This window comes from Vigna unguiculata, chromosome 3 (assembly GCF_004118075.2).
Source record: "Vigna unguiculata cultivar IT97K-499-35 chromosome 3, ASM411807v1, whole genome shotgun sequence".
Taxonomy (NCBI): Eukaryota; Viridiplantae; Streptophyta; class Magnoliopsida; order Fabales; family Fabaceae; genus Vigna; species Vigna unguiculata.
In genome coordinates, this window is record NC_040281.1 from 35,840,252 (window position 1) to 35,912,340 (window position 72,089).

Below are 72,089 nucleotides of genomic sequence, written 5' to 3' on the forward strand. Positions count from 1 at the left end.
ATAGTAAAATTAAATTGTACTATATTTTAGTTAAGTTTTGAAAACCTAAACTGAATTGGCATTTAACATTCCCTTTTTCTTCTATCAATTCCATCACACACTCACTGATCCTACAATTACATATTTTTAATTTAATTTCTAAATTGTTTTCTATAAATTTAACTTAAGTAAAAATTTGTTTATAATAATAGTTTATTATGTGGATATTAATATTCATAAGAATGTAAACAAAAAAACAATATTATGTGGGTTACATTCAACAAACATTTATAAAGTAAATTATCGATTAATTTTCTAAAATTACAATTATCAGTCAAACTGTACTTCAAAATTAAGAAAATAATAAAAATAGTTCATAATGTATATATTATTGATTTTTTTTTAAATCGTAACCTAAGATGAAAATATTTTCTCTAATAAGCAACCACGCATGTATTTATTGAGTGAATTATATATTTATTTCTTAAAATTTCCAATTACAATCGAGTGATAAATAATTTATAAAATTAAATACTATTAATTATTTCGGTACCTAAAGTTAAAATTAACTATTATCTCTAAATAAAATGATGAATATTTTTTAAAATTATTTTTTTAGTACCTAAAGTTGAAATCAACTATTAAATTGATCTCTAAATATAAATAAAATGATGAATAATTCTTAAAATTATAAATTAACAAATAATATAGTTCCTAAAATTAAATAGAAAGTAACCACATTTTCACTTATTGACTTTTAAAAATTTATAATATAAACCTTCTTTATCAATAAATTTTACGTCATTTTAATCTTAATCTTAATTCTTAGTACTCTAAAGCTAATAATTTATGCAATTTAATGTGCAGATAATTTAGCAAACTAATGTATTCTTATATATTCTCAACCGAAATATATGGTTTTCTACTATTTTTCAGAAAGAAATATGTGATTAATAATCTTTCAAGATGAAATAGGAACTTCAACTGCTATTAATTTATATAATGGAAGATAAATTAATATTTTGATGTTGTTTATGGAAGAACTATGAGAGAATCTATGTATTAATATTTTAATTTTGGTGTATTGAAGTATTATGTTGATTTTGTTGAGAAATATATTACTTTCAAATGTATTATGTCTTCTGGTGTATTGAAGTATTATGCATTTTGTTTGTCTCCAATAAATACAAAACTTGATCATATTGTTTAGGATCTTCCTGAAATTCAAAATCAGTGTAACTTGGTTCAAAAATAGTATAGTTCGATTCAAAATTAGTGTAATTTGATTCAAAAGTAGTATCTTTCAATTCAAAAATAGTACAGTTCGGTTCGAAATTAATGCAATTTGGTTCAAAAATAGTATAGTTCAATTCAAAAATAATACAATTCGGTTCAAAATTAGTGCAGTTCAGTTCAAAATTAGTATAGTTCATTTCAAAATTAGTGTAGTTCAGTTCATAACAGTCCAATTCAGTTTATACTGCAATGCAGTTCAGTAAAATACTGTTCAGTTTTTTAGAACAGAAAATAATTCAGTTCAGTTTGTCTGAACTGTTTTTTCAGTTAAGTTCAAATGAACTAGTTTTGTATCATTGGAGTTTTTAACGGTGCAGTGCAGTTCAATAAATTATGTCCAGTGTAAGACCCGTAGAATTTAATTAAATAAATAAATAATTAATTAATAAATACGGGAGGGGTAATAATTATGACATTAAATTATGGTTGGTATGACGTGGAAAAGTGCTAGCTCATATGGTTGAGAGCACTTTGATTGTGTGAGAGGACTTGGGTTCGAGTCCTATGCATGATACTTTTTGTGTTATTATTATTATTTCAATCTATGAAAGCATGTTCTGTTATGATATGATGCTTGAATTGTGATGGTTAGCATTTAACATGATTGGTTGAAATGGTTATGCACTTGAGTGGTAACAAAGGGGTCATGGGTTCAAACCTTGGAAATGCTAAATGGAAATTATGCTTGTTTTTATTTTGCTAATGGTGACTTTAGAGGGAAATGGGAAAGGTTAACAGAGGCCATGGGAAGTACGGCCAAGGGGGGGGGGGGCTGCATTCTCATTCATGATGAGAGATGGAGGGTTATTAAAAGGTAAATGAAATTAAATTCGTTTTAATATTTTAAGTAACCTAAAGTACTAGTTTAAAAGGAAAAAGTTGGAGTTTAGGCAAGGTTTTGGAAGGCTGAACTTAGACTTAGAAAAACAGAGGCAAGAGTGAGTGAGAGGGGCTGACGTGAGGGAGTTGAAGGCAGAATTGAGGGAAACCAAGGTTGGCCATTGGTGATCAAGGGAGAGCTTCATCAATTGTGCAAATTTAAGCTAAGGAACCAGGTTAGGGGAGCTGAACCCGCTTCTTTGCATGTTATAATTTATTCTGTGTGCAAGCATGAACTATTGGATGTGTATTTTGGTAAATTCAATGAGTTTTCACGTTTCTGGAAAATTTCCAGAAACCGCCTGGCGGGCTGCTCATAACCGTCAGGCGGCACATGTCCTTTTACTACCTTTTCTAGGTTCCATGAGGAACCGCCTGGCGGTGAATCTCTGTACCGCCAGGCGCTACAAACCTGTAATCCAGTTTCTGGGTTCTAAGATACACTGCCTGGCGGTCATGCACACCCGCCAGGCGACGCGAGTAGAATTGGCTCAATTTTGAGGTTTAGTGTGATCTGGAGTGATTTTGATCGGATGTAAATCAAGGGTTAGTGATTTAGAGATGAAATAAAGTCATAATCGATTGAAAACCAGTACGAGTGATAGGTGAAATTCAATGGAACAGTGATCAAGTATTTAGGGTTGAACTATTGGGGTTCTGATGTCGTGAGTGTGCTGGTGATTGAAATGCTTGGAAAAATTCCTAGGGAATGTGTGTGGACTGCGAGGAATATAATATATAGGTGAGATTGCGCGAGTAGGGATGGAGATTACTCTGGAATGAGAAACAGGGAAAAGTTGGGGCTGCGCAGGTGTGGAGATTCTGGAAAATTACCAAAAGTCTGATGCACCGCCTGGCGGCACGAGACTAGCCGCCCAGCGCCAGTACAGTGACGTGGACGCTTGTGATTATTCTGGTCTAGAAGGGTATTGATAGGATAATTGATGTTTGGTCTCTTAGTAAATTGGAGTGCAGAGATTTTATCACGGTAATGATAATTTCCCTCTTACTATACAAGCGAACTTGAGGAGTTTATAAATTGGTTGAGATAGTGGTAATAGGAAGCTTGGGGAGTATGTTAGGTCACGGGATATTCTAGTATTGTTAGAGTTTTAATAACCTGCGTGTCAGTATGGAATTGGGGAAAATAAGAATGACACCTAATTATGGGTGAGTTTCTTAGCTTGTAATTATGTTAAAGAGAGTTGTAGTAGAGCGGGAGAGTGGTACAGTTTCGTCTAAGTGAACAATACCATGCACTGAGTTAGGAGTATAATGGATTAAGGATGGGTATGAGGGCAAGATGCGAAGGGTAATTGACCAAAATCAGTACTGCATAAGTACTGATACGGCGCCTGGCGACAGAATTAGGTCCGCCAGGCGGTAGAGAGGCAACAGTGGGGTTCTGGAGCAGGAGACGCCTGGCGGCAAGGGGGTTCCGCCAGGCGATGGCGAAGAAATTCGTGGTCTCTGGAACAGCGTTTGCCTGGCGATGGAAACGGTTCCGCCAGGCGGTAGTTGCAGAATTTGTGATTTATGGGGCGCTTGGCGCCTGGCGGTACGTGTCCCCCGCCAGGCGGTCTGGAAGCTGTGGCGCCTAGCGGTACGTGTCCCCCGCTAGGCGATTTAGCTGCTGTAAGCCCTAGTTGTTGGACTTCGCAGGGTGTTCTACAAGGCTTTTGGTAGTGCTTTAGAGGTGAGGTTGCTGGAGTTCCTTGAGTTGTGGCTCGGAACGTATCCCTTGAGTTGTGGCTCGGGATAGGGGTTAAGCACGTGGTATTCCTTGAGTTGTGGCTCGGAATAACATCTCTTGAGTTGTGGCTCGGGATGGCGGATGAACACGAGAAACCCTTGAGTTGTGGCTCGGGTTGGCGAGTGTTGCCGGTATGAGTGTGCTGGTTGTGGCCAGTACGGATGGGTCCAGATAGATTGCCCTTCTCAGTTGTTGGCTGACGAGTTTGGTAGTCTTGGGACGATACGGGCTTTGTTCGTATATGGGAACTCTACCTGGCGTTGCGGTGTATGATCCGTAGCATGTTTTCCCGCACGTGCTCTATCGGTTGTGGCCGATAGGTATGGCAGCAAGTCACCTTGAAGTAATCAGCAGACGAAGTAGAACACGAATAAACGTATTGGAGATCGAATTGAGGGAATAAAAATATAGGGCAATGTGGAAAGTTAATTTAAGTGATGTTATGTGTATGTATACTGCTTTATATATATATGTTTATAGCTTTGTATATATATGTGTTTTATCTGCTAAGCTCACCCTATCTGCGTGTGTGTGGCGATGATCGTGTACGCGGTACACGGGAGCAGATGTTGGTGATGCAGGTGGCTTTGGTGCAGCTTAGTCGCGGAGAGGGGATTGATTTGGGGGAACTTTTACTTGTATTACCTTGTTTTGGAAACATTTGTAAACCCGGATGGGTGACTTAATAACATTGTGGTTTTAATTATGTAATGGACGTTCTAAATTTTATCCGCTCAATTAATAAAGCTTTAAATTTTCCCGCGTTTTGGGAAAATGAGGTATTATTAAATGTGCTGTCTTATTTATTCCATTTATTTATTTATAAATTAGTAATATCCTGACGGGATGTTACATCTAGCCCTAGTCCTAACTGACACGACAAGATATAGGTCACAACCAACTCAACTTGACCTTGGTTCTAAGATGTCTCGACTCGACCATCGACTTGGAATGACTCAACTTTACCCTTCAAATTGAGTCAAGTTGCCTCAACTTTCGACTTTGGCCCAACTCGATCTTTAGCTCGGGTCAACTCAGTTCGATCTTCAGCCCGAACGTAGTTGAACCAATTCTTCGGCCCGAGCAAATTCGTCTTGACCTTCATCCAAGGCTAACTTCAATCGATTGACTTGGGTCGATTCAACACAACCTTCGATTTAGGCCAACTTGACTTGACCTTCAACCTGAGATGACTTAGTTTACCATTCAACTTAGGTTGAAACGACTCAACCTTTCGTCGATCTGACTCGTCTCGATTCTTCAGCCATGACCAACTCATCTTGACTTACAACTCAGGTTAGAATGTCAAAGTGAGTCAACTTGGCTCATATTGGTTGGCTTACCACGGATTGAGCTAAAAAAGGGTTAGCTCATCCCGACATAATTTTTTGTGATCTAGAAATTTTTTAACCTAGCTCGACCCACCACAGGTCAGTGGGTTGGCTCGTTTATGATGTTTTGTTTTTCAAATGTATTTATATAATTATTGTAGTACAATAAAAGTGAATTAACTCAATTCATTTTTTTAGTAGTGGTAGAATCAAATTGTATATCTGATTCTTCAAATATTATTATAAAGAGAGTAGTTGAAAATTAAAGAATCAACATATATAACTTGACAAACAAATAAATTAAACATCTAAACTATTTAAATATTATTGAGTAATATTCTAGTGCTTGAAAAGATCAAATTTTTAACCTACATAATTAGTAGTAAATAATTTTAATAAAAAATGATAAAAATACTAATAAAGTGTTGTTGGTGGTGGTTACAGGTCATCCCACCTTCAACTCAGTTTAAACTCGTTTAACCTGTGGTTTAAGTGAGTAGGGCTCATTTCACTCCACATTAAAAAAAAACTAAAATTTTCCCAACCTAACCCTGTTTGAACCTGTGGTAAGTTGAGTTGGCTCACGGGTTAGAATCAATTTTGACATCTTTAACTCGAGTCAACTAATCTTCACCTTTGATTTGAGCCGACTCAGCTCAATCTTTGATCCAAACTGACTTAGCTCGACCTCTGCCCTAGCAGAAACATCTCAACCTTCAGTCCAAACCAACTTGTCTCGACCTAAGATGTGCCCAACAATTTGACTTGATTCTATGTAGGTCTGACTCGACCTTTTGTGAGCTTGATTCGACGTGGTCAAAAATATAGGCTCGATTCAACTATATCCAATGTGAACTCAATTCAACTTGGCACTATGTGAACTATATCAACTTTGGCTTAATATGGACGTAGTCTAACCTGGATCCAATCCATATGACCTACTTGACATGGGTCCAACCCAATCTTATCTATATTAACTTGGGACTGAGTCACACGGACTAAACCATGGATTGTTAACCCTAACCCATATGAAGCAAAGCCAAGTCTTGTTGATTAGGCCAAATTGACGCATCTATTTATACATTCTTGCATTGTAAAAGGGAAGATGTCTTCTAATGTATAAAAAAAAATATAAGGATTAAATATGTTTTTTGTCCTTCAACTTTGAGTGAAATTTGGAATTAGTCCCCGCTACAAACTTTGAACCAATTTAGTTTCTCAACTTTGTAAATGTGTGGATTTAGACATGTCAAAGTGAGCCAACCCGGCTCACACGGGTTGGCTCACCACGAGCCGGGTTCAAAATGAATGAACCCAACCCGGCTCACTTTTTGGTGAGCCAGAAATTTTGTAACCCGGCTCAACCCACCACGGGTTGGTGGGTTAAGTGGGTTGGCTCACCAACCCACCTAAAAAATTTTTTTTTTTAGTATTCAAATATTTAAATAATTTTTTAAGTAACCCATGAGATGACAATCATAGTAAAATTAAGAACCAATGTTTTGATCATGCTCACCACTAATATATGAAGAATTATTTTCAAGAAAGTATCCATTAGTCTAAAAAAGCATGGCTAATATTACAAATTTTCTGTCATGCTATTCAACAAAATATAAATAAAAAACTATACATTTTCTTCATGCTAATTTAAAAAAAAATCTTTATAAGATGTTTACTTGAGTAATTTACTATAAAGATTATAATTAAACATTAAAGTATCAACATATATATAACTTGACAATCAAATTAATTAAACATTCAAACTATTCAAATATAATTAAGCAACATTCTAGCATTTAAAAATATGAAATTGTGAACAAATATAATAGGAGTAGTAAATAATTATTAAAAAAATTAAAAATTAAAAGAAAATTTAAAAAAAATAAAAAAAATTATAAAAAAATGTTTGTGGGTTAAGTGGGTCAACCCACCTTCAACCCGGCTCGAACCCGTTTAACCCGCGGGTTAAGTGAGCCGGGTTGAATTCAACCCACTTTTGAAAAGGTTGAATTTTTCTCAATCCAACCCGGCTCGAACCCGTGGTGAGCCGGGTTGGCTCACGGGTTGAAACCCATTTTGACATCTTTACGTGGATTTAATCATTTTAATGAAATTTTACTAAGTTTATTTGACGTTTCAAACACATTGCATTATAATATTTTAGTTTGTTTACATCGTTAGATACATGTTCGCTTCATTATTAACTAAGAAACGCGTTTGAAACGTCAAATAAACTTTAAAAAAAAATGTTTCAAAGGACTAAATCCGCACATTTCTAAAGATGAGAGACTAAATTAGTTTGAGGTTTTAAAGAGGGACTAATTCCAATTTTTCACCAGAAGTTGAAGGACAAAAAACGTATTTAACCCAAACTATAATAGCCTTTCAATAGAGAGTAGTAAACAATAAAATTCAAATGGAAAGACAAGAACTCACAAGTAAACATCACGCATTGAATAAAATAAAAGAAATGAAAAAGAAATATACGTTTATTTTAAGGGTTAAATATGTTTTTAGTCTCTAAATTTGAACGTGAAATTTGAAATAATCCCTATTGCAAATTTTGATATATTTTTGTTCTCGAACTTTAAAAGTGAATGAATAAAATTCTTTTAACATGATGATGTTAACTTTTTTATTTATTTTTTAAAAAGTATTACAAGTTGACATTTGAATGGTAACATCTCAAAATGGTATAAACAACTCAAATGTCATCTTAAAATATATTTGACATGTCAACAAAATTTAACACAATTTAACCATTATTTTAAAAATTTCCTTTAAAATTGATTAAAGATTAATTTTATTTTTTTAGATATTTTTATTAAATAAACATGACAATTATTATAAAACTAAAATATACATTTATCTCAATTATCAAAAGAATTCAAACAAAATTACTTATCATTTTAAAGTAGTTTTTCTTTTATTATCCTAAAAATGAAATGTATTAACATTTATTATGCTAAATCAACTTCATCTCAAATATTTTATTGAAAAATCAACTCTCAACTGATTAGATAACATATTTCTAAATTTGAAGTGAAAAATATTTATACTCTAGTTGGCGTGTAAAACCCATTATGATTTTTCGTCATTCTCTTTTTATATGTTATTATACCAATTTTACCCTCTGGAACCTATTTTTCACATAGAATAGAATCTAACAATTTTTTAATCTCAAACTAATCTCAGTCTTTAATCGATAAAGCTTAACTTCCTGAATCCACTGTTATACAGGAAAGTTAAACTTATACACAAAAAACTTTTATCAATTATTTGAATAAATATTTATGATCTTAGACTAATTAAGATTCATCTTTACTCAAAAAACAACACATACAAGCCCTATCCCTAGCCCTAGGCATGTAACCATTTCCTTAAAACCAATTCAATAGAAAAATGCAACATAAACTTACTCAAAAACGATTTCTGATCTCCAATAGTATCTATAAGGTGGACTTTGATTTAAGAAAAGATAATTTAGAATTTTAAAGAGAAAACAGAGGAAAAGTGTTTTTAGTGAGATGGGAATTTTTATGAAATAAAATATAATTAATTAACTATTTGTATGTATAATTTTTTTAATTTAAATAACAAAATATTCATACTTTATCTTCTTTAATCCACTTCCACTCTTAAAGACATAAATTGAGTCATTACAGTTACATCCATCAAATGCCTCTATGATGTGTTTGGATGAGAAGGTTTTGAACAATAAATACTTTGTATAAAGAATTTAAAATACTTTATATATATATATATATATATAATATTTCATTTTGACATTTAAGAGGAGTAATGCTCGAAAATAATTGAAATTTTAAAAGGGCAATTTCTATTTTATCAAACACTGACATACCCATGAAGAGAGATTACATGCCTGGCTTGATTGATGTTCAAGCAAATGTACAAACAAAAACAATTCTTCCACTAAAAGACGGTCATAATCACATCCGAACTATGTATCAATCTTTTCTTACCAACCCCAACTCATATCACAAAGAAAAGAATAGACCAATCAGAAGAATGAAGTTGAGTTTACGTGTAGTAAGAAAATAACCTTGTTCATGTTCCAGCATGTCCAATTCCAATTCCATTGACACTCACCTCATCTTCAGAAGTGCTGAAAAAATTGGCCAATTTTTCTGAAACAGATTGTAGGCCTTTGTCCAATGATTCTTCCCCTCCATCATAATCATCATCTCCTTCAAAGATTAAATAAACCCCACATTTTCTTAACTCCAACCCCTTATCAAAAGGTGGATTTCTCTTGCTCACACAAAATGTGTCAGCATCTTTTAAAAAGGCTACCAACTGATGATAATCATGGAACTTACACAAGTGCATGTGTTCTTCATCTGTCCTAGGCACCCCACAGATGTTTAACACAGTACTAAACAGAGTTCTGTCCCCTTTGAGAATATTTGCTTGAACATCAATCAAGCCTGGCATATCATCTCTCTTCATGTTGGGTATGTCAATGCTATGGTTGATTGAAACAATAACACCAACAAGTACACTCTTTAGCTCAAGATTTTTACGCTTGGAAAAGCTCACTGTTTGTCCAGAAAACCATTCAGGTAATTTGCTTCCTGGCATGCTTAAGTTCTGTAAATTCCTCAGTGCAACCTGTCACATAAATACTCGTTGTTTAGAAGCTATAAGAAGCAACAGGAAATTAATTAGTCCTGATTTTCTCAATTTAATCATATTTTTATCCATTGGTCCAAGGTTGATGAATAGGAAAGGGATGAACAACCTTCGAAAGTCTCTTGCGTATTTGTGAGGAGCATGCAATGCAACCACTTAGGTACAACCTTCTCAAGGACTTCAAGCTTTCAAGACCAGGAATATCCCCCACTTTTACACAGTTTGTGAGATTCAACTCCTGCAGGCTCTCTAAATTTGACATGTCATGGATAGTTTCTATTGAAGAACAGTTTTGAACATTCAGATTAATCAGGCTTGAAGGAAGTGAGGGGAGAGAGTTCAGCTGAGTGCAGTTTGACAGTGAAAGGACCTTGAGGATAGAAAGGCCCTTCAAACTGGAAGGCAGGGTGTGAAAATCATTCCTGTCTAATTTCAAAGTCTCCAATAGTGACAACTTCTCAAATTCATCAGGAATTTTCCCAGATATTTTCCATGCACGGGCATCAAGCTCAGTTAGCAAGGTCAGATTGCAGAAGGAAGATGATAGTATAAAAGGGCCATGGTTCTCTTCAGGTTCTGCAAGAAAGCTACTTTCATCCGTATGTAAATCAGGCCTCTTTGCCATTTTCAATGTTCTCAAGCTTGACAGCATCCCAAAGCTTTCAGGTAAGCTTGACACAGCTGTTTCCTCCATGAAAAAATGATATAGAGATTTCAAATCTCCTATAGAAGCTGGAAGCTTTCTGAGCATTTTGCATTTGTTCAATCTTAAGTTGACAAGATTTTCTAGCCGTCCAGTGGATTCTGGCAATTCCTTGATATTTCCATTGACCGTGTTCAATGTAGTAAGAGATGCTAGGTGGCCAATAGATTCTGGTAAGTATTCAAGATTTTTACAATTCATCAACTTGAGTATCCTCAGTAGCTTCATCTCTCCAATCTCATCTGGCAAATTTGTGATGGCTGTTCCATCTAACTGAAGTTCAACAACTGAGGCCAACCTTTTAACTGAATTTGGCAATTGAGTAAGAAGTTTACAGTTTCCAACTGATAATTCCCTCAGGTAAGATAAAGAACCAACAGTTGTAGGGAGTTCTTTAATTGCAGTTCTATCAACCAGAAGTTCTGTCAATGACATGAGATTCCCTATAGAATCAGGAATTACAGTGAGAGATTCACATCCCATCAAATTGAATGTCTCAAGGTTATCTAACGATCCAACAGACTCAGGTAATTCTTCTAACCCAGAGTGATATAGAGATAATTCTTGCAAAGAACATAGGTGTCCTAGAGAATTAGGTAGCCTTCTCAAATATCGGCAACCTTCTAAAACAAGCTGCTCAAGCTTCGTGAGGCGAAAAATGGACTGGGGCAACTCTGCTATAGCAGTGTCATTAGCTTGAAGTGCTTTCAAGGAATTCAGGATTCCAATGTTTTCTGGCAATGCTTTTAACTTGGAGCAGCCAGAAAGATAAAGACTCTCTAGTTGTTTTAGCCCCGAGACATCAATTGGAAGGTTGACAAGGCTTGAACAACGTGTTAAATTTAAACTACGCAAGGTGCTCAAACTGCCAATTGATTCATGAATCTTAGTTAGATTAATGCAGTTCTCCAAATCAATCTTCTCTAGACATTGACACCCAGATAAATCAGGTATAGCAGTGAGTTGGTTGCAGTAGGAGAGGTTCAAGACCATTAACTTCTGTGGCACCTGCTAAGCATTGTCATGTTAGACCATGTTTATATATATGTATAGTGAAGCAAAAGAAAGGGAAACACATCCTAGAAGAGTTTTGAAAGAATTTTTTTATGTATGTATAATAATAACCAAATTAGATAAATACTACATGAACACTTCAATTTTAGGCAAGTGCTTTTGTAATAAGAATCTTTAAAATAGATTTTTGAAAGAAATGCTTCATTAAGTGGTTTGACATGTCTCAACTCTCTTCTTATCATAAAGGTTTATAAGAATTGCGTAAAGAAAATAAGTGTCAAGAACCTAATCATTATATCAAATTATACCATGTTTATGGTATTCATACTACACAAGATAGCTAAAGCACACCTTGTTGTAACCATTCCATCCCCACAAGGTTTCCATTTTCTTGCTGTTTTTGAGATCAAGGACAGCCAGTTCTCGTGGCCAAGATTTCAAAGGCATGCGTTCTAAAGGACACCCTTGCCATTGTAGCCACTTTAATTCAGATGGAAGAAACTTGCCCTGTAATTTCAGATTGTTGATCTGAAGCTGTCTCAAATTAACCATTGGTTCAAAGGATTTCGCGTGTAGTACAAACTCTTTGTTTTCCTCTGCTTGAGGTTCAAGATGATTCTTAAGGCATTGTTTGATGTAGCAGGATATATTTCTTAAACACGATCTCCATTGAAGCTTCTTCGGAAAAACTGATCCAACCTTTCCCTTATAAAACCTTTCTTCCTCAAAATCAAGCACAATACCTTGAACGCATCTAGTTCCCTGCAATAAAATATAGCAGATTGAAAGATCAGACCTTTAATCAAATTTACGTATTGAAATATTCCAATCTACAAATAACATGCACATCAAACATCATTCATATATTAGTCAAACAAGGACGCGGAGGTATTACACAAAATACACCAAAGGATGCAAATCCCAGTTCCGTAACCCCAAACATCAAATTGACACATTAATAGACAATGTTTTTCGTTTTGGTAGGCCATGAATAGACAATGTGTGTTATATGTATCTCTCACTTTATTATGCTACATGCATCTTTAAAAAATATTCTACAAATTCAAAAGAAACAAATCGTAAAAGTGTTGAACAAAAGATCATATTTTTGAATAATCAAGCAGCATCTCATTACTGAAAAGGCCACTTTGTCTATTTGTATTCATATTTATTTGTCTTGCCCCTTCTCCAGCCACCTTTTGAATAAAGAATGAAAATGATTTTGGACTCTTCTAGTTTAAAGCTTTCTATATTTATGCAAATATTTTAGTACTGTGCCACTTCACGTCATACAAATAGAATATAGTTTATACTCATTAATCAAACAAAGTGGTGTGAGACAAGGTGTAATGCAATACAATAATCATTACCTTGTGACCCTTCAACACAGTCATGATTTGAGCTCGATCCCACAGTCTACTTCGCGCACCAGGATCCACAAAGCTTTCATCCATAACAATTTGCCTTCCCATGTCTCTAATTTGATCATGCATCCACACAGTATTCTCCGGAGTGATTTTCATCAAGCATTTCTGCACCAGTACCGTGATAGCAATCTCACCCCTAAAACCACAACCTCTTAACACATCAATCACACCATCACGCTTCATTTCCATTTGTACAAACAAACAAGCAATATCAAGGAATATACACTTCTCTTCTTCATCTAAAGCATCGTAACTTATCTTCAACACATCCTGAAGATGGTGAGGGCGAATTAGCCTTAGCTTCTTCACAGCATCCTCCCATTCCTCCTCCCTTCTCTTGCCAAACAAAAACGAACCAAACACTTCCAGAGCCAAAGGCATTCTTCCCGTCAGGGATATTATCTCCTCTGACAGACTCAGAAGATTTTCTGGTGGTTCACTTCTTCTCAGTGCATGGTAACTGAATAACTCTCGAGCTTCAGAAGCATACAACTCTCTAACTTCATACGACACATTCACATGATCCTGTGTCAGAACTTTAGTATCCCGTGTTGTGATTATCACACAGCTTCCATCATAAAACCACTCCCTCTTACCAATCAAAGCATCAAGCTGCTTCACTTCATCAACATCATCCAAGACTAGCAAAACTCGATTCTCACCAACTCTCCCTTTGATAGCAGAAACACCAACATTGACATCAGCGATGGAGGGAGACCCTGCTCCAGGAAAAAGGTCTTTAATGATTTTGCTTTGAAGGGAAACCAAACCATCGTGTTTTGATGAAACTTGTCTCACGTTGGAAATGAAGCAACGATGCTCAAAACGGTTAACAAGGGCATTGAAAAGTGCCTTGGCCAGGGTTGTCTTACCAACCCCACCCATCCCATACAACCCCAAAACCTTGACACCGTTGGATTGAACTTGCAAAACCTCCATCACCTTCTCAACACGTTCATCAAGCCCCACTGCAAACTCAGGCACACCCATAGGAGTGTTACTCAACTCTTTCAACACCCTTCGCACCAAACGCCGAATCAGATCATCTTCCTCACTGTCACAAAGAAGTAAATACAGAGCATTCACATGACAAGAAGGAATAAAAAATTAAAAAATAAAAAACACGTTTAAGAATTACATTTTCCTCAAAACTTTTGCGTAATAGCATTTAAAAAGAAAGGGCAAGGCAAGTAAATTGAAAAAGAGAGGAATGCAGACACCTGTGATTAAAAACCCAACCAGCAATTCCACCGACTTTCTTCAAAGCTTCCTTCCACTTTGAAACCGTATTTTTCTCAAACCTTTTTTCATGCGATTCGAAACCCGCTCGGAAGGGACCCGACACGTGCCGGACCTGCGACGGGTCGACCCGGTAGAAAACGGGCAAGAGGAGCCTACCGGTGCCGCAAATCTTGGTGAGTTCCTCAAGACACCAGTGTGAAGAAGCGTAGTTTTGAGATATGATGACAATGAACGCTGCAGAGTCATCAATTCCCTCCATCAGCCCCTTCGCTACCGCTTCCCCACGCTCCAACCCCTCGTCGTCCAGGAACACGCGAACCCCACGCGCCTGCAGACTCTCGTACAGACCTTTCGTGATAGTGCCGCGCGTGTCGGTGCCTCTGAAGCTCAGGAACACGTCCCACCGCAGCCGGAACGCTCCCGGCGTCGCCGATATCATGTCTCTTTCCGGCGACATGTGTGGTATGTTGGTTCCAATCTTACACTTCCTTACTCTGCCCAAAATTATCCATGTTTTGGCGTTGGAACTGCATGTCTCTGGTTTCTTCACTCATAAGGAGATAATGCATACTTTTTCGCTGGCTGTAAGAAAATTATTTATATTTAACAAAACTTATGAAAATATAATTTTTCTTCTACGTACAATAATTGATTTTGTTGGATATACGTAGTTTTAGTGGGGTTGTGAAGTTGAAAAGAAGTTTGTGAAAAGACAGCACTGAGAATTAACTTGTAAGCGGCGTTTGTTTGCTTGTTTTGCTGTTGTAAGCGGTGCAACTTTTTTTCTTCTACTTTAACGCGCGTTCACTGTCAGATGACCCAAATTCAAACGGAAGTTAAGTTCGAGTCTTTTAAGGTGTTATTATAAATTAATTACGGATTGACTTTGTAGTTGCATAATCGTTTTTACATGTTTCTAAGCATTAAATGTGAGTGTTGTGAAGTTTAAGAATGTGGTCCTTCATTGTTGATTGTTATCCAAATAAAGAATGAAATGCGGTGAGAGAGTGAGAGAGATAATGAAGATAAGCATCAAAAACCAAAACCCGTTTAGAAGGAAATGGTCTTTATTGTGGTTCATGATCACCCAAGCTCACTCAAGGAATGTTTCCGACAAGAAAAATGATGGTGAGTGGTGTAGAGTAATCTTAAAAATCATGAGTTTGGTTTAGACTGAATTTAAAGAAGAGTAAATGATAATTTTTTTTCTTCAAAATTGGAATTTCAATTTTTTATTTTTTCATCCGTGAAATCAACATATAATTATAAATTAATGGATTGCTTATGAATTTATTTTAAAATGTCAAGAATTAGACTTCAAAATGTTCAATCTTATAAAATCCATTTATAATATGAATTTTATGTAACAAGATTTCATAAATCCTATAAATCATAATTTTTATTGGGATAAAATTTAATTCATATTCAATCTTATAAAATTAATTTGTAAATTGAAATTTATAATAAATATATATATATATATATATATATTAATAGAAATAAGATATTTTATTTAATATTATTGTAAAAATAGTTTAAATAAATTTATCACACGACAAAGAATAACTAACTAAATAGTTAATAAAGGAAAATCAAGGAAAAGATATAGTTCAATTAAAATTTAACGAACTTTAATTGACAACAAAATGACCATAAAATAGAGCTTGTTATTCAAAGTTTATTCTAGTGAACTCTTTTCTCAATTACTAGTTTTATGCTATACAATTAAACTCATAACTCTTAGTTGAATAAAACTATTAATATAATGTCTTTTATATAAAATTAATTATTATAACTAACTTCAACAAATCTCACATAAACTAGCAGAGAAGCCACATAAATAATACTTTCACAATTGAGCTTAAATGATCAAATACATAGACTCTCTAAATGATGGGCAAAAGAAGTTATAATTTTATGTAGAGTAAACTGTTTGATACCATTAGATGCTTTGAAAATATATGTATCGATAAAGACAAACAAACTAGTCAAGATAGATTTTGTATCATTAGACAATCTTAAACTATCAAACGGTTTAAGAACCTTAGCACAAGATTTTTACTAAGTGAATCTGTACATATATCTTATACATTAAAAACAATTAGAATATTTGGAAAAGTGGCAACAGAAAAATATAAACATGTACAAGAGATGCAAAAGAGTCTTGATGAACACATGTAAAGAGATGTATGTTATTTCTTTTTAGAAGTGTATCAAATTAATCTAAATAAATAAGGAAAGTAAGAGTTGTTTGAACATAGATATTTGGCAAATCCCAATTTTAATCCCAAGTTCAAAACTTATGAAATATATTACCACACTTAGTATTGACGAAAAATAATGTTGTGTCTCCAACAATTGGGCTGATGACGAGGTTCAAGTTTCACCCAAAGCCCACGAAAATGAGAAAAGGGTAACTGATTCTAGGCCTAAGAGAGTGACTAAAAGATCCGAGGATTGGGGATTCTATGTCCATTAGAATGAAAGTCTAACATTTGTTTTGTTAGAAATAGTCTTTTGTCCTTTAGTTAAAGGGGTTTGGGTGCTAATTTTCTCTCGAGGGTTTGTTATATATACGTTTTGGTTGAATGAATGAAGGATATCATAATATCCATTTCAATTTCTTTCTCTTAATATTTCTTAGGAGGTTGGTTCTGCCTTTAACAGAGTCTTTATCTTGCTTTCCCAACAAATAATATATCCATATTGCAAAATCCCATGCAAATATCTCCCTTGGGTTGTAGATCTCTACACCAACAATATAGTGTAATTCTAGGTAGGCTTTTCTCCACTGCTCCTAAAGAAAAAATATATGCAATGCTATTATATCTTTTTTACAAACTCAACTGAACCTTTATGAATAAGTGCAGATTCTCTGTTAGATTTTTTGACATTGTACTATGTTGAGCATTAAAAATATATTATTTTAGTACTTTAAAATTTTTTTTAATATATTTTAAAATTTTATAATTAATGACTATCAATATATTTTGAAAATAGATGAAAATAAAAAAGAGAATCGAAATTCCTTATTATAAGGAGCTTGAACCCATTTAATGATTTATATTTTTTAAGTATAGTCTCACACTAAAATCAGTAATAAATACGATACAATGATGATAATCGTAACACATCTTTTGATAAAGTATGATTATTAATTTAGTTATAATTTAAGAGGTAACTATTTTATACCAAATTTAAAAGAAAATTAAAATACAATATAAAGGTCTCTATATGTGTAACTTACAATTTTTACATAATATATTGTTTTATTTTTCTACTTCATATGCTTAATATTTAATAGAAATGAAGAGTTTTATTTAGAATTTTTTTTTTTTGTACTAATACCTCCTTTACATAGGTGTTGGAAATTAATGGGTTGATATAAATGAGAGGCATATAAAAGTTAATCACTATTGATCCTTCTAGGATGACTGCTTTCATGTCAGAAACAAAGCAAAAGTTAAATATTTGTATTCCATCTAATTCCTAGAAAAAAAACACACACGTAAATTATCTTTACAATTTAATTTATAAGTTTTATTTTATATTTGATTGCAAAATAAACTACAATATATAAAATTAATTTGTTTGTTTTTTAGATAATATTCATTAAACGAAATTAACATTCACTCAGTGAGAAATGTATAAAATGAAAATTTTGTAGACTTTAAGATAAACATCTAAGAATCCCATTTTTCAATTATACTTACTTTAACAAATTTTACAACCTTATTACACTGTATAATTAGTGTATAATCGAAATAAAAATCATAGTCATGCAATCAAAATGTAGCATGTTAACACAATTGCGAGAATCACTTTTATATCATGAGTTGGATCCAATTCAAGAGAAGAGGCCCAAGTTAGTAATTAGCTTTTTGGCATTTTCAGAAAAACTCTTTAGCTTTTCTCATTGCAATTTTCACTAAGTTTTCCTTCATTCACCAAAAACAGCTCTCACTTTTGCTCTCCTTGAAATAGAAGTTGAACTAGGGCTTTTGCGAGATCTTACTTCGAACTAACCAAACGCTCCTCCTCCAAGTAAGTTGAACACTAAAACTCCATGTTTTCCATCTTTCCCATTTTAGTTGCTTTGGTTCTATCTCGAGTCGTCTCTAGGGCCTTTTTCTTGTTATTATGGGCATACTTTTCAGCTCTTTGATATGTTTCTATAGTTGTGGTATTGTTCTTGTTAGAGCTCTCTTCCCGCAAGTTTGTTTTCTAGTTTCGAGGTAAGGGAAGTTAGGGTTTTGCATGTTTTTCAAATATTTTGTTTGTTTTGGTTCTATTACGCGTTCTTAATGCTTGGATGACGCTTGTGATTGTGTGAAAATATATTGTTAGTGTGGATGGCTAGATTTCTATTGTTGCATGTAGGAGCAGGAGAGAAAATGCTATTCTCGCCCAGGCGAGAATCCCCTAGCCTAAGTGAGAGTAGCAGAGAACTCTCCTTTGCCTCTGCGCGAGTTTTCGCTCAAGCGTCACCCAAGCGAGAGCAGTCTCGCCTGAGCGAGAAGGTCTAGCTTAAGCGAGAACTCGCAGTGACGCACAATACCCTCTATTTGAGCTCTCGCCTAGGCAAGAAGAGTCTAGCTTAAGTAAGGGGACCTTGTTGCTTGAGCGAGACCTCTTAGTTGGAGCGAGAATGAGGTAAATTTGTTTTAAACTCTCTGATTTTCACTTGTGGTTGATTGAATTACTCTTAGAGGCATGAACCTGTGACAATGCATGTATAATGAGATATGTTGGATTGAAATTTGTTGTGATTGATATGAAATGATAATGGATGTGTGAGAATATGTATATGGTATGAGTTTGACGTTATTCCATGAGTCTCTTGGAGAGACTTTATGTGGTGTTTGTAGTGTAAGTAATGGAATAAAGATTCAAGCAAGACTACATCCTGACACTCTAATGGATAAGTCAAACTCACATAGAGTAGACTTATTCAAATGGTGAGAGTAGCAGGAGGTCCTAGTCTCTGGCAGGATAATGGCTTAGATGATCATGGACTAATCTTGTGCGTGGTAGGGTGAAATCTATTGGCAATGGCTTAGTAGAGCAGTAGAGGCCACCACAAGTGCAAGCAACCAATGAATCTGATCTCATTACATGTATCCAGATAATTGAGTTAGAGAGTCTTTTAATGTATGTTATTACTAGAGGTGTCAATTTGGCCCCTAGCCCATGGGCCAGCCTTGGCCCACTCTTCATAAAGCCCCCTTTTAGAGGGCCCCCAAATGAGGGGGCCAACAAAAAAAGCCCCAGCCCCAAAGCCCCCTCTCTAGTGGGTTAGGGCTAGGGCTAAGGTGGGTTAGCCCCCAAATAATACTACATTAAGCCAGAGTCAAAGATCAAGTCGAGCGACCCGGACGGACTCGACGATCCGGACGGGCTCGATGACCCGGACGAGCCCAATGACCAGGACGGGAGCAATGACAAGGACGGGCCCAACGACCAAGATGGGCCCGACGACCAGGACGGGCATGACAACCCGGACATGCCCGACAACACAAATGAGTCCGACGACCCAAACGGGCCTAACAACCTAGACAAGCTGGACGAGCCCGATGGGACCGACGACCCGGACGGGCCCAACCACCTGGACGAGCCCAATGATCCTAACGGGCCCGAAGACCCGAACGGCCCAACAACCCGAATGGGCCCGATGATCCAAATAGGCCCAACGAACCAAATGGGCCTGACGACCAGAATGGGCCCGATGACCCGGATGGGCTCGATGACTCGAACGGGCCTGACGACCCATATGGGCACTACGATCCAGATGAGCCCGACGACCCGGACGAACGACGACCTGGACTGGCGCAATGACCTGGACGAGCCCGATGACAAGGACAGGCCCGACGACCTAGACGGGCCCAACGACTCGAACGGGCCCGACGACCCAAACGGGCCCGATGACCCGAACGAGTCTGTCCACCCGAACGGGCCCAATGATCCAGACATGCCTAACGACTCGAACGAGCCCGATGACCCGAACGGGCCCGACGAAATGGACAGGCCTAACCGGGTCGTTGGGTTTGTCTAGATCATCGGGCCTAATAGCGTCATTGGGCCTGTCTAGATCATCGGGTCTGTCCGGGTCGTCAGTCTTGTCCAGGTCGTTGGGCCCGTTCGAGTCGTTTGACCTATTTGGATCATCTGGCACGTATGGTTCGTTGGGCCCATTCAGGTCATTCGGGTCGTCGGACCCGTTCGGATCGTTGGGCCCGTCTGGGTATTTGGGCCCGTCTGGGTTGTTGCGCCCGTTCAGGTCATTGGGCCCGTCAGGGTCATCGGGTCCGTGCATGTCGTCGGGCCTGTCTGTATTGTCGGGTTTGTCTTGGTTATCGGGCCTGTTTGGGTCGTCCGGGTCGTCGGGCCCGTAGGGATCGCTGGGCCCTGTTTGGATCATCGAGCCTGTTCGAGTCATCGTTCTTGTCGAGGTCATTGGGTAGGTTCGGGTCGTTCGACCTATTCGGGTCATCGTGCTTGTCAGATTCTTTAGGCCTGTCCCATAGATAGTAATATATTTTATAAAATAATATATTTTTCATGTGGAAGATGAAAGCCCATGGATTGGCCCTGACCCACAGGGCTTTTGTAGGGGTTTTGGCCCTATGGGCTTCTTTGTTGGGAGCTTTTTTGGCCCTAACCCACATGGGTTAGGGCCAAACCCTGTGGGTTGGGCCAAATTGATACCTCTAGTTATTTCATGTTTTGTGTGTGTACTCAAAGATATGCCTGCATAGAATCTGCTTGCATATATCTGTATACTAAAATTGATTTTTTCACTAGCTTACACTTTCTTTTTGTGACTGTGTTCTGTTTGGTTTTCCTTTTTGCAATGATCACCGATGTCGGTGTGAACAAATGTGGAGACCCCTGGTGACCGTCGTGATGATGGAGATGTTGCGGTGTAGTTTAGTTGTCTTGGATCTTGCTCATTGTGAGCCTTTTTTGAAGAAGAAACTTTACTCTTAATTCCTTGCTCTGAGCAATCCTTTGGTGCAAACTGTTTCTGGTTTCAATTCTGTTTATGGCCTTGTTTAGTGTCTTAGTATTCATTTCTAGTATAATTTGTAATAAGTGTAATGACTAATCCTTTACACTTCACATCTTGTGTTCTACTTTATATTATAATATGTGATGTTTTATTTACTATAATTTGTCTATTAAATGGATGTCTCAAAAACCATTTATCAAATACTTACATCTACATTTAAACACAAATACTTTCAAAATAAATCCATCCATTTCTAATACAAATAAGCTAAACTATAAATTGTCTAACTTCAAACCCAATTTTACTTAATTAATCAACTTACTTGAAAGTAATTGGTTTTGCAAGCCAAAGAAAAATTGTCTTATGTAAGGCTCACTTTTCTGCCCTTAATGTTTAAGGGCCTAGCCTTATTTTTTGGGCCTAAGGCCAACCCATAGGGTGCCCCAAGACCCCCTTACAGCCACTTGTTCCTTTCATTCTGTTTACTTTCGCAAAACAATTCCCTTCATTCACTCTCTTTTTTCCAACAACACTTTGCTAGGGTTTGAACCTCGTTCTTCGTCAAGCTAGTTAAACTCCATTTTTATTCCATGTAAGTTGGTCCTCAACCCATACCTTCTCTTCTCTGGCTTTATTTTCGTGGTTCCAACTAGGGTTCATCTTAGTAACCCCATTTTCGATCTGGTATCAGTATTTCTAGCACACGACTATGCTCTTAGAGTTGTTGTGCTCATCTGTTGGGTGCTCGTGTCTTTTGCTAGCCTCTGTTCAGGTAAGGGAAGCTTTGGGTTTTCATGCTTTTATAAATAATGTGCTTGTTTGGTTCTGTTTGGTGCTTTTGATGATTTGATGTGCTTTGGTGGTGTGAAAATAAGAGCAGGTGGGTCTTGCTGAACTCGCCCAGGCGAGCTAAGTGATCACTCAAAACGAAAAGCTCTCGCTTAAGCAAGGATCTCTCGCCTGAGCAAGAACAACAACAACTCATTCCCCCTCTCTGTTTCGAGGGCTCGCCTAAGTGAAGGCCTCTCGCCTGAGCGAGATGGGCTAACTTGAGCGAGACCTCGACGTGCCCTCTGTGTGCAATCTCGCCTAGGCGAGAACTGGTAGCTTAAGCGAGGGACTCCTCTCGCCTAAGTGAGAGCTTCTTAGCCGAGATTGACAGAGTTGGTTGATTATGTGTATGTTTCTACTGATTGGTTGGATTATTGCATTAAAAGTTTAAGTATGATGCCTTGTATGTTCTATATGATATAATGGGACTGGAATTGATAAGCTTGGTGTGAATAAATTCATGAATCATGGTTAGATATTGGCATGAGATTGTTATGTTTGATAAATTGTGGTTGGTTGGGAGACATGTCTGTGGTATGAGTTTGACGTAATTCCATGAAACTCTTGGTGAGATTTCATGGTGGTGTTGGATGTGATGGACGTAATTCCATGAATCTCGTGGTGAGATTTCATGGTGATGTCGTAGTGTATATAATTAGGTAAGGATTCAAGTAAGAATTGCATCCTAAAACTCTAAAGAGTTAGTTAGTCTCACGTAGAGCGAACTGACTTAAGTGGTGAGAGTAGTAGGAGGCCTTAGTCTTTGGTAGGATAATGACATTAGATGTTTGAAGGTTGAAGGCTAACCTTATGCGTGGTAGGGTGAAACCCATTGGCAATGACTCTGCAAAGTAGTAAAGGCCACCACAAGTGCAAGCATCCGGTGAATCTGACCGATTATATGTATCCGGATAAATTGAGTCTTAAGAGTCTTGTTTGTTTGTTATCACATGCTTGGATGATTGATGTGTACTTGATTTTAAATTGCATGCTTAATTGTATGATAATGATCTTTTTACTCTAGTTTACCCTCTTGCTTGTGTCTGTCTTCTTGTGTGGTTTTTCCTTTTTGCAATGATCACCAATTCCTTGGTGTAAGCAAATATGGGAACCCTTGGTGATCGCAGTGACGATGAGAATGTTGCAGCGTAGTGGTCATGCGTTGGTGTTGAGCTCACCATTGAGCTCACGTTTGAAGGACTTTTGTAGTTTTGAAATGCCTTACTTATGAGCAAGTTCTTTTGGATAACAATTGATCTTTCAATTCTGATTTGGCACTATGTAGTGCCTTTGTTCTCCTTTTGGTATATTTGGATGATTGTAAAATCATTTACACTATAAGTCTTGTGCTCTTTGGGTATTATAAAGTATGCGATGTTTTATTTAATTAGATTTATCTATTAAATGTGATGTTATATCTTAAGATACGAGAGGTTTTGAAATTACTAAAAAGACATCCAAAACATTGGAAAAAATAAATAAATCAAGTTATCCCAATGAAAATTCACTTTTTAAACTATATTTGAGAAACCAAGATATCTAGAGTTGTCAAAATGGGTTGGAACCCGCGAGCCAACCCGACCCACCACGAGTTCGGGCCGGGTTGGGTTGAAATTTTTTTATAAATTTCAATACGAGTTGATTTTTGACCCGAATCACTTAGAACCCGACTCATCTGGGTTAAACTCGTGATGAGCCGGGTTGGTGCAAATAAAGGGTCACGCAAGTATTTCTTGTTAAGTTGGACTTTGCATTTGGGTCAGGTTAGGTTATTTTTTTAACCAACAAATAGATAATTTGGTATTTTTTTATTATTTTAGTTTGCATTTGAATTGTATTGAAGTTTATTTAGATTTTAATTATAATTATAATTTTGTTTTGACTGAAAAAAAAATAAAAAAGTTTGTAGTTTTTTAATTAAATGAACCTGTGAGCCAACCTGTTTAACCCACCAACCCGTGGTGGGCCGGGTCGAGTTCAATTTTTTTTACTCGCTAATAAATAAGTCGGGTTAGGTTGGAATCAACCCATGCTACTAAGAGTAGCATAAAAGACATTTTATTATGATCAATTAGAATTAATTATTACTCTTCTATGGTATCACCATCATAGAAAAAAAAAAGGTAAAAATTAGTTCTAAAATGTTTGAGAAAATTTAAAAAGAACAAAAAGGTATTTGTGAATACCTAATTAAATAATTAAAATTCTTATAGATTATTTTTAAAATGTAATTTAGAAATTTAATCTTTATTTCTTCTAGAATCACCTTTACTAAAAATAAATAGCATCTTACATATTTAAAAAAAATATAACAACTAATTTTTTGAAAAACAAAACTCAAACAAACTCACCTATACTTTAGCCTTAGAAATTTTCATTATTTATTCTGTATTTGAATTTCATTTCATTTTTCTATTTAGTTATCTGGCTGGCAAAGCTCCGCCACCCTCTTCTTCTCTCTCAATCACACAAAATATGAATTAACAATTAAATTATTGTTTTCTATGATTTAAGAAAAAAAAATTGTTTTGTTTTTTTGTTTTTGTCTGTCTCACTGAGAAACACAAAGCCGAGGAAACAAAGAGAAAGAGAAAAGGCGCAACCGCGAAATTGAGAGACCAAATCCAACCACGCCAGCTTCGAAACGCTGCGTTCCACTCTCCAAACCCTAGCCCTATCCCCGGCATTCCTCCGTTTGCCATCGACACCGTCCGCCCTAACCGCCCGAGCCTAAAGAAAGCGATCGATTTTATCGTCTCGGAAGAGCGAATCGATCTGAGAGAAGAAAAAAAAACAAGAAGGGGTGATCTCAGACGAGGGAACGAAACGATGCCGTCTCACGCGGATCTGGAGCGTCAGATCGAACAGCTAATGGAGTGCAAGCCTCTGACGGAGTCGGAGGTGAAGACGCTGTGCGATCAAGCGAGGGCGATTCTGGTGGAGGAGTGGAACGTGCAACCGGTGAAGTGCCCCGTCACCGTCTGCGGCGATATTCACGGTCAGTTCTACGATCTCATCGAGTTGTTTCGGATTGGAGGGAGCGCACCCGATACCAATTATCTCTTCATGGGTGATTATGTAGGTCAGTCACTTTTTTTGAATTCAATTCCCTTTCCTTTTTTTTTTCTTTTTTGTATTATGGTTCTGAGATTATTATTTTTTGTTTAGCTGAGAAACTGGCTTTGTGGGTCTCAATTTGTAATTTGGTTTCATAAATATTCAATGAAATTATTATCAGGTTGATAGCACGGTCTTAGAATTATTTTTTTTCGAATGGATTATTTTTTTCCTAATCCTTAAACTTTTGAGGCCTCTGAAACGCTTTTGCTGGAGAGCTGTTTGTGAAATGTTCTCCCAATTTTCTCCCTCCCTCCTGGTGAGGTGATTTTGTTTTGGGCTGCCTTGAAATTGAAATAGTAGGTATTAGTTTTATGAAACTGTGGTTGTATTGGCACTGGAGGGGTGAAGTTCTGTGATGTCCAATACGTGTTTGTGAAGAATTCTGGAGAGCTTTTTAAAGTAATTGTATAATAACTATATGGTTTCCCATTACATGGCACATCATTTCCAGTTTTCTCTTGCATGATTGCTTTGATCTTCCGATCTAATGCTTATATCAACACAATGAACTAGCAAAGTGTGTATAGCAAAATCTCATCTTTCACAACTTTACAGATGATGGTTGATGGGGCGATGACTTTGGAGCTATTCCTCATTGTAGGAAATAGGCAATGATTTCTGCTAATAATGGTTTAGTTATATTTCATTTCAGTAATGTTTTAGAAGTATAATCTTTCTCTGGACTTTTGGAACTGCAATTGTGTGTGTGTGTATGTATGCATTTCTTATGTTAATGATTTTGTTTTCTTGCATACTACATTTTACAAGAATAGATATGTTGCCTTGTACCTGCATTGTATCCGTGCAACATAGATGGTCCTTATAATTTTTTTGTCATTTTTCCTTTTATGACTTTCAAGTTATACTCTTCATCTCTATGGATACTTCTACCTTTTCCTCATTATCATGGATTAATTCTTGCAGATCGTGGGTACTATTCAGTGGAAACTGTTTCTCTTTTGGTGGCTCTGAAAGTTCGTTATCGGGATAGAATTACAATTCTCAGGGGAAATCATGAAAGCCGTCAAATTACTCAAGTGTATGGACCATTTCTTCTCATCAATGTTTCTCACAACAAAATCTCTGGATCCATTGTTATTTTTGTATATGTTAAGTTCTATCATTTTAAACTGAAGGTTTGATGTATATTCAGCCACAATTATCAATAGCACGCTGTAATTGGATCACATTGCAACTTGCAAGACAGCTGGGTGCTATGGATTGCAATTTTTCATAGCTTCCATTGGAACTATTATAGGATTGAAATTGCTGTCTTTTGCAGCTGGAATGAGTGTGACTGTGATGTGAATAATGGATGCAGAAACCCTAATTTATCCCTGTAGTGGTGCCTTACTGTCTTCTAGGGATGTATTTCGGATAATTTTTCAATTTTCCCCAATTGTTGTTAAATAAACGTTATAGGGCTGCCATATTCTAACATCGATTGACCCCTCATAGGCAATTTGCAAGGGAGGCCCACTAGCACCATAGGCTGCAATGTCATTTTTATATGGTGGAATTTTGGTCTTTTGCTATCCGTCATTGATAAATTTGATTGCCCCTCTCTATCGTTGAATCAGAGGTTTCAAATGTAATCCCAAATTTCTCTTAACTTGCATTCAATGCATTCTCACTGTTGGCGACATTATCCACGTAGTGGTGGATCTGCTGCCATTTTTCCTGTTATCCTTTTTAGCACTCTCTATTTATTCTCTTTTTCTCTTTCCTTTAAAATTTTTGGTCTGTTCTCTGACCTTGTTACTTTTCATTTCTAGCAATCAATTTTAGATGATATTTTTTTAATATTTGAGCATGTATGTATATATCATTTAGCATTTATCTAAAATTTCGCAATAGTGGTCATTCCACTATCTGGTATCACAGTTTTGGTGTCAACCAGTCCACATCACTATCTAGGATTATTAACTATATATTCAGCTGGAAATTTTAAGAATAAGTTGTGGTAGTTGCATTAAATCTCACTAATCATTGACTTCTTTGCCCAATGGAGCTCACTTATTTGTGCTCCATCTATCCAGTGGGTGATTTCAAAGGGCTTAGGAAAACAATTTGGTTTTGTAATGTCTTTAGGCCATATATATTTTCTCTTTTTATATTTGTCTTTCTCATCATTATTATGCTGACTAAAAAGTTTAGTTCTAAGACATAAAAAGTTAGAATAATAAAGAATATACGCTTTGTTTATAGCTATTTATTAGATGCCTAGTGCTTATATAGACCTTTATGGTCACTGAATGAGTAGCAAGATTACTTTGTGCCTATGTGGTTAACTTTACTAATTATGGGTTCCAATGTGAATCTTGTGGTTGAGATATGTTTCTATACATCTCTTAATTACGTTCAGAAGTTCAAAATTAATTTTACCAAACTCAACGAAAATAATACTTTGTTGAGATGAACCTGGTACATGAATTCCTATCGGAACTAACTTTAAAAGATACCCTATATTTTATTCTGAAACATTATGATCATATACCAAGCTTGTAAGTTGTGTATGAATGACTCTTGTTAAAACTAATTTATCAATATTAGGCAGAAATGAAATGGGAAAAAGTAGAAAATATTTTTGAACTAAACAATAGATTTTTAAACTATAAATGTATTGTTTTGCTATTTCATTTATCCTTTACCTTCTGCTTTCAGGTATGGGTTCTATGATGAATGCTTGAGAAAATACGGAAATGCCAATGTCTGGAAATACTTTACAGACTTGTTTGATTATTTACCTCTGACTGCCCTCATTGAGAGTCAGGTTTGAGTTAAATATGTTGCAGAAAACTCATCTGGCTAATTTTGATGGCAGGCTCTAACTTCAACTTATATTACAGGTTTTCTGCTTGCATGGAGGTCTCTCACCTTCTTTGGATACGCTGGATAACATCAGGGCATTGGATCGTATACAAGAGGTTTGTGTGTAACGGCTAGCATGAGTGCACTGAATTTCCTTATGATCCATTTAATATGAAGAACATATATTTTGAAAATTATATCTTGAGCTTGATATAGGTCTGATGTTTAATATGGTTTGAAAAATATTTTACTTGATGTTGCAACTTGCAAATATAGTTATTCTCTGGAGATTTTTTTCATCTAGGATCAACAATCATGACCTTCCTCTTTAGTTTAATCTTAATATATTTTAACAAACGCAAAAGAAGGAAACTAAATGACTCAAGGATTCCATAGGATGGTCTTACAATGTTAAAATTAATATTTATAATATTATTTAGTTTATATTTTAATTCCCTAAATGAGATGATGCCACTTGTAGGATCATCATTTAGTTGTTGGTGTCTCTTAGCTTATATAAGTGTAGTCCTTCTTACCTATTGTCATCAATGAAGAATATCAATGTTTATCTTTTAGCTCTCAATACTTCTTTATTTGTAGTTTCTCTTAGTTTAACAGTAGCTTAGCTTTTGCTTCTTATTAAATGGTGCTTTCATAGTGTCTACTCTACCTCCCATGGATATTTACTACTCTACCATTATTTGTGGTCACTACAACCATCACCCCCAATGGATTCGCAAGCTCATCAACACCAATATTTGTGTTATCCTCCACAACAACCACAACCATCAATGCCACAGCTGCTTCCACAGCACACAGCGGAGCTCCACAGCCATCTTAACGAACATTTATACTAACTTCACCAAACAAAACCACTATCTATGCAAGGTCCTATTTTCCTCTTGATTCCTACACTCATTGACCTTTTTCACTTGCTTTTCCCCCCAAGCTAGCTGGTTTCCATCTATGTCAAAAGCAGCCAAGTCATTGGATTCCCAACCTTTAAACTTCCTCAAATCTCCATTCTCTATTCAAACTATTAATGGCCCTTCCAATTATTTATTAGTTTAAGTTGTCAACCCGTCCCATCGCAATCAACTTTTCAAACCCCAAATCACCCCTTTAGGCCCCCATGTCACACCGTATGGATTTCCTTTTCACACAAATACACCTTCCCACAAATTCTCACGTATACCTCCACTCACCTTATCACATGTTACAGCAAGCAAAATTGACCTTCCAATTATACCCCAACTCATCCACTTGGCTTTCTTCATAAAGCCACTATTAAACTAATCTTTCCACGGGCCTCTATTTTCAACAACTTGATGCAGTTTTCAAGGACCTTGCGGACAAGGTCCAATGTGAATGGGTGGGTAATGATATGATGGGTCTAAAGAGGCTGAAAAGAAGAAAAATTTAATGGTTAAAGATTTTATGGAGTGGTCAGAATATTATTTAGTTTATATTTTAGTTCCTTATAGTGAAATGATGACGCTTATAGGGTCATCATTTAGTTGATGGTATATTTTCGATTATATAAGTCTATTACTCTTTACCTATGAATGAATCATTGAAGCATATGAATGTATTAGCTGCCTTCAGTTCTTTAATGGTACTTTTTCTTAGTTTTACAGTAGCTTAACTTTAGTTTTGTATCGGGCAATAGTCAAGCACATAAAGCTTTTAGGGTATCTCATCTTAAACTCCACGATGAAATGGCATTTCTGAACTTTATGTTTGCCCAGTTACTTCTCGATTGTCTCACCTGGTTTGCCTAACAATCGTACTTGTATGTTACAGGTTCCACATGAAGGACCAATGTGTGATCTATTGTGGTCTGACCCTGATGATCGCTGTGGATGGGGAATATCTCCCCGTGGGGCAGGATACACATTTGGACAGGATATTGCTACTCAGTTTAATCATACCAATGGTCTCTCCCTGATATCTAGAGCTCATCAGCTTGTTATGGAAGGATACAATTGGTGCCAGGTGACTGACAAGTTCTTTCAATCAATATAACGATCTTTTTCCACGTTGGGAAACCTTCTTGATACTATCTGTTGTCTTTATGTTGACGATCTTTCAGGACAAGAATGTGGTTACCGTATTTAGTGCTCCAAATTACTGTTACCGATGTGGGAATATGGCTGCCATACTAGAAATAGGAGAGAATATGGATCAGAGTTTTCTTCAGTTTGATCCAGCTCCCAGGCAAATTGAGCCTGACACCACACGCAAGACTCCAGATTATTTTTTGTAACTTCATTTATCTACCTGTTTGTAGTTATTGCTTTCTGCTGTTACTGTAGATGTGTCTTTAAGGAAAGAGGAATTTTACTGTTTAAGTGGAGGGTGGTCATCAACATATTTCTTTCTTTCGGAGTTTACCTGCTGCCGCCGCTGCCGTATTTGTACAAGAAACCAATAGAACTGACGCAAGCCACCAATTGAGGTTGTATATTTTTGGGAGGAGGAAGCGGCAATAACATGGTATATCTTGTTCTGTAATCCTTTTTTTCTTATCGTTAAATTAAATCTCAAGTTAGAGAGCAGATTTTTGGATCCTGACATTGTTGTCCATTTGAGACTTTTGATGATGCCTAAAATGAAAGTGCAGGTGTTAATTTTTCGTGATTAAATTATGTCATGGTAACCTTAAGTTTTTTCATTTGAACCGATACCCATAGGTTTTGCTGTTTACTCATTTAGTCGTTGACTTACTTTCAATGTTGAACTGAGTCGACAGAGTTTTGATCAATTTTTTCACTCAAATCGTGGATTAAGTTGCCAAATTCTTCATTGGATTCTTGTAATGCATTTATTTTTGTACACATGGATTCTGGTTTCTCTAATATAAAAATTAATTGTATAACGGAAACTAATATCTAAAGTCGAATTTCTACATTACCAAATTTGGTTTTTGCTATGCCATTGTTTTTGTTCCGGAACTAGAGTTTAGGATTTAATTTTTCTACGCAATCCAACAGTTTAGTAATCAAGCAAACTTACAGAATGTGAAAACTAGGTTCTGTCAAATAAAAAAGAAGAGGATTACGTGTATAAATAATTGAAAAATATATTTTATTTCACTTCTAATTTATCGTTGATATTTTTGAATTGCTTTAGCCAAAAGTTCATATTTTAACGAAGCACATTTATATTAACTTTGGTATTTTGGAAATCGTCAATTTCAAAGTTGGAGTATTTTATTGATTGGTGATGGTAAGACATTGGAAGTATTCACTAGGTTACGGTATCCTTAGAATATCATCATTATAAAATTGAATCGCCTGTTTGTTTAAGTTTTAACATTTAATAAACCAAATGAATTTTGAAATGTACGAGTCCATGAAATATTAAAATAAAAAGACAATGATATTTTGACTCTCATAATTTGATTCTTATTTTGTACTTTTTGATGTGGTTTAGTATTAGATGTTATTTTTTCAAAGGAAAAGATAAGGTTTAAATACCTTTTTGGTCATCATTTTCGTAGTGTTTGTTGCGGATGGTTCTCATTTTTATCGAATGTTTAAAATGTCTTCATTTTCGCAATTCGTGTTTTATTTGGTCATTTTCTGTAACGCCGTTTAAATCATTAACGAAGCATTGTACAGTTGGCACGATTTGTATTAGGGTATGTTACGTGTACTGTACAAGTGTGGTAATTAGATATTTGGGGATAAATAAGTGAGCTAGGGTTTTGGTAAGGAATGTTTGGGCAGTTGGTGAGTTTTGGCAATCTTGTTCCTCCATTTTCAATTGGTGTCGCTGCAATCTTCTTTTTCTTGCAATCTCATTATATAGGTATGTTATACGGTCCCAATCTTCTTCCTTTACCTCTGGTTGTAATTGTTGGAGGCAACCGTGTTGTATCACTTCGTACACTGTTGGTGGTTCAACAAGAAATGGATTAACCCCGATTTGTAGTTGCGGAGAGATGGCAGCTTTGAGGATGGCAATGAATGTGGATGCTCAACATTGTAGTTTAGGATGAAATTACAGATTAGGAGGAGACCATGATAGCAACTACAAACGTTTTAGTTATTTTTTGGAATTTCTGATGTAGAATTCATTATTGATGTACTACATTTTGACTTTCCTTAAACTTCGTTGAATTTCACTTTTGTCAAACATTGATGTAAAGCATTTTGATGAGGATGAATTAATGTTATGAAATTAACTTCTTCCAGACTTAGATCAATTTAATTTTTCCCAAGCTTAAATCAATATCACTTACTTCAATGCTCAGATTAAGATGTCATTTTGAACATGTTGGGATCAAACTAATTCATTTCTTTATCTAACAATAGTACAAAACAAATTGGACTTTAAAAGATTACACACAATAACAGTACGAATAATACAATAGCAACACAAGTGAACCCTATTACTAATTGTAGCCTCTTCTCAGCAACCTTTCAATGACTCTTCCAAATCATTAATCTACTTCATTTGTGTCATGATGATGACATCCTTATCATCAACACCATCATTTGAAAAAGTTGCAGCCCACATTATTGGAACCACCACTCTGTAAATCAATAAACCAAAAATTAAAACCAATTTATTATTAACACAAAAATAAAAACAGATTATACCCAACATTTTCTACCAATATTCTTTGGAGTTCTTGCCATCCTCAAAGTTGGCATCTCTCCGCAGCTACAAATCAAGGTTAATTCATTTCTCGTTAAACCACCAACAGTGCACGAAGTGATACAACACGGTTGCCTCCAACGATTACAACCAGAGGTAAAGGAAGAAGATTGAGACCGTAACATACCTATATAATGGGATTGCAGTAATAAGAAGATTGCAGCAACACCAATTGGGAATGGAGGAACAAGATTGCCAAAACTCACCAACTGTCCAAACATTCCTTACCAAAACTTTAGCTCACTTATTTATCCTCAAATATCTAATTACCACACCTGTACAGTACACGTAACACACCCTAATACAAACCGTGCCACCTGTATAATGCTCCGTTAATGATTTAAACGACGTTATAGAAAATGACCAAATAAAACGCGAATTGCGAAAATGAGGACCATTTTAAACATTCGGTAAAAATGAGGACCATTTTAAGCATTCTGTCAAAATGAGGACCATTTTAAACATTCTGTCAAAATGAGGACCATCCGCAACAAACACTACGAAAATGAGGACCAAAAAGGTATTTAAGCCAAAAGATAATGATACATTAATCAATGTTTCGCACTAAATCACATAAGAAAGTACAAAATGGAAGTCAAATTGTAGGAGTCATATGATTTTCCAAATAAAAAAAAAATTGAGTAAGAAGATTGTCTCTTAAGTGGCAATTGAAGATTTCAATTTTGATTTTGAATTGAATGACGACACTATACTATAACGTAATCATTAACCATCAAAATGATCCTTAGTTAAATTTTCATTGCAAGATCCCATAAATCATGTTAGAATGACTTAGCAAGCTAAGTCAGGTTAAATTGTTCTTAGAACATCCACACACAAAAAATGAATGATTTGGTGAAAAAAATGTTCATCCCAAAATGAAGTTGTTTCGAATGTAGGGTTAAATGTTTACTTAAATAATTTTCAAGCTCTCTAAATCTTCACTCCTGTTGTATGTCCGGTAGTCTTGTTTGCCAACCGATATGTGGGTACCTTTCTGCTTCGAGGATCATGCAAAACAATAAATGTTGTAATTAATGCGAGACAAAAGTTCTAACAACTATACCTTTGATATGTATTTATAATTTTTCATATTGGTTGATAGGGTCATCCTAATTATGGTCTAACTACTTTTTAATCTTGATTACCGACATGTTTACATTAATTAAACAACTAGTTAATTCATTCTAATACTGCTCGACATGACTGAACGGATGGCGTGACACTTTCTTTGTATAAAGGTTTAGGATGGGATCCTGTGGGCAGTTGGCATTAGGGGACTGCTCGATTACCAAGCGGTTGCTGATCGCATGATGAAGATCTTCTTTGAAATAATCTCACACGAACGGTGACTGAGCATTGATCACATTTTTGGACACTTTCTTTAAAGTAATCTCACGCGACCGGTCAATAACTTCGACCGACCGGTCCATACAGTACATAAGTTAAACAAAGTAATTAAAAAAGGTGAAAAAATGTGATAATGAAAATTATACATGTTTTTTTTTGCCAAAATGACATTTCACTATACCAATCATTTTCTTCAATCACGTTCAACTATACTTAGTTTTATAGACTAAAAAAATAAAGGCGCACCGTATGAAAAAAATGGTTAAATATATTTATAGTCTCTAAATTTTTAAAATTTAAATTTGTTTTAGACTGACGGTTGAGATGAAACATGTCAAATAATGTAAACAACTCAAACGCCAATCTAAAACAATGTTTGACACAAAAAAAAAATTAAGGTAGTTGAGTAAAGAGAACTATATATATTTATTTTTAAAGTTTTCAAACTTAATTATATCAAAGTTTAATGAATTTTATTTTTTCGTTAACTTCAAAGAATATAAATATATTTAATTAAAAAATATAGAAAATAAAATTAAAAAAGAGTGAAAGATGAGATGGAAGAGAAAGTGAGTAAATGGAGAGTAATTTGAAATGACGACGCAAGATCCAAGTATTGATTCTAACAAAGACATTGGTGCTTGAAGGCAACTTTGATTGACACGATGAAGTTGAAAGAAAGTAGAAGTTGGGGAAAAAACGAAGAGAACTTATGGTGGTCCCAATAAGCATGACAAAAACGAAGGACGATTCCAGAAGTTAAGGCTAAAGGAATTCGTGCTTTTTACTTGCTTTATTTCCCTCTCTCCCAAACATCATACGTTCCTCACAAACACATCACTTTAATAATAAATGAGTCCAACTTATATAAGAAAGTTGCACCAGTTTCAATATAAAATTTTAAAATAATAAATTTGTACATTTTTTCTGTGGTACTATATTTATTTAATATGTGACTTAAACTTATACAATAATAATGTGATGAAAAAAAACAGAAATATCAAATAAATGTATATACTTTGGTGTTTCCGTGTGGATATTGATAAGTTACTCATTAGAAGCCAATTCAAGAACGATTTCTTTATTTCTTAGAATATACTTTTTGACAAAATATGCATTAAGGAATACTTAACATTTATGATGAACAACGTATAAATACGTGGTACATATAGTTATTGAGTTGTCACTTCCCAAATCATTGTTACGAAACTTTGTCTTAAAGTGAATGTGCTACGTGGTCACCATTTGGTTCACCATTATTATATCTATAATCTCTTCAATTCCACTTTTTGTTATGTTATTAAAACAATCATTTAAGCTTGCCTCAAGCATTTACACGCTCTTCGCAATGACCAACAAGGACTACAACAAGAGATCAATTTGTGAGACATCAATATTGGTGGTTGCAAACATCATAAGATTATCGTCTCTTAGATTTTGTGGGCAGAGTTTCAGAAAAGACCTTGCACCAACCAAAGGCAAAGAATGTTCAATGTCGAAAATTTACAAGAGTGAAATAACACAAGAGATGAAGAGAAGAATCATGAAACCACCAAAGGAGGACCCAACAATATTGGAAGATGTTGACATCAACGCTGAGAACTACATCAACCATGTTCGTGGGAAGATTAGGGATAGTGCTAATATTCAACATTGATACAAACCAAAACTCTTTTCTTCATACCTTCCTCCTCCTCTAGTATAGTCAACAAGGTTTTACCATTTTAGTGATTTATTGAGTAAATAAAGCTATATCAAATACCTTGCTTGACAAGCTTTTCATGCACAAAACATCAATGAAGAGTTAGGTTTAATTTCACTTATATCTTCCTTTGGAATGACTTGATATGTTCATTCTATATTTGAATAATCATGAAGGAATTACTTTATGTAATGCAAAAAAAAACGTTTAATAGTAATTTAATAAATTGAAATGAGATTGAATTTTATTTTTCATGCAAATAAAGCGTAAAAGGAGTATTTTAGTATTTGAAACTCGATTAGAAATGAAATTTAAAGATATGTGTAATGAAATAGTAATTTTTGAACGAAATTAATATAGAATCAATCAAATCTAATTACGCATGAAAGTAAATCGTGTTTATTACAATCATGAAATAAAAAAAATACGTACAAGTATAAAAAAACAATAACATACATAAGCACAATACTATCCCATATTATCCATTAGTTCTTGAATCATGTCTTTAATTGCATGAACATGTTACATGATGGAAGTTTTGGAATATCATATTTAAACATTGTTAAAGTCGTTACATACTCTGGTAGAGTTTCTGATATACAAGGACAATGATACTTTAACTCACTTTTTTTGACTCACTTTTAACCTATTACTTAAATCACCATTAGATCATCACATCACATCATTAAAAAGATCAAAATAAATTATCTAACGGTAATTACAATACTGGATTAAAAATAGGTAAAAAAAATAGATTAAAATATCATTTTTCGATATATTATTATAATTGTTATCCAAATACAAAAGTGTGAATATATTAATCTATAAAATAATATGTATTGAAGTTAATTAACAAATGTTATTTTTCATTCACATTGAAGTGTTGTCCCTTTTTGGGATTCATAAAGCATATATAATTATTTTATAAATAATTTCATTTGTTCCTTGCATGAAAATATTGTCTATTGTGTAAAATATGTTATCATTTTACTGAAATATCTCAATTTTCTTCTCAATTTCGTTTCACCATCACGAACATGCATGTTTATATATGGAACCACAAAATGAGTATCAAATCAAAACAAAAATCGAAGTTTTCATTAAAAAAATAATAATTTAATATTGCATTTTGAAGGCAGACATAATCCATTACGCCTGAGTTCTGGAAGTGTTAAAATGAATTTCATGTTCTTTCGATTTAATTTTCATTAGATTTTAAATTTTAATACCTTTTTATTCCCAAACTAAATCAATTTAATGCATTATTATTATTATTATTATTATTATTATTATATTACAACATTTAAACCGAGAATGATTCTCTTATAGATTATTCTTCAGGAATAATATAAAAAATTGATTTTTTTTTTCGTCCAGAATCAATTTTAACTTATTGGGATTATGTGTGTATCTTCATTGTGCCTCCATCCTTGATTATAGAGCTTTGAATCAATTATGCATACAGCCATAAAATCAAATCTTATTCTGGTTGTTATCCATTCAAACACCAAAATAAAGGAAAGGTGAAAATATATAAAAGGTTTATTACCATCTTTCGCTTTTCTCTTCAAAACAAAGGGGAGCCTTCAACCATTCTCCCGCATTTCCATCGTTGCAAATCAATGCAAATATATAAAAACAAACAATCATAATCATAGTATGCACTTTTCCATTTACATTTACAACATATGTCTCAGAATAAAAGTACATAGATGCGGTTCTTTTAAACTAATGTTATTAACTTTTTTTGAATTTTTTAAACAATGTTCTAAACTAACATTCAAACTGAAATTTGTTAAAATAATATAAACAACTCAAAAATCATTCTAAGTTCAACAGATAAAAAATATTTAATACATTTAGATCACGATAACTATATTTATTCCTTTTAAGAATTTGGAATCCAAACTATATCAAAGTTTAGACTAAAAACATATTTACTCTTATGATCAAACAATATAACATACAAACGATTCAAGCCGGCCGAATTGGATAACATGACAAGATATTGGACCGAAAATAGAAGCGGTTCGGGGGGCTACATTTGAACGGTCAATGTTGTTAAAACGTTGATGCAAACCATACTATGTTAAAACATGATAAGAACTTAACCACACACATATGGAGTTAATGGTGAAATACTCTCGGTTTTATTTAATAAATACCACATTCTATGTTTCTAGATATCATGGGCAGCTACATAAATGTTAATGTCAAATTTGTATTCTCCCAAAATCGCAGCCACCGGGTCAAATGCTCACCGGTCCTTGCTATAAGTTTCAACTTCTTAGCAGCAAGTGAATATCTGGTATGCTATTCAATTTATGTCAAGAACAGCAACCTAAATGGATGTTGAAAATGGCCATGCCTATCTCACTTTATCAGTCTGGAAGATAACCTTTTGAGACAATATGGCAAAGAAGATAGCAAGTATCACAGTGCTCTTCCACGAAAAGCTGAAGCTAACAGTACTGTTTGCAGACAAGAGTAAAATAATGTAAAGAATTACCTTGAATGTTTAGCATTGTAGCCCAGTATGGAACCTTTACCACTATCTGCAGTTGATCTATATACCAAAAATGTAGAATTCACTTGTTTAAGAGTCGATATTAGATCTTCTTAGTACTTGGCAACTCCGACACTTGGAGCCTTGCCCAGAACAGACTCAACATCTCCATGAAATAAGCTGAATCTTTTTGCTACAGCAAAACCAGCATGCATTCCATCTACTGCTGCACTAATGATCCCACCAGCATAGCCTGCTCCTTCACCAACTGGATACAGTCCTTTTACTGAAGTGCTCTCATAAGACTCAATATTTCGTGGAATTTGGATGGGTGAACTAGTCCTAGTCTGCGACCAAAACATTGTTTAACACAAATAAATAGCAGTTGCGAAGAAAAATCAAAAGAATCACATGGTTTATGAAGAAGTTTTATTAAGTAGACTTTAAGTCTATCTCAACCCTACAAAACCGGTTTGTAAGATAAGATTTGCACCCACTTAAATATTGTAAACTCATCTTATCACTAGTCAATTTAGGATCTTCAACAAGTTTTATCAACAACGCCATTCTGAACCAGTTGGCAGGATCAAGGGAATAATTTGCAGAATTTTGGAATATCATACATACATCGAGAAGTATTGATATATCAGACCGAACCAGAAAGGATAGCATGTTTTTTATACCTCTACACCATGAAGGAGAGCCTCATTGCAGATAAATCCAGGTAACTGAAAAAGTTTGAATTAATAAGTTATTCTTGTTAATTTTGTTTAAATTTATATAGAAAGTACATGAGCAACTGCAAACCTCCTTGTCAAATGTTACAAGTGAATGTTTCAAAGCTTCAGTTATATGCATGGGAAATAGCTGATGGAGATTTGCTGCCTTCACGCCCAACCGATAACTTGATGAGGGTACAGATGTTACTGGCACAGATTATGAAGCTGAGTTCATCTATAAGCTGAGAACCTGAGTGTAATAAATAAAGGATTGTGGTCAATAATTTTACCTGACAACTGGTTCTCAAGAAAGTCTGTAACTGTCTGGACAGGCACTACAAAATTTCCTCCTCCCATCATAGCAGCTCTTTGTTCGAACTCTCTCTATATAATATAAGCATTAGATAAAACCCAGATACAGTCAATTTATAACAAAAAGAGCACTGACCAACTAGTTGAAAACTTAGTATCTGATTCTGATGCAATATATTGGTCCATTCACTTACACTTAAAGGACAGAGAAACAGGAAATAGATTGATATATTCTATTATTTAATAATTCAGGATTGGAATAAGGATCTAGGGAATGAAAGAAAAATTTATTAGTAAAAAAACTGAACAATGAAGATATCAAGTTTATCTTCACACATTGCTTTTGATAATAAGAAAGATGAAAAAAAGAAATGAATGATGTTATTATAATTAATGCTGTTAAATGTTCAGTGTAATTGACTATCTTTTAATTCATAACCGATGCCAATAATATTTATATATTTCTTCCCTACTTAAAAATTTCCATAATTCAACAATGAACAGTAGGACATACTTTACATACAAAAAATCATAAGAACTGCAACAAACCTAGGAAAGAGAAAACAGAAATTGACAGAAACAAACAATGAAATTCACCAGCTTTTTTGAAAGATTGATTTGAGATTAGAAGGAACTCCTTCAAGGGTTTCTCCTTCACAAAAAGATTTCTACTATCACAAAAAACTGCAAAATTCATAGAGTGATCCTGTCTAATTTGATTTTCCCGTGTATAATTAGTCCTATTAACTAAACTAAGCAAACTAACTAACGGACTAACTGACTAATCCTTAGATCTCATTTTATACCTTGTACAGTCTAACAATAACACAACTACGAAAATAAGAATTCAGACCAACCTGAAATTTGATCCCCGCAAGAGGACCAAAATAATTCAAAGCTTCAAAATCCTTTGTTGTGACGGTCACCACAAGGGCAGCATTTGCCCACTTTGATGCTCTCCTAGAAAACGACATGCCATTGATGCAAATTTCTGATGGACTTGTACTGGTGAGAACAACCTAAAAGTTTCAACTTTCTGTAATTCAGTCGTGTTGATGACATCCAATGATGGCTGAGGAAAATTAAAACACTGAAATGACAGTTTAATGATACAATTATGCTAGACACACCTCCCCCTTCCCCCTTGCAAATCAATCAGTAAATATTTATACTATAACATTCATTTGCATGGGCTCAGCACCACAGAGCTCATATTCCAATTAATATGATAGAGACTTAGGTATGTGGAGTGTCTAAGTCTCATATCGAGCAACATAAGAAACTCATACATCCTAAACATCAGAAGGCACAAAGCTCAAGTACAACACTGCATACCACCCCAAACTGATGGTCAATCTGAAGGTTGGTTCAATAGTTGCTTGAAACATTTACGGTCCTTTTTTCCAAGGAGAATCCAAAGTAACGACTTAACTTTCTATCCTGCGGACATTATTTGTTTAATACCATATATACCATTGTTCAGCAAAAACGTCTCCCATTCAAATTCTACCAGGTTGCACAGACAACAAAAGTGAAGTAAATTTTAGTGTGGCTGACTGGTTGTATCTTAAAGTTCAAACTTACTACTTGAGATCTTAATAAGCAAAGAGAAATAAGAAGTTATCTATGTTACTAATGGTCCCTATCAGATACCCTAGAATTGGTTTGGTTGCATACAAGCTAGAGTCAGAGCATCTCACATCCATCTTGTATTACATGTATGCCTACTATAGACGGCACTGGCAACAACATCAGTTACAACCTCTACCACTAGTTCTAAGACAAGGAATTCGAGAGTTACAACCCTAACCAGAAGATGTGCTAGCTGTTAGGTTTGTGGATCACGGATCAACAGATGTTCTCACCAGAAGGGAGGATCTTCCTCCTTTTGGGAATTTGGGGGAACAATTTGACATCATTTTTGTTTTTTGTGGCGGGGGTAGGACCAGGAAGAGTGTAGGCCCGTAATTAAGCAAGTTATTTTAAAAGGGGACTAACTTCCTGCACTATGTAACATTGCTGGGTCACTTCCTTTCATTCTAGATTATATAAATTACATTTAGGAATGAAAGGAGGTAGCTCACGAACTTTATAGGGTGTAGAAAGAAATACTCCATAAAAGGTAGTTGGACCAGAGCTGGATGACCATTTATGTGTAGTTTTCTGTTATAAACAGTAAACCACTCTTTCATAATAAAAGGGGGAATATTGGGATATTGTTATGGAACTATTCAGAATTACAAAGTTTTGAGTCGACCAGACTCCAAAAGTTTGTGAAGTGTGTACAATTCTCATAGGGAGATATTCCCTATTATTCAATAAAGACCGACTATTTTTTGCTATTCCTGTCAAGTGTTCCATCATATGATGCAAGATATGCATGTAAAATGAGAACACCTACCTGCCCACCTGGACACATGCAGAAAGAGTAGCAACTACGATTTCCCACCCCTGAATTAGATACTTCGTGGAAATCCTCCTTGTCAAGATAATTGGCAACTTTGTAATCTGCCACTGGAATTTTACCACGTCCATGGCATACCTCCGAAGCCAATTCAGCATACTACACGTTTAAATGAATAAAATTTAATGTATCAGTATCATGAGAAATAGATAAATAGCTTTTATTACAGTCAACAAGCTTCTATCAGTACACAACAAGTTGAATACGGCATCACATATCTGTATGAAAGTAACTCTTTTTTCCCCCATTAAATAGTTATATATTATAGATCACTACCAAGACTGTGAACAATGTAAACTTATTGTTGTCTAATCAAGCAAGAGAACTATAGTAAAACATAAAACATTATACAATAAACAAATTTATACACAAACCCCATTTGTTTTGTTCTATTGCAGTCAATACCCTCCTCCGTATCTTCATATTACTTTGACCACTTTAATGAAACAGTTCTAATTTTATGTTGAATGACGAAGTTGTCCTCTATCTGTTACTTAAGGTCACCCCCTAACTGGATTAAACTTGCTTTCTTGGGGACACCCCTTTGAACTGCTCAGCACTAGTATCTTTCACACCTTTTAGCATCACAAAGCGAAAATGCTAGCTATTGTGCAAATTCAAATTTGCTACTGTAGTTTTCTCCACCAAATTTTCTTCATCTGTCTGTGACAATATCTGTGTTTTTGTTCAATTTTGTTGCTGGATTTGTGATCTACTACCTCTATTAGTGTTGTGGAAACCCTTTGATTTTATTTTCATGTTATGTGGATGTTCAGTGTTTTATAAATTTGCTGCTTTTAATGTCATGGCCAAAGAGAATTGAAGCACAACCAAGGTGCTGGACAGATTAAAAAAAGTTCACTTTCAGAATATATTACTTTATTTTATTTTCTCTATTATTTTCTTTAAGGGAAGGGTGGATTTGGTGTGTAATGGCATATTGGACTTTTCTATCACTCGAGAATAGTTTAACCCCAAAAATATTAAATACTTGTTTTGAAATTAAAACTATAAAAATGGCACATATCATGGGTACTGGGTTGGTACTTATCACCTATGAATCATAGTCAAGAGAATGAACTAGGTATTGGTTTGGGTATGATCAGTAAAGTTCAGTGTGATCCTTCAAATTATTGAGTTTTCATGAGCATCAACTGAGTCCTCCTTGCTCTCGAAAATTTGGTTATGGTATTCTTTGGTGCTATGTGATGTTTGAAATACGATAGCTTGTGTTTTCATGAATATTCTTCTACCTGCAATATATTCCAGTGTCTTGTTTTAAGGGGTTTGAAATGAAGAGAGAAGATACTAAGGACATCTTGGGAAGAAAAAAACATTTAAAAAATCTGCCAGTCGCAGGAGGCATCCTGCAAATAGATTAAAACATTGCTTGAGTTGAGACACGGGTGGATGGGAAAGAAACAGGGATTCCAGCCACAATAGAAGCAAAGTACTGCGAGGTGAGAGCAAAAATTTCACACTTAATAAGCAACTATTTCAAACTATAGCAGTTTCAGATTTAAAATAAGATGGGGAAGAAAATCTCCCCTCAAACCTACAATTATTTGTTCCCTGTTCATGCAATATGAAAACGCAATAAAAAAGTAAATATAATGCTGTACTAGCTGTATTGTGAATTCAGACTTATAATGCTACGGCAGTAGCTCATTTCTCTGTTTAGAGTGCATCAGTTGAAATAGCCCCACAAAGTCAATTTAACATCTTTAGAGTTCATTCTCCTTGCTTTCTTTAATAATTTCCTTAAATTAGCAGGTTTTACTGAAAAGTGCGCATTATTCCACATGCAGGCTTATTTTTAATCAGGGAATAAAATAAATAAGATACAATTGACGACAATCTCTAACTAATAACAAAGAGAATCCCAACTAATAGCTATAAAATATTCCAAGTTTCCCTATGATTCAACAGAGTAAATAGGGCATATGACTAGAGAATAGATTATTAGCATCTTAAGATCAAGAGCATGGATTGTTGATAGAATTACCGGAGGTATTAACTTTTGAGGTTAACTATTAACAATTGAATATAAGTCAAGCCCCAACTCTAAGTACCACAGAGCCCTTAGAGTGTTTTTCTGTTGCTTCAAAATCACAGTTTAATTCCTCTCTAGATCATTTATAAATTGTATGCATAATCTCCCGATTTCAATTTTCTAGATAACACGTTGATTTTCAGAACTGATGATCACTAATAACTCTTTGTGGGAATGATATATCGGACTCCATCCTTGTATTACATGAGCAATAAGGAACACTTCTCATAAGTATAGTTTACACTAATCACAAAAGAAAGGTGTTGAAACCATTCAACTAGAGAAAAACCTGTATGCTGTTTATTAGCTCCTGCGGATGCTCAATCCGTAACCCTACCTGAAACAAATGTAAAAAACAAAACAAGAATCATGAGAAATTGAATGTCTAAGAAAACTTCATGCGATCATTTTTATTCAACTAAAACAAAATTACACATGACCAAGAAAGGGAACATGATGTTATCACTTAAAATAATAATAAATAATAAATATGAATTGGTCAATCAAGGATTTTTCGAGAACTGGATCAGGCCTAAGGATCTAAATTAGTTTCTACTTAGTGAATTTAGAGGTCTAGCTTTCCATAAAGGAGGCTCTCTGGTGTCTATGGTATGAAAGGAAAGATAAACAAAAATGTCCAAGGTAACTTTAGCTTCAGATTTGTGATGGGTTTATCAAGGGGAGAATTCATTAGGGAGAGATTATGTGACCTAAGTCCAACCGACATAAGGGATTGCCACTACTTTCAACCCAAAATCTTAAGGTAAAGGGTTTATGGGTCTTTTTTCTTATATGATGCTCAACTTTTTCATTTCTACCCAATGTAGGACTTATATTGTCAACAATCTCCTCTCAAGGGTGAGTCCTTTCTAAATTGGTATATTCCCCTCGAGTGAAAAAGCATGTATGGTGACCTTTACTTATATTGTCATTGTTGTTGTTGTTGTGATGGTGGTGTTGTTTTTATCACAATAGACTAAGTTGACCACCAAGACAAACCAATGACTCTGATACCATGGATGAATTTATCAAGGAGAGGAATCATTAGGGAAAGATTACATAAATGTGACTTGAGCCTAACCCACATAAGGGTTTGACACCACTCTCAATCCAAAACCTTAAAGGTAATAGGTTTATGGATTTTTTTCTTATATGATGCTTAACTTTTTCATTTCTATCCTATGTGAGACTTAGACTCACATTTGGATTCCCAACAATTTGGGACAAGGCTATTGTTTTTTCTTTTCTGTGGGGAAAGGGTTCTCTGCAGTGGCATTATCACAGCATGATATTTGACTATTAAAAAATAATCATAAGATTATATATTTTAATTCTAAAATTGAGATTTAAAAAAGAAGGTAAGATTTTAACACATGAGGAAATCCTGCCGATCAGAAAAAAAGAAAAACTTGAGGAAATCCAAGTGTTCTTCATAAGAAACAGTAAATTTAAAAGAAAATTTATCCCTCCTCCATCAAAAGAAAATTTAAAAATCCAGTAAATGTACATTTTATGCAGATTGGCCCTTCATAAGACAACATAATGTAGGCCATTCTCCTAGCCACCAATAGATTAATCATGCATTAATTTGATATTGTTAAGAATGCCCTGATATTTTATAATGATCAATAAGCTCCAATGCTGCATTGTCAGCTGAGATTTTCAATCCTTTCGAGTGTTAAAACTGGCTCCTTCAAATGTAAGAGACATATGGAAAAGACAAGAACAAAAGATAATCTTAATGTCAAATGATGAATATCAAACAAAAACTGAACCAACTATCTAATCAAAATAAAGCCACATGAATCAAGCCTAACTTATAAACAATGCACGGCACTAAGAAGCCACAGCACTACCATTTGGAAGTTGGAACTGTTTGAGGAATACACAAATGTCACATGGGGATATGCAAACAGATGATTATGAACAAATAAGCATACCAACTTTAATAAATTAAAATAAAGATTAAAATACAACGTCACTATAAACTCACGGCAAAATCTTTTGGTATTAATTCCACATTGTTAGCATGAAGTACTTCATATGTATCACGAGCAGAATGACCAACAGCCAGAATAACTGCATCATATTCCATCTTCTTACTTGTTGAACGTAATTTATCAGCTGATTCAGATACCATGACTCCCAGAACATGTCCATCTTTTATAACTAAATCATCCACTCTTGTTCCAAACTTTATGGTGACCTACAAAAATAAGCAGTATTGTCCATTGGACAATGTGAAGCTACGAGGAAAACTATAATGACATGAATATATTTTTAATAATATAAGGAGGTTATTGGAACTCACACCCAAATCTTGCAGATGTTGTCTAAAGTTGCGAAGCAATGGAACCAACCTATCTGTCCCTAGGTGAGGTTTTCCATCAATTAATATCTCTTTTGGAGCTCCAAACTGCACTAGAGTTTTCATAATCTAACAAGAAGATATGAAGCCAGCCATTCAGTAAGAGATATAGGTTAAGCATTTTGATAGGATAATTGATAAGCCAATAAAATATATTTGTTGAAAACAGTCTTTTCTGAATATTCAGAAGATTCATGAATAATGCTTATTTTATGAATGTTCATCAACGTTTAGAAGATTCCCTAACAGTGATTATATTATGTACTTAGGGAATTGCATATTATTTACTCTTTAAAAATGAAAATAATTCTGAAATGTATTTATAAATAAATATATGGCGTTTTCAGTTCTTTTTCACTCAAGCAATTCATCAAAACTAAGTCTTCAACTATATTGTACACAGAAATGACATGCAATACAACAATACATTTGTTGTCCCAGAGAAAAGAAAGTCTCCGATGGGAACTAGAGAGTATTCTCAGTCCACACACACTACAGATAACAACACAATTGCCTAATTAAACACCATACTATAAGATATAATGCTAATATGATTACCATCAGTTATTTCCATGAGTAATTGCTGCCATATCCGACAGATTCTATAGTATAGGATAAGTAATTTTCTATGATATATATACCCTAAGTCCTCATAACATAATAACATGTTTAATAACTGCAATCCTATTAAGTGCAGTTTTATGATATAAAATAAATTACAGTACAGAATGCAAGTGATGGTACTATTAGAAAAATTAAGCCAGATTAGTAGCTAAAGGTTTTCGTCAACACTCTGAATATGATTTTACTAAAACCTTTTCTCCAGTTATCAAACCTGCTATTATCAAATTAATTATCACCCTTTCTCTGCCTAAGCATTGGGCTTTGCATCAACTTCACATTAACAATGCATGTCTGGATGAACTTCTTGAAGAGACTATCTATATAATGCAGCAACCTTCAAGATTTGAGGCTGCTGATTCCTCACTCATCTGCAAGTAAATAATGCTTTCTATGGCCTTGAACAAGCTCCAAAGAATTGGTTTGACAAGGTACAAAACACACTTCTACAATTTGGCTTCACAGCTAACAAGTGTGGTCCTTCTTTGTTTGTATACCATGTTAACTCTGATGTTGTTTATCTACAGTTTGATGTAGATAGATAATTACTCACAGTTCTCCTTGTCTTACTCAGAAGATTATTACTCAGCTCATTCATACTTTCTCTCAAACAGTTAGGATCACTTGATAATTTTTTGGGTATTGAATTTATGAACCTTCATACTGGATCAGTATTACTTACGGAAAGCAAGTATATTAAAGACCTATTGCAAAAGAGAAATATGCTATAAGAAAAAGCCATATCCTCTCCTATGATGTCTACCTGTAAACTCTCCAAAAATGGAGCTGACCTTCAACCTGACTCAACCCTAATCCAGATCAGTGGTTGGAGCACTTTAGTATGCTAAAATCACCAAGCTTTCTTGTGAACGAAGTAAGCCAATTCATGGCCAAGCCTCTTGAGTGTCATTGAGCTGCTATATCAAGAGAATTCTTAAGTGATGTTGGACTTCATATTCAACCTGCAATTGCTGGTCAACCTTATTCTTTTCAAACCTTTTGAGATGTTGACTGGGCTGTTGACCCGATGACAGAAGATATACCACATGAGCTGCCATCTCTTTGGACTAAATCATATATTTCTTGGTGGTCCTGAAACCAACCTGTTGTAGAATGGTCCACTACTGAAATAGGGGAGTCTTCCTCAAGTTACTCATGAAGTTCTTTGGATAGAAACAATTCTAACAGAACTACAAGTACGTTTTCCAACTCCAATTATTTACTGTGACAACCAAAATACAATTTCTCTTGCTCGCAATTCTATTTTGTATTCTCACAAAAAACTATGTATATCAATTTGTCCTTTGTTCAAGAAGAGGTTCTTGCCAAGCAACTTCTTACTCAGCACATTCTTTTTCAAGATCAATGGGCTGATGTTCTCACCAAACCCCTCTCCACTATTTAATTTTTGTTTCTTAGGGTAATTTAGCTTCCATCTACATTTCAGCCACCTTGATTTTCTAGGGGTGAATGAATATTGTAAGAGTTAGTTTTTTAAAGCTAACTCTGGGGCAGTTAGTTTGTTATAACTGTCCGTTGTCAGTTCTCTTTTTATACCAAATCTATATATAGGGTTGTCTCTCGTGTATTCGTATAGGAAAAATTCAGTTTCAATAATACATATAATATCTTTTAATTTTCTCTCTCTGGTCTATCAGCAGTCCCGAAAACCTTGCAATGAAAGCTCTCTTTGAGCATTGTGCAAGTAAGAACTACGGACAGAGGCAACAGAATGCATTCATAATCATCACAAATTATGAGAGTATCTGATATTAATTTCAACATAGGGTAGAAGTAAACCATTTATCAGTTAGAAATGTTTCTTCATAAGTCTACAAGCAAAATCCGTTATTTTAACACATACAAAGGATGCACATATAAACTTTATAAATACTAAACAGGAGGACTAACTGCAAGAACACTGCCACTGTTGCGTCCAATTCTGGTTACCAACTTTCCATCGCTCCAGGTACCTGCACCACCCTGCCACACATAAGTCCTTAATAAATGACAAAGTAAATAAACAAGCAGACTCATATGAGAGAAAGACAAGTTAAATAATGAAACATGAGAATCACAAATGAGTTGAGCAAACTACCTTTAAAAACCCAATTATAATTTTCATACGATTTCATAAATCCTAAGCAATGTATAAATATTGCAGCCTAGATGACCATTAAAAAGGTACATATTATTTCCATTAGATCAAACATGTCATATATTAAGAAGTGGAGTTTAAGTCTAACTCAACTTCACAAAACCAGTTTATAAGGTGGGGTTTGCACCCACTTATATATTGTGAATTGGCCTTATCTCTGGTCAATGTGAGACTTTTAATATCATAGCCAACTTGATTGTTCCTTTTGTAGAGATTCTGAAGAAAATTTAAATTGAAGTAACAAGCAACAAAGTTGCAAAAAGGAACGAAAGAATATTTCCATGTGTTTTCTTTTAGAGAAAAATGACATTTGTCAAAACCTGACTAGTTAATGCAAAAATTAAAATAAGAGTTGAATGGACGTAGTAAGAAATCCAAAAACAAACTCATTTTAACTCAAAAGTGATGAATGATGTAATCATGAATGCACCATTTGTCATAGTGAAACGAGAAACCATCATTAAGAGAAATAAATCAAGATGCATAGTCCAACCTCCCCAAAGCAGAAGTTACTTTCCAATTCTAAAATTCGACTAACTATAAGAGCGCCAATATCACGCCCTCTTCTCTCTACTGGTTGACCTCTTTCTATCAGTGTAACATCTGCACCTAGCTGAGCAAGAACAAGAGCTGCAAATAAGCCAGAAGGCCCACTACCCACTACCGCAATTTTTGGCTTCCTAGAAGCCTGGTTCTTGCACAACTCCGTTGAGAAAATGCTGTGTCCATTTCCCCCTGCCAAAGCAGCTTCTTTATTTTCTTTACAGTCACGAATGATATTTTTCAGATCAGTAAAATCTCTTTCATCATGCACACGTTCCACAAGGCCAACTTTAGGCTCCAACCGTGAAATAAAGTCCCAACAACGAGGCTCCAGACTGATGAGCTTTTGGACATCCATATCCACAGTATGTACAAATTTGGGCTCTTTTAATTTCTAAAAGAGAATCAGCAAAACAAAATAAGAGGACGCAAATGAAATTATTTCAGCTATGGCAATTCAAATTGAAACTAACTGCTTCAAAGATTCCATACGTGTATAGATTTATCTCCTCAGGTTTATGTTCTGCATTTTGTTCATAGTTTGACACACACAAGTCATAACCAAAGAATTGAAATACAGAACATCTAACTCATACACTAACCCGAAACAAAAAGAATTAACAATTGCACAAGACCATGCCAAACATTAATTATTACGGTCAAATATTTAAAACCTCAAGCTAATTATTATTACTAGAAAGTCCAACTTCCATGTACAACAGCAATTGTTATAAAAGATTAATACTTTGGATTTTGGAGCAATTCCATGTACTACAACTGCAATGCAACCACAATTAGGGCCATATCAGCCACCCCACTACTCCTGGCAATGCACGCCCCCATTTCCCATTTAACCTCTATTGTATCTCTCCCTCTCTCAATTTTATTTTAAATGTAGAGAACAAGGAATTGAAGAGTGAATTTTAGTTTTTTATTGAACAACTGATATTAGTACATACCTTTCTAGCATCAAAAGACTTCCTAACGACGGTGAAAGCTTCTGCTGGCAACAGAGAAGCAACCTGAGAAAGAGAGAAGGGAATGAAAATTAAAGAACATTTCTTTATCGGTTTTTCTTATGTAGAAGGGTGGGTTATGTCAAGTACCGGGAACTTAAGAACTTTGGCGATTTGCTGGAGAAGGGCATCGGAAACATGGATAGAGTCCTTGCCAGGATCTTGATCAAGTGGAACGGCGAGCTTGAAGAGCCTCCACGTGCCCTCAAACTTGTCCTTCTCCTTGGACTCGGATAAGAGCTCTTTGTGCTTTGTTCTCAGCTTTTTCTTCTCGGACGGGTACCTCTGTTTACCGGTTCTTTTTGCACACGAGATGCGCCATGTTTCACTGCCGGTGTAAGGAACTCGTCCACGAGTGCGACCGTGAAACCAGACAGCATTGTGGTGGTGTTTCATTAAGCAGGTGCAGGACGAGGAAGGGGAGGGAACTACGAACATGTTCTGGTGTTGGTGTTGGTGTTGGTGAAGAAGTGACTGTGGAATTATATTGCTTCATTTGGATAAGACTTTTTTCATTTCCTTCTCTTATTATGAGAGAATGTTAGGTGCAATTTTTCTTTTTTCTTTTTACTTCAATATGAAAATAAGAACTTTAAAAAAAGATAGAGTTGTTTGTTAAATGTTATTTTATTAAGCTGAAAATGGTTTCGTATTTTTATTTTTTTTAGTTTTATTAAAAGCAACTGATATGCTCAAGTGAAGAAGTATATTTATAAAATAAAAAAAATCTTGTTTGAATTTAATGTGTTTTATTATAGATGACAAATAAACTCGTCCTTGTGTGGGTATTGTCCGGACCTATTTCCGTTTTGACGGAAAATTTCCGCATTGACGGAAAATTCCCGCATTGACTGGGTATAGGTATGGGTACGTGGAATCTCCGAATTTTTCAATTGGATATGTGGATGGGGATGAGGATCTCCATATCTCCGCTATATCTTCATCCTCGTTTAAATTATTAAAATATTCACAATTAATTAAGTAACCATATATATATATATACTTCCTATTTTTTATTTCTTTTAATTATTTGATTTGTTATGAAACTCATTCGCATCTTCAATATATATTTTTATCTTATTATAACATTTATGTAATTATGTTAAAATGATGTATGTCAATTAAAAAAAATTATTTCTAACATTTGGATCTATTATTTTTTAATATTTTTATTTATTGTATATTTTTCTTTCACATGAGAATGTTTAATACTCTCAATTTAAGTGTTTAATAGCATAAACATTTTATTTACTAGCTAATACAAAAAAAATTACTTATTATTATTAATTTTTATTTCATTTGAAGAACTATTTTGTTTCGCTAAATCAATTTTTGTTATTTCTCAATCATTGAGTATATATGTTGATATTTGAAAAGTTTTCTTAGATCTCTTAGATATTTTTCATCTTATCATACCCTTAATTATACATTTGTTTTCTTTTGTGCGATTCTTTTCAATAGTCTCCAACTTATTTATAAGACACACATTTGTTAATTTTTTAATATTTTTATTTTTTGATTTATTTTCATCATGTAGAATAGTATTTTGATATATTTTATCTAATTATTTTTTATTTTCTAACTCATTGCAATCATACTTTAATTTTTTCACTAAGATTGCATTAATAATTTTTATTTACTACAATATAAAAATTTAATGTAATTGCCATGAATATTTTTTATCACCCTCCAACAAATATTGGAGTTCAAAAGATACAAGATCTATATTAAAATTTTATTATTATGTTTATTATTTGTTCTTTGCGTCATTTTGATCAAGTGATGTGTTATAACTTTTATTAGTGTATAAAAAAAGATTAATTATAATTTAAAAAATTGAAGTAAACAAACATTTAAAATATATTTTAATTTGAATTTTTTTTTCCTTTTATATTTTTTTAAAAATATTTTTAAATTTTATCAACTAGATTTCATCAATGTTTGCAAATTTAATAAATGTTTTGGTTTTCATGAAATTTTATTTGGTATTATAATTTAAAATGTAAACAATTATAATTTATTTAAAAGTATTTGATATCGAAGAAACAATCATCCTCTTAATATTGAATATTTGATAATATTATGTTTCCTTTACTGTAATTTTTATTATTTTATAAAAATTAATTAAAATTAATATTAAAGTAGTAAGAAAATTGGTACGGGTATGGGTACAAGATTATACCCGTTACTCGGTGGGGATGAGACAAAAGTTTGATACCTGATGTTGGGTTTGGGGATGAGGACGGAGATATTTTTTTTTTCGGGGATGGATATGGGTTAGCGAAACCCGTCTACGCCCCGCTCGTTGTCTTTTATACAAATTAATCTTTTGATCAAGTAAATGAAAATGTTGAAGTGAAATATCTATTTTTCTTTTTTAACTTCAATAAAGCTTAATTAATGCATTTTAGATGTAATGATTTTTTAAATAATATACATTATCTCTTAAAGAAATTTAAATTTATAAAAAATGAAATATTTAAGTTATTACATATTCTTCAATAAATCTTTAAAAGCAGTAAATGATTGAAAATGTAGTAGTTTTAAATAATCTTAAATAATATATAATTTGTAACTGGCATCACGTAACACCTTTTTTTTTCAAATTTTTCATAAGTTTGAATATTTTTAATTAAGTTATTATGTTTTTAGAGATGTTATTCTGCAATTAATATTTTAATTATTATTATTAATAGAATATTATTAATTATTAATCACAATATCATTTTATATTAATTATAAAATTTTATATATTTTAATGTATTAAAATAAATAAACAAGATAATAAAATAATATAACAATCATATCATTTAATTATTAAAAAATAAAATAAAAATATTTAATTAAAAATATAAAAAATTTAATCACTTAAAATAAAAAACCTAATTAAAAATAACCAAATTTATATTAAAATTAAAATTTAATTAAGTCAACTAAATCTATAACAAATTATCTTAGTGTTGTTTTACGTACAATATTTATTTTATTTTAGTTTCCATTTTATTTCTTACTTATATTAAGATGCTCTTCTATCTTCTATAATACCCTCTGTCTCTTTCTAAAATGAAGCAAAATCCAGCAATATTAATAAATACTAACAATTTTTTTGTTATTTAAAATCATATCATTAATGACATTCTATTCTTTCACTTAAAAATGATCTGTTAAAAATGATCTGTGTCAATATTTGAATACTCTTTCGCACTTATAATATAAGAATAATATAAATTGAAAAGAAAAAGTTATTTGTTTAACAGATACCTAATAAAATCTATGATCGATAGTTAATATTTGTGGATATTTATTATCTGCGAATAGTAAATAGCAAGTGTAACGTCCCATTTAATTAATAAATGTAATTAAAAGAAACGCCACACATGAATAGTACAACAGCGCAGTCTTGGGATCCTTAACCCAACCCCGACAAAACCAGACACACCACGATGTCAAAAGAAAGCAGTTGAAAAGTCTAGCAAATACAGGTAGAGTAATAAAGCATATTGAAATACATGGGACAAAGCCCTAAAGAAAGCCCAAAGAAACTAAGATCCAGCCCATGCAGATTATACAGCGAAACCATCACCTCCCTGTTGTCTACTGGTGTTCCTCGCATATGCTCACATCAACAAGTTGATGATCATCGCAAGAGAGAGTACCACACAGCAGAACACACAACAATAAAAGTAGGGTAAGCTAGAGCACAAAAGACGTCATCCATACAATCAGATATATTTTCACGATTTCATTATACCCATATCAATCAAGCATGTTATGACTCCTCAGACAATACACTAAGACACGACTCGACTCATCCGGATACATATAACCTGGTCGGATTCAACGGATGCTTGCACTTGTGGTGGATACCTCTGCTCACCCCCGAGCTATGTGTTACAAGTGTTATATTGAATCAATTTCCCTCACCACAAGGTTAGCCTTTAATGAATTTCAGGCCTCCTGCTACTCTCACCACGGGATTCAGTCCGCTCTAAATGAGACCAACTGACTCCTTAGAGTGTCAGGATACAACCTTACCTTGAATCCTTACCAAGCTATACAGATGGGGCACCACCATGGACACCCACTAACAAGGGCCATGGAATTACGTCCCAACCACTGAAGCACGACCCGGAAATCCCACCTAGGGATTTCCAAGGAATTACGCACTGATACGGATCAAGCATACCAAATCAATCAATAAATATTATAGCACATTTATATATACCTCACATACCATCTCTTGATAATTCACCCTTTTTTTCATTCTTTCTCAGTGGTTCCATACTCAACCATTTCTCTCCAACCATAGTTATGGGATTTCAGATCATGCCAATACCATGCCACTTTAACACCAACCATCTCATTTAGTTCACATGCCAAGTTCTCACAATATCCATCATTCACCATTCATGAATCATATCACACATACATAACAATCCATTATATATTTCTCATCATAACAATCATACCCAAATAATTACCAATCATCCAAGAGCAACAAAGCAATCAAACAGCACACTGCCTCGCCCAGCCCCTCGCTCAGGCTGAAGGGTCTCGCTCAGGCGAGACGTGCTCGCTCAGGCGAGCCCCCTTCGCCTAGGCGAGGGCTCGAAAAAAGAAACAGGTGCTAACGCGGGATCTCGCTTAGGCGAGACCCCTCTCGCTTGGGCGAGATACTAGCTCGCTCAAAAACTGAGCTGGTCGCCTGAGCGACCTTTCGCGTTCAGAGGGTTTGGGCGAGTCCCTGTCCATCTCGCCTAGGCGAGACTGGCTCGCCTGGGCGAGATTAGCGGTCTCGCCACTGTTTTCCTGCAATAGTTGCCCACACTAAGTCCAAAACAAGGCATTCATACACTCACAGTTAACATCTCATCACATCAACCACAGGATCTTGAAATACAGTCAAACCACATGGAAACAAAGGAATATAGGCGTAAGCCATAGCTTCCCTACCTGGAAAAGCTAGCAGAAACTTTGATATGCAACCGGGAGCACCACAGTTCTACGGTAGACCCCCAAACTGGAAACACGATCGAACAAACCAAAGCAAGATTACTACGAAACCCTAACTGGAATATTAGAACTGCAACTGGGGAAAGATCAGCCTTAGCTAAAGGGATACTTACATGGAATATAGGAACGGAGTTGAGCTTTGTTTGATCGAGAAAGTGTAAACCCTAGTAGAGCTCTTTTGGGCAGCGGAGGGAGACAGCAACAGTCCTAGGTTTTTTTTTCTGAAAATGAGTGAAAGTGTGATTTAGGGCAACAAGGAATGGTTTTTTTTATCCTTTGGGTCAGCCTTTAGGCCCACTGTTGTAAGGCAGCCCTTAAAGTAAAGAAGCAGAATAAATGGGCCTTACAACAAGTAATTTAATATATATTTATAATTAGATGGTGTGTGGTGTGGGTATCATATTATTCGTATTTATGGTATTCGTTATTTGAAAAAATTAAAATTAAAATTTATTTTATTTTAGTAACCTAAATTTAAATAAAATTAAAATTATATTTTGTTAGATTAAATTTAATTAAAATTGAAATTTAATTCATATTTAATTTAAGTTATATGTTTTTATATTTTCTTAATTTTTTTAAAATTTAATTTTATAAAATTTATAAAATATAATTTTAAAATATTTAAATATATATACACAGATTTTTGTAAATTTTAAAATATTTAAGGATATTTTTTTAAAATAGATATTCAACACATAAATAGACAAGCTATAAATTAATTTTTTTATTACAGGTGAATACTATTCATGTCCGACTTATTATCATTCCCAAATACAAAATAACCCAAATACAAAATACCCCAAGAACAAATCAGTTAACACTAGGAATGGCAACGGGGCGGGGACGGGTTTCACTATCCCATACCCATTCCCATAAAAAAAATTCATCCCCATCCCCATACCCAAACCCAACGGGTATCAAACTTTTGTCTCATCCCCATCCCCACCGGGTAACGGGTATAATCTCGTACCCATACCCGTACCCGTTTTCTTACTACTTTAATATTAATTTTAACTAATTTTTATAAAATAATAAAAATTACGGTAAAGGAAACATAATATTATCAAATATTCAATATTAGGAGTATGGTTGTTTCTTTGATATCAAATACTTTGAAATAAATTATAATTGTTTACATTTTAGATTAGAATACCAAATGAAATTTAATGAGAACCAAAACATTTATTAAATTTGCAAACATTAATGAAACCTAGTTGATAAACTTTAAAAATATTTTTAAAAAAAACTATAAAAGGAAAAAATATTTTTAAAAAAATATAAAAGGAAAAAATATTTAAATTAAAATATATTTTAAATGTTTGTTTACTTCAATTTTTTAAATTATAATGAATCTATATTTTATACACTAATAACAGTTATAATACATCACTTGATCAAAATGACGCAAAGAACAAATAATAAACATAAGAATAAAATTTTAACATAGATCTTGTATCTTTTGAACCATAATATATGTTGAATGGTGGTAAAAAAATATTCATGGAAATTACATTAAATTTTTATATTGTAGTAAATAAAAATTATTTATACAATTATAGTTGAAAAATTAAAGTAATATTGTAATGAGTTAAAAAATAAAAAATAATTAGATAAAATTTATCGAAATAGTATTCTACATGATGAAAATAAACAAAAAATAAAAATATTAAAAAATTATCAAATGTGTGTCTTATAAACAATTTGGAGACTATTGGAAGGAATCACACAAAAGGAAACAAATATATAATTAAGGGTATGATAAGATGAAAAATATCTTAGAGATCTAAGAAAACTTTTCAAATATCAACATATATATTATAAAAAAATGACGCAAAGAACAAATAATAAACATAATAAAATTTTATCATAGATCTTGTATCTTTTAAACTCCAATATATGTTGGATGGTGATAAAAAATATTCATGACAATTACATTAAATTTTTATATTGTAGTAAATAAAAATTATTTATACAATTATAGTGAAAAACTTAAAGTATGATTGTAATGAGTTAGAAAATAAAAAATAATTAGATAAAATTTATCGAAATAGTATTCTACATGATGAAAATAAACAAAAAAAAATATTAAAAATTAACAAATGTGTGTTTTATAAACAATTTGGAGACTATTGGAAGGAATCACACAAAAGAAAACAAATATATAATTAAGGGTATGATAAGATGAAAAATATCTTAAAGATCTAAGAAAACTTTTCAAATATCAACATATATACTCAATGGTTAATAAAAAAATGACGCAAAGAACAAATAATAAACATAATAAAATTTTATCATAGATCTTGTATCTTTTAAACTCCAATATATGCTGGATGGTGATAAAAAAATATTCATGACAATTACATTAAATTTTTATATTGTAGTAAATAAAAAATATTTATAAAATTATATTGAAAAAATTAAAGTGTGATTGTAATGAGTTAGAAAATAAAAAATAATTAGATAAAAATTATCGAAATAGTATTCTACATGATGAAAATAAACAAAAATACAAATATTAAAAAATTAACAAATGTGTGTCTTATCAACAATTTGGAGACTATTGGAAGGAGTTGCACAAAGAAAAACAAATGTATAATTAAGGGTATGATAAGACGAAAAATATCTTAGAGATCTAAGAAAACTTTTCAAATATCAACATATATACTCAATGGTTGAGAAATAACAAAAATTGTTTTAGCGAAATAAAAGAGTTCTTGAAATTAAATAAAAATTAATAATAATAAGTAAACTTTTTTTTTTATATTACCAAGTAAATGAAATGTTTATGCTATTAAACACTTAAATTAAGAGTATTAAACATTCTCATGTGAAAGGAAAATATACAATAAATAAAAATATTAAAAAATAATAGAAATATTCAAATGTTAGACATAATTTTTTTTTAATTGAGATACATCATTTTAACATAATTACATAAAGATTATGATAAGATAAAAAATATATTGGAGATGTGAATGAGTTTCATGACAAACCAAATATTTAGAAGAAATAAAAAATAAAAAGAATATATATATATATATATATATAGTTACTTTAATTAATTGTGAATATTTTAATAATTTAAACGAGGATGGAGATATGGCGAGGACGAGTATTATGGCAGGGATATATTCATCCCCATCCACATCCCCATACCCAATTGAAAAAATCGGAGATTCCCCATACCCATACCCAGTCAATGCGGAGATTTTCCGTCAAAACAGGGACAGGTTCGGACAATATCCACGAAAACGGGTTTATTTGCCATTTTTAGCGAGGAAAATATAAACTTTACCTCATATAAACCAATTCTTTCATGTATCATTCTTTAAATATTATAATATATACTTCCTTCATTCCCATCTTTCATTAATTATTAAAAAACAACTCTTCATCAAGGGTTTATATTCAAAAAAGAAAAAAAAATCTAAACTCAAGAAATAAAAAGTTGGAAATCTCTAACACAAATCTAAGAAATTTTAAGACAAAAAAACACAAAAATTAAATAAATATCCGGTTTATTTACATCACGCGTGACAAAAACGTGAATGTCACGTTTAAACCAATTGCCACGTCGTTAAAAAATTAGGAGAGAATATTTCCCTATACTAATAGAGTTAATCTCTATCCCCCTTCTAAATTCCATCGCTATATCTTGTAGGCTAAATCTTTCACACACAGAAGAAGGTAAATCCATCAAAACCGCATCTCATCTCATCAATCACTGTATTCAAGCAACACGAATCATGTCCACGTCACCGCTCAATTTCCCACTAGACACAGCCTCAAAAGTCACCGCCGACGGCTCCTCCGACTCCGGCAGCCTCAGCTTCAGCGACAGCGACCTCCCACTCAAGTCCAACTCAGCCATTCTCAAAGACGGAGGTGTCGGCAAAACCGGTTTCGACCTAGCCGACGGCACCGCTCGTTCCTCTTCCTTCACCTTCATTGTTTCAAATTTCAAAAAAGGAATTAGTGAAAGTTAAATTAAATTAGAAGCGTGTGGTAAAAAGGATACCGAGTTGGTGGTGATATCGAAGAGACTAGATCTCCGGCGGCGGCGATTGTGAGTGTGACGGCGGAGAAAATACTTTTGAGCGTGACTAGCGATCTGAGTGGGCGTTCGAGTCTTGACGAAGTTTCTAGAAATTCCTCTCCAATCACCTTTCCCGACGTTCTGTAATCCCAACAGGAACTGCCGGTGCTCCTCCTCCGTCCACGGAACCCCTAATTAATCCGTTAATCCAAACACAATCATCCATTCTCGATAACCAAACAAACACATCAACGAAAAATATTAATTAATCGATTAATTAATAGAATACCTCGCTTGCGCGTGCGACGGCAGAGGTGAACGACGTCGTCTGAGGCGTAGCCTGCATTGGGATGGTGCGGCGGAGGCGATTCAGAGTTTGGGGAGAGATTGTTCATGCTGGCACTCTTTCTGAAAACGGCGGGGTTGTTATCGGGTACGGTGAGGCGCACGCCGAAGAGCATGATCCCGTCTTTCTCCGCCGTACACATTTTGGGTTTGGTTTAGTTCATGCAAAAGACGATGAAGAGTGTTTGTGTTTTGTTTTTTGTAATAAAAGGAGTGAGATGAGACAGAAAACAAAGCGGGTGGATTTGTTTCTCCTCCTTCACGTGCTTATTTGTTAGATACTACTATACTCCCTGTCATTGGCCAATCTTATTTTCGAAAGGCTTAACAAATATTCTTTATTTTTTGTGCTGTATAAATATTCGTTAGAATAACAAAAAATAGAAATGTCATATTTTTATTGGATCTCGTATATCGTACTATATTTTATTTTCCATTCAAATAGAACAGATATAAAAGAAAGTGGCATTTTATAAAGTTAGTCTCTTTTAATATTTCTTGGCAATATATGAGTAATTTTGTAATTCTATAATTAGTTTACTATAATTTCTTTATTTATTGTTTTAGAAATAACTTTCTCATTTTATACTATTTATCTTTAAATGAAAACTGTATATTTCATTTTTTTTCTCACATTGTTTATTTTATTTTATGTCCTTTTTTGTAGCATTTATTTATTTCACTTTTTTTTTATCAGAGTTGCCTGTTATATATGTATGTCGGTAATCTATTCCAATAATTTTCCTTTCAATTCTACTCATTAGATTTGATTAGGTAAAACATTTTTAGTAAAAGAATGTGAAAATTAACTATGTTTTTAGTTTTTAAATTTTAATGTGAAATTGAATTTTTAAAATTTTGATATATTTTAGTTCTTAAATTTTTAAAATAAGTAAATATAGTTTTTTTAATCAAATTACGTTTAATCTTTTAACATGTCAAACACACTTCATACTAGTATTTGAATTATTTATATAGTTTAACCTGTTCCGTTTCAATATCTATTGAAAAATGTATTTGACATATAAATTTTTTTTAATGTAATTGGACTAAAAGGACTATCTACATATTCATTCATTTTTAAATTTTAGGGACCAAAATATATTAAAGTTTCGAACAAGAACGAATTTTAATTTCACATCAAAATTCAGATACTAAAAGCATATTTAACCCAAAATTTAAATTATTCTTCTCTAATATCTTTATTCGAGAATATTTTGTTGAAAATTCTAATATGAGTCTAAGTCTTATATTGAGTAAAAATGAGAAGGCAGAGCATTACATAAAGATGAAAACCTATAACCTTTAAAGTTTTTAGTTAAAAGTGATGTCAATCCATTATACGTGGATTGAACTCATATTTTATTGATATTGTATTTCTTAGTGATATTCTTTCAAAAGATCCAACATATTTAAATCTTAGAAATCTAATCCAATAAAAAATATCAGTTTTGATTTGTTTCGAACACTCTAACTTTTTCCAATTATTTCGTTTTTTCTATCTTTCATATTACTTTTCTTTCTATCTCTTACTAGTATGAAACTCGTGCATACGCACAAGTTTTTGTTGTTGTGTTGTTGATATTGTGGGTATTTTGTTTAAATATTATACATTATAATAGTAAAAAAATTAAATTAAAGTATTATTATTATTGGTATAATTTATGTGGAATTGTAAATATATTATTTAGATTTTGGTTAATTATGACAATATATTTTATTTTCTCATTATTTAAGACCATTGATTCATTATATATTGATATAATCCATATTTTACACAATACATATTTTATAATTATACTTAATTTATATTGAAATATTGAAATCATTTGAGAATAAATCTGAAGGGTGTGATTTTGGTGACAAGGTATAGTTATAAGGTGTTTTGTGAACATTTTTCCCGTACATATGTACATATTGTTGTTAAAATAAAATGTATGTATATTGTGAACTTTTGTCCCGTGCAAAAGTATTGTTCACATACAAATAATCAATTTAAAAGAAAAATGAAAATTAAGACTCGTGCTTATGGACAGGTCTTTTTCTTTCTAATTTAGAGTAAAAATGTTAATATAATTATTGTAACATTTATAAATTATTTATTCATGTATATACATATTTTATTATAATTATATATATAATATTTAAATAATATAATAAAAATTAAATATTTTATTTTTATTTTTATTTTAATGAATTAATTAAAAGTAAATAGTATTATTTTATTATTGTTTTTTATGCTAAAGTAATAGGTTATAAAAAATACTATTGATAATAATAATATTAAAAATAATAGTTAAATATTAAGATTAAAAAATAATATTTAAATATAAATTTATTTGTTTTACATTATAAAATTAACACAAATTAATTTTTAATAGGTAGTAAAATAATATTGTTATATGATTAAAATTTATAAGTAACTTTTTGTGTTAAATATTATATTAAAATAAGATGAGTGTGCACGATCATTGTTAAATGTAGAATGTAGGCATAATTAGGGATGACAAACATGCTCGTGCCCGCGGATATCCGCGGATAAAATCCACGATGGATAGTTAGTACTTGCGGGTATATATTATCCACGTGTAGCGGGTAGCGGGTATTTTAATACCCACTTATAAACGGGTCGGGTGTGGATATCATATTATCTGTACCCGCGGGTACCCGTTACCCACAAAAAAGTTAAAATTAAATTTTAATTTATAATTTATCAAGTTAAATTTAATTAAAATTAAAATTAGCAGTATATTTTATTATGTCAAATTTAATTATAATTTAATTTAATTTAATTTATATTTTATTTTTATAATTTTATATTAAACAATTTATAAAATATATATTTTTTAAATATTTGTGGGTATTGGATATCCACGGGTACCCGCGGATTTTAGAAATATCAGCGGATATTTTTTAAGCGGATACTCGGCGGGTAAACGGGCGGGTAGCGGGCGGATTTTTTTTTTGCGGGTCAGGTTGCGGGTAGGCACTATCCGTGTCCGACCCGACCCGTTGCCATCCCTAGGCATAATGTATAAAATGGTCCCGTAAGTAAATACAAACATGAAATTAATGTTAAAAGTTTTAAATGAAAATTCATGTAGATATAAATACATGTATATTATATTAGGTATAATTACTGATTTGGTCCCATAATTTTTTGGTTTAATTTAATTTGGTTCCTTTATTATTGGTTGATTCAAGTTAATACCTTAATTATTTAAAAGGGTTCAACTTGATCCTCTCCGTTAAGTTAGAATTAACCCCGTGTCCATACAAGACACTTGTCAAGTCACTGCCACGTTGAAAACAACTATTACAACTCTGCCATGTGTCATGTAAATTGCTACGTGGCACGACAATAACCTAACACGTGGCAATTTATAAATTTTTAGAAAAGAAAATTAAAAAAAATTAAAAAAACATTCACGGCTTGACACGTGTCTTGTAAGGACACGGTGTTAACTCCAACTTAAGGAAGATTACCAAATTGAATCCTAATAAATAATTAGGGTACTAAATTGAACCAACAAATAATAAGGGAACCAAATTGAACTAAATAAAAAAAATAGGGGATCAAATAAGTAATTATACCATTATATTAAAATGAAGGCTTAAATACATATTTGGTCCCTATTTTTGTCAAAATTATTCAATTTGGTCCCTATTTTCGTTGTTTGTTCAATTTGGTCCTCATTTTGGTAAAATCACATTCAATCGGGTCCTTTTGGCAAACAGAGTTAAAATTGTTAATGACACAGTGACACAGTGTAACTGTTTGGGTTACATGTCAATTTTTTGAATACATGATGACACACGTTGGCATAGTGTTTCGTTAAAAAAAAATGGGGAAAAAAGGTTGAATAAAGTAAAAAGTTAAAAACATGGTAAAGTGAAAAAAAATTAAAACGTCGAGAGCATTCAATTGAGGGTTTACTGCAGCGAGAAGCGAGAAGTGTCATTGAGTGAAGAACTGAAATTGTGCATTGGAGAGGTTGAGAGCATTCGAGAGGTCGAGAGATAGGGAAAAATTAGGGTTGGTGAGAAAGGGGAAAATTAGGGTTTTTGGGTGCATAATTGAAGATAACATCAGTTAGGGTTCGCGAAAACGTGGTAGGAGAGTGATTTGCGATTGAAGCTTCGACATTGCGCTTGGAGGTTGGCATTCGAGATTGGAGCGTCAACCAGGTTCAAGTTAGTATTGTTGAGTCCTCTTTGTGTTGTATTTTTCGTTTGTGGTGGGTTTGCGGTGGGTTTTATAGCTTTGTGGTTTAGTGTTTAAAAAGTTGTACTCTTTTGGTTGATTTCTGTACTGGCTTTTCGTTTGTGGTTGGTTTGCGGTGGATTTTACAGCTTTATGGTTTATTGTGTATTGTATTGTATTGTCGCTTTATGGATTTTACAGCTTTCACACTTAAGTCTATGGGTTATTTAGCTATTAAAGAATTATGGTATGTTGTAGATAGACGATTGCAGTTGTTGTATGATGATAATGGGTCCATTAATATGGTAAATGTTGCTAAGTGTATTGGAGAAGTCCACTTGTTTGTGGTTCATATTGTGTCAGAAGCAGTAGTTGTAGATGATGATATAGATAATAATTTGGAATATGCGATTGTTGAAGTTAATGCTGAGTTAGGACATGGAGGTTTGAGTAAGGTTGTCTTGGGGGATGAAGGTTTGGGGGGGTGAAGGTGGAGGTCTGAATGAGGGTGACTTGGGAGGTCGAGGTGAGAATGAGGATGATTTGGGAGGTGAGAATCAACCTTCCTTAGGAGGTGAAGATGAAGCTGAGTTGGGATTAGGAGGTGAGGCCGAAGCTGATTTGGGAGGTACATGTGCGGATGAGGCTGATTTGGGAGGTGTAGGTGAGGATAAAGCTGGAAATGGAGGTGAGGCTGACTTGGGTGGTGCATGTGGGGATGGAGTGTTTGAAAATGAGGTGGATATTGAGGCAGAGGTTCACAGTTGGGATGAATCGAAGACTGAAAATGAGGAATTTGTTGATATTCCTGTGAATGTAATGGGGGACAACAATAATTTTGATAATGATGTGGGTTATGTGGCAGTTGAAATGGGTATAAGTGAAGAAGAGAATCAAAGTGAAAGTGAACACAAGGTGAATGTGCGAAAAGACATCGATAGAGGGCTTTTTGATTATCAGTGGCTGTCAAATGAATTATTGAGTGGTGCAGAATCTGATTGTGAATCAGAGGATGATGATAACAATGGAGATGTTTTTGGGATGTTTGTGATGCCAAAATCCATGGCAGACTACAAGTGGGAAGTGGGTACATATTTCCTTGACAAGGAACACTTTAGAGATGCTGTTAGAACGTATTCAATTCATAGTGGAAGAAATATAAGATTTGTTAAAAATGATAAGCGTAGAATTAGGGTGAGATGTATGGGGGCCCAAGAAAACTGCCCCTGGTTAGCTTATTGTGCTTTGTTGACTTCCCATTATAACTGGAAATTAAGGAAAGTTGTTGATGTTCACACTTGCAGTAGAGAATTTACTATTGATATAATCAATTCTAAGTGGTTGAGTGGGACTTTGGAGACAGACCTGAGAGAAAATCCAAGTATAAAAAGCAATGAAATACATAACAAGGTTGTTAGAAAATGGAATACTAGAATGTCAATATCTATGGCTCGTAGGGCAAGAGCAATGGCAGTAGACCAAGTCCAAGGTTCATTTAAAGAACAATTTAGGAGAATTTATGATTACGCAAATGAGTTGCTGAAATCCAATCCTGGATTTACAATAAAATTGAAAGTGGAAGATGTGTAGGGTCAAGCCACATTCAAGAGGTTTTACACTTGTTTAAAAGCGTATAAAGATAGTTTTGTGTCGTGTAGACCAATAATTGGGTTGGATGGATGTTTTTTGAAAGGAAGGTATGGGGGTGAGTTATTAACTGTTGTTGGTCGAGATGGCAATGACCAAATGTTGCCACTATGCTATGCGCTTGTTGAAGTAGAAAACAAAGAGACATGGACTTGGTTTATGGAGCTATTGATTGAAGACTTAGGTGGGCCAGAAGTATGTCAGTCCATCACTTTCATGTCAGACCAACAAAAGGTAAATTCCATTACTGATTTAATTAATATTTTAAAGTGTTTGCAATATGCTTATGGACTTATATATTTCACTTTTTGCTTTTGACAAGGACTTATGCATGCTATACAAGAGCTATTACCTGGAGTAGAACAAAGATTCTGCATGCACCATTTGTACGCCAATTTTAGGAAAAAATTTGGTGCGAAGAAATTAAAGAATTTAATGTGGCAGGCTACTGTAAGTACATATCCCCAAGCTTTGGAAAGAGAAATGAGAAATATCAAAGAAGTCAATCTTGAGGCTTGCAAATATCTTATAGCAATTCCACCAAGGTTTGTGTTTATTATCCATATTCACAATACTGTTAGACACTGTGATGATGCTAACCTTTGTGTGACACTTTCATTTTCAGATTTTGGTCCAGATCTAGGTTCACAAGTCAAGCCATCTGTGACACTCTGGTAAACAACATGAGCGAAGCCTTCAACAGTGTGATAATTGATGCAAGGACTAAACCAATTATATCAATGCTAGAGGACATCAAAATTTATTTAATGAAGAGGTGGGCCAAAAATCGGAAGAAGGTGAAAGCTTTTAAAGGTTCAATCTGCCTAAGGATTAGAACTAGGCTGCGAGAAGAATCAGCCTTAACAAAGAACTGGATTCCAAGGTATTTAAATAGGCATTTTCACACAATTAATATTAATCATTTAGCCTTATTGCTAACTTGTTATGCTTTGATAGTTGGTCAGGAGAAAAGATTTTTGAAGTCAAGCACATTTCACTTATTTGGAGAGAAGTACAAAGTCAACATTGACACACAAGAATGCACATGTAGGAAATGGATGCTCAGTGGTATTCCTTGTTGCCATGCACTTGCTGCAATGAGGTTTTTAAATTTGAATGTCGAGGAGTTCATACCACATTGGTTCAGAATTTGCACGTATGAAGAAACATACCACTCCATAATCTATCCAGTCAATGGGCAGTTGCTGTGGGAGAGGACTTGCTATAATGATGTGCACCCCCCTCAAAAGGAGATTACTTGGGAGGCCAAAGAAAAAGAGGAGATTGGAACAGTGGGAGTTAAAGAAAAATGATACAAAATTGAGGAAAGGTGACCATCAAAAGAGATGTAGGGTGTGCCGTGAAATGGGACATAACAGAAGTAATTATCCACAACTCCCTCAACAAACACAGCCTACAAAGCAACCACCCCCCCCATCAAGTCAGCAGTCCACACAAACAACATAACCTACATAACAACAACCACCACCATCAAGTCAGCAGTCCACACAACCAACACAACCTTCACAGCAAGCACATAAGTCTCAATACAGATTGGGCAACCAAGCACAAGGCGAAAATTGCAGATTCGAAGACCACCAACTTGAAGATCATTTTCTGTGTTTTAAATAGGCCTACTTAGGAGACCACTTTTGATGTACTTAGGCCTCTTTTGGTGTAATTTTGTAGTAATTGGTACTATGTTTTGTTAACTTCTTTTGTCCAGCACTTCGCTTTTGTTTAACATCTAAATTGCATGAGTTTAACAGATTCTGATTGCAATTAAATGAATATTGGTCTCCAATATTGGAGTTGTGATTGCCATTTGGACTTGTGTGATTGACAGGTTGTGTATGTTCAATATGGATTGAATTATATTTTGCTATATTTTGCACTTCTGATTGGAAGGTTGTCCTATAAAACAGGGACTGTATTCAACATTTTAAACTTAAAATAGGGACCAAATTGAACATTTTAAACTTAAAATAGGGACTAAATTGAACATTTTAAACGAAAATAGGGACTTAAATGAACCTTTTTAATCCAGAGTTGGGATCGAATTAAACAACTTAAACGAACATAAAGATTCATTCATGTAGAACAAAATACACATTACTCAACCCTGCTTCATCAACAACACAAATAACATTCATAACTTCATTCATAAATTACAATGCAGAGCCACTGGTTTTTTACATTCATAACTTCAACACCCAAAAAACATCATCCTCACCTAAACACATTGAATTTTTAACATTACTGGCACCATGACTATAAAGATTACAACAACAACAATAACTAATTATAAGAAAAATTGAATCGTTTTCTTCATAGCCCTCACAGAAATCTCCAATTCAGAAATTTCCAGTTCAGAAATCTTCATCCTTTGCTGGGCTATAATACCATCCCTTTCATAATATAATTCTTCATCACACCACTTGAAGTAGTTACACCACACATTATCACTGGAAGCAGCACTCTTGAACTTAGAACAACCCCAAAATTGTCTACCATTATTCTTCAAAGTTCTTGCCACTCGAAGCACTACAACTTCTCCACATTTGCAAATGGGGATTAAACCCATACCCTTGGAACCACAAATATGAGACCCACTGCAACTTAGTTGCCCCCAACTATTACAACAAGAGGAGGAAGACGAATGGTGACGAGACATACCTCTCAAACGCGAATTTCGAATCACCAACTGGATTGTGCACAAGATTCTTCCCTAACTGGATTGGCCACAGTTTTGCTTCAAACCTCTCAAACCCTAATTTCTTCCCCAAATCAATTTCACTAACTTTTAAACTTACAACGGGCATAAAATTTCACTGTGCCAATGTCACTGCCAAAATTTTGACACGTAACCCAAACAGTTACATCGTGTCACTATACCGTTAACAATTTTAACTCTGTTTGCCAAAAGGACTCGATTGAATGCGATTTTACCAAAATGAGGACCAAATTGAACAAACAACGAAAATAGAGACCAAATGGAATAATTTTGACCAAAATAGGGACCAAATGTGTATTTAAGCCTAAAATGAAATATGTATGTTGTGAACATATTGTATAATGGTCCCGTATAAAATAAATACAACATGAAATTGATGTTAAAAATTGTAAATAGAAACACATGTAAATATAAACACATGTATGTTATATTTTATATTAAAATGAGATGTGTACACAAATCGTTGTTATAGTAAAATGTAAGCGTATTGTGTAAGATGGTCCCGTACAAAATAAATAGAACATGAAATTGATGTTAAAACTTTTAAATGAAAATACATGTAGATATAAATAGGTGTATGTTATACTAAAATGAGATGTGTATACATGGGTATACATATTATGTAATATGGTCCCGTACAAAATAAATATAACATAAAATTGATGTTAAACCTTTTAAATAGAAACACATGTATATTTTATTAAAATGAAATAGGTATGCACGATTGTTATTTTTCTTTTTTTACATTTTAATTTTTTTTACTAAGTAAATTAATATATATTTTTATTACATTTAAATAAATAATTTTATTATATAATTATGTATAATTGTAGATATAGTATTTAGATCAAGATTTTAAAAATATAAAAAAAATTAATCATTTTTATTGTTATTATAAATAGATTTGTGAATATTAATTAATTAACTTGATTAACTTTTATATATATATATATATATATATATATATATATATATATATATATATATATATATATATATATATATATATATATATATATATATATATATATATATATATATATAATGGTCTAGACCATATTGTGTGCTTACATACTCAGTGTTCTTTTTGTTAAATTTTTTATTTTTTAAGAAAATAATATAAAATATATTTTGATTTTTTTTTATTAATAATATATATGTAATAAAAGTCTCGTGTTTAAAGAAAATTGTAATAGTTATTAAAATTTAAAATAATCTACGATATACAAATATAATAAAAGTAATTAATTGTATCTTTCTTCTTAAAAATTTAAACTACAGTAAAAACATATATGTAATCAAAATATTGAAACTAAATAAAATTATGAAATTAAAAATATATCTATATATGTAACTGTAATAAAAATATTTAATTATATTTTTAATATTAACTGTAGTAAAAATATATCCATAATAAAAATAATGAAATTAAGTAAAACTTAATACTTATTAAAATAAAAAATTATCTAGTATATACAAATCCCAATAAACAACAAATGAATAATAGTTTTGTATAATAAATAGATTGAATATCAAAATGAAAAGTTTAATCTTTTAAGAAAATAATTAAATAATTATATCATTATACTAAAATACTTATATAGTTAATTATTATTAATAATATTATTAAATTTTTTATCGTATAAATGTATTTATTTTATTATTATTATTTTTTATTATTAAGTTATGGATTTGTATTATATATAGTATATCTATATACTAAGGAAAAAAAAGGCATGATAATGTAATAAAAGTTAGTAATTTAATTATCATATATTAAGATGTACTAAAAAACATTTTTATACATAGATTAATGAGTTTAGTTGACAGATAAAATGAAATAAATGGAATACTGAAATGACATGCATAATTCACTTTTCTTTTCTGCTATTGTTATTAAGGTGCTTCTGCCAACACAAACTGATATACGATAAGACGTTTCAGTGTCACTCCTTTTTACATTAATTCAACTTCTGTTACCACTCCATTCCAAATCATAATAAACTGGTTACATGTGCATGTTATGCAGCGTTTCCTTTTAGAGTTTGGACTTTATTTTTATATAATTTAATATAATTTATATTTTATAAATCGTGATAGCTCGTGTGGTGTTGGTTACAAAACATTAAATTAAAACATAAGAATGAACTGAATAAAAAGAATTAACATTAAAAATTATAATAGATCGAGGTACACCAGACAGAAATCGAAACACCACAAACAGGGACTTCAACATAACATCACAACTCAGCTAAAGGCTTAATTTGTCACATAAAGCTAAGGGAAGGGTTCTACCATTTTAAGAACATACACAACATTGGAACAATACCATTTGATGTCCCATTTGTGCCACGGATGTAACTACCTGTGGCACGAATATTGTGAACAGAAACACCAATTCCACTAGCTGATTTGCTAATGATAGCACACTCCTTCAAAGTGTTATATATTCCCTCTATACTATCATCTTTCATGCACACAAGGAAGCAACTACTCAACTGCCAAAGCACATGAGCAGATCCAAATAAATGAGAGCTAGGATTATCAAATATCAAACTGCATGCTTACAGAAAGAGGAAGAATTGGAGATAAAGAGCATTAACATATACTGTACCTGTGGTCTAGGTGTTCCCGCATTGAAAAGAGTTGGAGATGCATGAGTGAACCACCGTTGAGACATCAAGTGGTAAGTTTTGACAGTAGAGTCAATGTCTTCCTTATGAATTCCAACAATAACCCTCGTCAACATGTGTTGTGGTCTTTCCACAATCTTACCTTGAACCTTTAAGAGGTAGGACCTCTCAAGGGTTTTGAAATCAGAATAATCGTAGTCAAAGTCCTTATCATAGATGTTGACAAAAGAAGAAGATTGATTAAAAGATTTTGATGATGATAAAGATGCTGAAGAAAACACTTGAAGATATTGAAGACAATATAGTTTATGTTTAAAGATTCTTATTGTAATAGATTTAAACTTTTTCTAGTTAGGTGCAAAATTATTAGAACAACAGCCAGCTCGCAACTCCTCTGAGACAAACTCATTTTTCGCAAAAAATCAGTATGGTAATTGATTACCAACTTATAATAATCGATAACCAACTCAAAAAATTATATTTTTCAAAACCCACTTAAGATAATCGATTAACACTACAAAACTTTGTTTTCGAAAATCACTAGAATAATCGATTATCTTAAGTGGTAATCGATTATCCTTGGCAGTTTCAGTTAAACTCTTCATTTCTAACTCAGTCTGCGAAAATCTTTTTAAATAGAACTCAGTTTCCAAACTTCAAACTACCTTTTTAAGATTCAGAGTTCTTGTGTTGTGACTGGAAAGTGTTGCTCTGTGAGATTCTTAAAAATAGCTTTGAAAAGCCTAGTGTGAGTGAGTGATAACTTTTTCTAAGTAAAGTTCTTAGAAGATTGAGTGTTGTGTTGTTGTTAGGAAAGCTGGTTATCCTCTGTGTGATTCAGGGGGAGCTTTTGTTCATCTCTTGTGGTTGTTCAAGAGAGGTGTTTTATAATCCTTACTCTTTTATAATATATTGTAATCTGATTATTATAGTGATTGAGTTAATCTCT

At 33.7% G+C, this 72,089-nt stretch overlaps 4 protein-coding genes across 5 annotated transcripts; 1 reads left to right on the forward strand and 3 right to left on the reverse strand.

The window, feature by feature from the left end:
- Nucleotides 1–9,013: 9,013 nt before the first annotated feature.
- LOC114178492 (TMV resistance protein N-like) lies at nt 9,014–14,896 on the reverse strand. The gene is made up of 5 exons (XM_028064428.1): nt 14,256–14,896; nt 12,979–14,089; nt 11,960–12,370; nt 10,001–11,602; nt 9,014–9,870 (listed from the first exon to the last, which is right to left on the reverse strand). Exons 1-5 carry the CDS (start codon nt 14,732–14,734, stop codon nt 9,307–9,309), a joined length of 4,167 nt encoding a protein of 1,388 aa, XP_027920229.1. The 5' UTR covers nt 14,735–14,896; the 3' UTR covers nt 9,014–9,306.
- A 9,675-nt stretch (nt 14,897–24,571) lies between these two features.
- Nucleotides 24,572–30,693, forward strand: LOC114178282 (serine/threonine-protein phosphatase PP2A-2 catalytic subunit). Its single transcript, XM_028064101.1, has 6 exons — nt 24,572–25,199; nt 26,162–26,276; nt 27,902–28,010; nt 28,087–28,164; nt 29,852–30,043; nt 30,141–30,693. The coding sequence occupies exons 1-6, from the start codon at nt 24,947–24,949 to the stop codon at nt 30,312–30,314; spliced, it is 921 nt and encodes a 306-aa protein (XP_027919902.1). The 5' UTR covers nt 24,572–24,946; the 3' UTR covers nt 30,315–30,693.
- Nucleotides 30,694–37,758: 7,065 nt separating this feature from the next.
- On the reverse strand, nt 37,759–51,011 carry LOC114179831 (uncharacterized protein Cbei_0202). Of its 2 annotated transcripts, XR_003603532.1 has the most exons (14): nt 50,616–51,011; nt 50,469–50,531; nt 49,460–49,903; nt 48,720–48,791; nt 46,131–46,256; nt 45,813–46,025; nt 44,109–44,156; nt 41,704–41,865; nt 40,160–40,321; nt 39,281–39,374; nt 39,079–39,197; nt 38,955–38,999; nt 38,275–38,618; nt 37,835–38,163 (listed from the first exon to the last, which is right to left on the reverse strand). XR_003603532.1 is itself a non-coding variant. In XM_028066300.1 (13 exons), exons 1-13 carry the CDS (start codon nt 50,961–50,963, stop codon nt 38,385–38,387), a joined length of 2,130 nt encoding a protein of 709 aa, XP_027922101.1. In that variant the 5' UTR covers nt 50,964–51,011; the 3' UTR covers nt 37,759–38,384. The 2 variants fall into 2 exon arrangements, 1 of the variants encoding a protein (XP_027922101.1); XM_028066300.1 differs by having other exon boundaries at nt 37,759–38,618.
- An 8,031-nt stretch (nt 51,012–59,042) lies between these two features.
- LOC114179181 (transcription factor MYB1R1-like) lies at nt 59,043–60,215 on the reverse strand. Its single transcript, XM_028065420.1, has 3 exons — nt 59,867–60,215; nt 59,560–59,768; nt 59,043–59,484 (listed from the first exon to the last, which is right to left on the reverse strand). Exons 1-3 carry the CDS (start codon nt 60,063–60,065, stop codon nt 59,272–59,274), a joined length of 621 nt encoding a protein of 206 aa, XP_027921221.1. The 5' UTR covers nt 60,066–60,215; the 3' UTR covers nt 59,043–59,271.
- Between the last annotated feature and the right edge of the window lie 11,874 nt (nt 60,216–72,089).

Excerpts from the sequence above, each read along its gene's own strand:
- LOC114178492 (XM_028064428.1), bottom strand. The coding sequence starts at position 14,734 with ATGTCGCCGGAAAGAGACATGATATCGGCGACGCCGGGAGCGTTCCGG. Across the intron at positions 14,090-14,255 it reads GGTTGGGTTTTTAATCACAG|TGAGGAAGATGATCTGATTC; the intron begins GTGTCTGCATTC and ends TCTTTGTGACAG. Across the intron at positions 11,603-11,959 it reads GATGGAATGGTTACAACAAG|GTGCCACAGAAGTTAATGGT; the intron begins GTGTGCTTTAGC and ends AATGCTTAGCAG.
- LOC114178282 (XM_028064101.1), top strand. The coding sequence starts at position 24,947 with ATGCCGTCTCACGCGGATCTGGAGCGTCAGATCGAACAGCTAATGGAG. Across the intron at positions 28,011-28,086 it reads CTGCCCTCATTGAGAGTCAG|GTTTTCTGCTTGCATGGAGG; the intron begins GTTTGAGTTAAA and ends CTTATATTACAG. Across the intron at positions 30,044-30,140 it reads AAGGATACAATTGGTGCCAG|GACAAGAATGTGGTTACCGT; the intron begins GTGACTGACAAG and ends ACGATCTTTCAG.
- LOC114179831 (XM_028066300.1), bottom strand. The coding sequence starts at position 50,963 with ATGTTCGTAGTTCCCTCCCCTTCCTCGTCCTGCACCTGCTTAATGAAA. Across the intron at positions 39,375-40,159 it reads TTGCGGGGATCAAATTTCAG|AGAGAGTTCGAACAAAGAGC; the intron begins GTTGGTCTGAAT and ends TATATTATATAG. Across the intron at positions 39,000-39,078 it reads TTGTAACATTTGACAAGGAG|TTACCTGGATTTATCTGCAA; the intron begins GTTTGCAGTTGC and ends AAACTTTTTCAG.
- LOC114179181 (XM_028065420.1), bottom strand. The coding sequence starts at position 60,065 with ATGTGTACGGCGGAGAAAGACGGGATCATGCTCTTCGGCGTGCGCCTC. Across the intron at positions 59,769-59,866 it reads CCGTCGCACGCGCAAGCGAG|GGGTTCCGTGGACGGAGGAG; the intron begins GTATTCTATTAA and ends CGGATTAATTAG. Across the intron at positions 59,485-59,559 it reads TCGATATCACCACCAACTCG|GTGAAGGAAGAGGAACGAGC; the intron begins GTATCCTTTTTA and ends GAAACAATGAAG.